We start from the raw sequence: 72,089 nt of genomic DNA on the forward strand, positions 1-72,089 counted from the left end.
CTATTGATCTGACAATGGAGAAATTAACTTTCTGCATTAAACCCATCCCCTTGGGAAGCAGTGGGCTGCCATTGTGTGGCTCCCACAGAGCAGTGTGGGGTTATGGGTCTTGCTCAGGAGCCAATATGCATATGCAACTCATTAGATTTGCATACGCGTATGCTAGTCACGTTTATCCCCTTAGTTTTGTACAAAAAACACTTTGAACTACCTCAACAGGTGTGTATGCCTTTAGTCATACACAAATAAACAATTTAAGGTCAGATCACCATATGCCTCAAAAATCACCATAAAGTAAGTAAATAAATTTTTGTTTTCTACATGACTAAAGGGATACACGCCTGTCGAGGTAGCCTAAAGCTTAGGCCTTCAACAGGGGGTCCGCGACCCGTAGAGGGTCCATGGAGGTACTGCATGGTGGTCGCGAAAGTTTTGGTTGATTAGACTGTTTTTTTTTTTATATTCTCCCTGCAATTTTTTTCCACTAATTGAAAAGTCTTTAAATCCACTTTATCACACAGGAGCTTCTTTAAGCTGGGCACCATTTCATTCACAACACCTGTCCCATCAACCAGGAATCAGAATCAGAGATACTTTAATAATCCCAAGGAGAAATTACTTTTGTTACATGACTCCATCTGTAATAGATTGATTATAGGACCAGTTTGATATAATACAATTTCATTCAATATACATAATTACGGGGTCCCCGCTCCATCTCACCATCAGTTTGGGGGTCCTTGGCCTGGAAAACGTTGAAGACCCCTGGCTTAGTGTATTTTTCCTAAAAAACTAAAGGGATAAACGAGTGTTGACAATCGGTATATTGATCTGACAACACCGGCTGTGGGGATCAAGCCGGGTACTTGCAACCTTCTCAGAGCACAAGCGCACCACTAGGCCAATACTCTTCAAAGTTTAGCAGCTTTGTATGTCAGCAGGATTGTAGTTTAATAGCTTTGCAGGTGAACAGCCCTGTAGGCATCAGCCCTTACTGTGAGGCCTGGCTAGGGGATATCTCTGCTCTTGCAGAGCGAGTCTGATGGGAACTCCTTAAGGGCTGGTTATACTACCACAGCAGTGTGTCGCAGTGAGCTTGTCAAAGATATTTTTGATTTATGCCCAATATTAAAGTGTGGTCTCCGCTATGTTATTCCAAGCCACAACACAAGAGGGACAATCAGGAACTAGCTGTGGGTCTAGATAGGGTTGAGGTGGTGAGGAAGTGGGGGCAAGTTTGTGTGATAACGGAGGGACATGAGTGCGAAAAAGAGCGGGGATCCAGTTGGAAAAAGGGTCCCAGCATTCTCGTGGACCTCGCTATTCTAGATAATCCATCTTCACGAGTCGTTTTCCACAATGGCGGTCATACAAACAAAACAAGCCAGTAAGGTCGCAAACAGGAAATACGCATATTGTAGAGCGGATGTAGATTTGACCAATCAGAGGCCTCCTGTTTGCGGCACTGTCTGTGGTCACCTACAGTTTTGGAGAGGTGCAGCAGAGTGTCTGTGGCAGGAGCGGGGATACATTTGCATTTACTGCGACACATACGCAGATTACCTCGTTTCTGAGTTTGAATCAGCATTTAATCAACACAGCAGTCTCTGATAGGATGTTGGAGTTTGGTTTGACCTTGCTCTACCTCAGCCTTACAGCTGAACCCGTTCCAGTTCCAGAACGTGGCCGCTAGTGAAATCACAGGTTACAGATGGTCACTGTGCACTGACCTCTATGTTAGTTCACCAATCTAAGCTGAAAACACTTGTGTCCCCACAGATCATCGGCCAAGCCAAGCTGTTTGTCCTCACAGCTGTGCTTCTTACATTTGTGTATCATTTCTATTTGATGGGTAGATTTCAGTATTTACAGTGAATGGAAGATGAGACTGTTAGATGGTGTGAGTTGTCGTCCCGCCCTGAAGTCCTGCTACTTCACCCTCAGCTTACAGCTACATCTGCTGTACTTAGTGGTTTTGGTTTCCCAATCAGCTCCAAACAAAACACATTTCTTCACTTTACAAACTAAGTCATTACTGGAGAAGGTGCATATCACTTTTTTTTTTTTTTTTATCCAAGCATGATTTTGGTGGCGTGTAAGACAGATGTTTGTCTCTACCAAACTTCTTCCCTGCTCCCTAAATCCTCTCAAATGTCTGACCTACAGCTAAAAAACCCCACAGAGAAATGAGAAGGAGACTAAAGTCCAAACTAAAGTTGGGCGGATACAGAAGGTCAAATCTCGCTTCATAAGAGTTAGAAAAATGTGGGTGTAAATTATTTGTTCATCAGAAAAGCTCTCTTAGATCTAGTGGCGAATGCCATTAAACCTTATTTGCTGTGATGATGACAACTACTGGAGCTTCTTTCCCTTTGGGGTCCAGTCTTAAATTCAACATAAAAGTATTCCTTACAGCAGTTTCCGTTTTAAACTCCCAGTAACCTCAGAGGCTTCAAAACCACGAAGAGCAATAAACCTGTTACCAGTCATACAGTCCTTCACCTCAATACCTTAACATCCTGACTCAAGCTGCAGCTCAGCCAACCATTAGCAGAACCTGGAGAAACTACCATTGTTGTTTTTGTGTATTCATACCATAAAGGGCCAATAGACCCAGTGTGGGACCCCAGGGACCAAACAGGGGCCACAACTGAGAAACTGTTGTATTGTTATTCATAGGGGCAGACTCTGGCCTCTCCCTTTTGAGTCTTGATGGGAGATCCACCATTACAGGTAGTTGCGAAGAGTTGAGATGATGGCCTAGTATACAAAGAGCTGCTGAAGGGCACAATGACTTCAAATAGGTTTCATGGTGAACTCCCTCTGCACTAAAGAAAGGCACAGACACTGAGGGCCACTGTGTGTATTGAGCTGTGTATTGGTGGTTTGCTGCATTCTTGTTTTGAAAATCGTAAACAGAGCAGCTAATAACACATCGGTGCTACGTCTTCCATAGAGCAGAATTTATTCAGGAGGGAAGGTGTGATGCTTTGTGAAAACATGCAGCAATAAAGGGATCTCAGCCAGGGAGGCTGCTCTTCAGCTTGCAGACTAAGGAGAGGATTCAGTGCATGACAAGTGACCTCTAGTGGCATATTCTGCAAAGTACAGATTGATAGATACAATTAAGAGGGCTTTTAGCCATTTAACACCACAGGCAATGAGACAAGTGACTCAGTCCCTGATACTGTCAAACATTGACTGTTCCCCTGGAATCTGGTCCACTGCAACCACAGAGATAATACAGCAACTACAAAGGTTACAACACCCAGCCGCTTGCATATAATTACAGAACTATTGTTTAATCCACACATAGACAAATACAGTGGTTGTATGTTAAAGAATGGCTTCTATATACATATATCTATCTGCCTGCCTGCTTGTCTATGTAGATATATGTTTATTTGTAAACAGTGTCAACATCAGTCAATCAGAAATAATTGGGACTGTATTGACTATTTTATATTTATGAGTTGCAGTGTACATGTAAATGCATAATTAAAACAGTGATTTAATATAAGGTTGTATTTTGATACAGTGATGGTTGTGGGATTTATTAATTCCTAGTTTAGTTGGTATTGAAATATTGACAGACATACAAGGACTGATTTACCATGCTGTATTTTTATATTAGTTTGTTTAGACACCCTGTCTACTTTTAAGGCTAGGCCTAAAACTTTCCTTTTTGATAAAGCTTATAGTTAGAGTGGCTCAGGTTATCCTGAGCTATCTCTATAGTTATGCTGCTATAGGCTTAGACTGCTGGAGGACATAGGGACCTCTTTTTCATTATTCTGCTTCATCCTATCTCTATTCTCCCACTCTGCAGAATCTGTTAGTTCAATCTCTAACGTTCTGCTCTCTCTGCTTTTTCTCATAGTATCTTCATCTGGTCTGTTCCTGTTTGGCTGTGACTCCATCCTGGAGAGAAATATCAGCTGTGCTGCTGCCATCAACACCTTTGTTTATAAATGATGGAACATGCCCTGTTTTTCAGTGTAGTCCTGTTTCTCTAACTGTGAATAACTGGATGTGCTCTGCTCTCTTCACCCTCTGACATGGGAGCTGGCTTTCCTGGATGGGGCCGCCTGTGGAGCTGGTTGACAGTTGCCTTTTGTATCTCTACTTCTGTCTCATTGAACCCCAGTCGGCCGCTCACACTGAGCCTGGTTCTGCTGGAGATTTCTTCCTGTTAAAAGGGAGTTTTTCCTCTCCACTGTCGCTACAAGCATCCTTAGTGTGAGGGATTGCTGTAGAGTCGATGCAATCAGCTGGTTTTCCTTAGATAGAAAACTTTGAAACAATTCAACTTGAAGATGAGGTGAACTGTAAAGTGCCTTGAGATGACGTGTTGTGAATTGGCACAATAGAAATAAACTGAATTGAATTTAGTTTATTGGTAACTGTTATTATTTTCATTTCTTATGAACTTTACATAATTGTTGTAATTTTCTCCAGTTCTTTCATATGAACATTGGAACGGACCCCTGGACTGGACCAATGCAGCATCATTCAGCTGTAACCATCAGCGCACCATCATGCTCAGAATGAAGCGAAAGAACAATTAGGAAAAGAGAAACCCAAAAATGCTCGCTCAACCCTGGATCTTTATTCAGACCTGAACTTTGTGTGTTTGTCACTTAGTTCTGCTTTCTGCTTGCTTTTCCTTTCTTAGTTGTTTTAAACCACTTGGTAAAGCGGGAAATACGGTGAAGTACAGATAAATGTACTCTTATACTGCCCACCCATCAGTATTACCATGTTCTGACTGATATTTCACCAGATGTGTCTATATATCCATGGAGTCCAGATGTTAATCCATGGTCTGTTTGGTGCAAATATGCCAACAAAGCAGACAAGAGATTTCTAAGTCCAGATTCAGTTAAAGCACCACATTAAAAGAGTATTCCCTGCTTACATTGGTACTTCAGCCTTGCCAATGTTCTGATAGGCATGGTGGTCTCTATTATAGAGAGGGAGGAGGTCTGGATCCAGTAGGATCACCCAAAGATAAGACCACCACCAAGTCTGTGTAACCAGGAAAGGCGATCAGAGAGGAGACCAAGGACCTGATGGTAAACATGGTAGGAATCAGTGATCCTTAGGATAGATGTTTCTACTGCCTCCTACCATTAAGGCTGAGGATGAAGCCAAAGCAGTTTAAAACAAACACACCTACCCTACAGGTGTGTGAACAGTTTATCATTGGCTCTGTATTCAGAGAAACCAGAACCAGGGTCCACTGTCAGTGAAGAAATTAGTCAGCTCCAACTGGTGCAGTGCTCGGACCACTGTTCCTCTGGCCCTGATGAAGAGTGGACGAACACTGAAGCCTGCCGTCATCTCCTCACTGGTTGCCTGGTCCAGGCGGGGACAATTTGAAGGTCTTGCTGCTTCCCTAGTACCTTTTTTCTTTTTTTTTTATTGAGTTCCCCCCTTTGGGCATTTTTTCTTACCATGAGTCCCCCTCAGTCAAAAGATTTGCTGACTGTACAATACGGAACGTACAACAACTGGTTATAAAATAAAAAACTACTTTACTTACTGCCTTCTTCCTTCCATACTGCTCAGTTACTAGTCAAAGATATTGTACGTCTCTATCGGATCCAAAATGTGTCTCACTTTGATGCGAAGGTCTTCTTAACATCTGGTTATCACCCTCAGTCAAATGGACAGAGAGGATGAATCATGAACTCAGGTCAACCCTCAGATGTCTGATCTCCACCTACCTATAGGAATGGAGAAGTGTTTTACCGTGGGTAGAATATGCCCACAACTCCCACGTTTTTGCTGCCACTTGTCTGTCCATTTGAAATCTCCAAAGGATCTCAACCTCCACTTTTTCCATCTGAGATAATCTCAGTCACCTCTGTACATCAAAAGCCGTTTCAACCATTGCGTATAATAGCTACGACGTATGAATCAAGATCCTATGACTTAAAAAAAATTGACAGATGAACATTGATATATGATTGGCTGAATTTGGGTGTTCAGGCTGACGTATAACTAACTGGCCTGCATAAGATAACAAAAAAAACACACTTTAATTTTTGGACAATATCTGGATTGTCTGATAAAGAGTACATTTATATACATGTTTAAGCTGGAATGATTTGATATTTAAATATGATTTCCCTACAACTTTAAGGTCAGATTGCCATTCACTTCAAAAAACACCAAAAAGTAAGTAATTAAATAATGTTTTTGTACATGAATAAAGGGATACACGCCCGTTGAGGTAGTTTAAAGTGTATTTTTCATACAAAATTAAAGGGATAAACTGAATTGATAAAATAAAGGGATAAACGGGTAAAGACTAAGGGTATGCTGGTCTGACTGGGTATGCTCATCTGACAGAACACTAGCCCGTGTCTTTCTGCATGGAGTTTGCATGTTCTCCCTGAGCATGCGTGGGTTCTCTCTGGGTACTCCGGCTTTCTCCCACAGTCCAAAAACATGACTGTTAGGTTAATTGGCTTCTCATTCTCCTTAGGTGTGTGTGTGAATGTTTGTTTGTCTCTGTGTTGCCCTGCGATGGACTGACGACCTGTCCAGGGTGTACCCCGCCTCGTACGTAAGCTCGATGAGCGTGACGGAAAATGGATGGATAGATGAATTAAGCTTTCAATTCCACATATTGTACTTCTATGAATTAAGAAATAATAATACTATTGCACATGTTCTCCTCGAGCTCCAAGGAACTCAGCGTGGAGAATGGGAGGAACTGCAGAGGCTCTACGGTTTGCTTAGGAACCAGAAACACCTGTGGAGAGCCACAGGTGGAACCCCTGGAATTATCCGGTGCAGCTGTGGTCTCAGGACCCCACCTGGATGAACTGGCAGGACAAACAAAGCACAACGGCAGCTTTAATTGCTGACATTCCTAAAGGCAGCACAGATGCTCCAAGGATTGGATTGAACCATGTTCACCCCCGTTTCGCTCCTTTTTTGATTTTCAGTCTGGCTAAATCTGAGAAATGTTAGGCAGAGAATCTTTAGCCTATGACGCCTGTTGGTGCAGAATTACTTGGTGTTGATGTCAGCGTGGGAAGCAGAATTAAATATTAATACTTTTTGTACTCTTCAACATTAATAAAATGTATGTACTTTATTTTTCAGTCAAATTAATATTTTTATTTAGTAGCACACTAGATCTTCTGAGAGTATATTCTTTTTGATAATGTACCCTTTTTGTATAATTTTCTCTTAAAATAAGTGCATTTGTTCTTGGATTGCGGAGGTAAAAGAGACATCTTGCCGATGGAACAAGACAATTTACTCTTAAAATACGAAAAAAAAACAATTGCATGGTCTTGTTTCAAGTGCATTTTATCTAATTATCTTATTTTAAGAGTAAAAATATTAATTGCATTGGCAAACTATCTCATTTACCTACTCAAATTAAAGGTAAATACACTTAATTTAAGACAATTTTACTTTTTTCTAGATAGTTTTTGCAGTGTGATAAGAAAGTTCAAGGTATGATCTTTAATTGTATAGTACTTTCATTAGGCATGGTTGATATAAACTATCTCACTGTTCTTTGATTTGACTTGTATTCTTTTCGTTCTGTATTTAAATTTAGTGTCAATTAAAAACTGAACCAAACCAAACAGTAATGGCAGCATCAGATAATAGTGATGATACGGAAAAAATGAATAGAGATGTACATGCACAAAAAAAGCTTCACAACATATATATTTCTTTGGCTAAACTTTGCTGATAATGGTTTAAACAGGCAACCCTGCAGGATCTGAAGTTCATCTGTACAGAAAGCTCCAGGCAACACTCATAGAAACCTGTCTGCTAACAGTGAGTTTATGTTGCCTGATCATATTCCCGTTGGGATATTCTGACTTTGAATCTCAACAGGTCTCTGAGAGTACTGACTGTTATATTGTCTGTGTTTTCTGTGTGTGTCTGTTTAGCAGCACAGTGCTAGAAGCTAAAGATCGGGCCGGCCCAGTTGTAACACTCAGGCTCATAAAACATTTAGAGCTGGTAACAAACAGGTGTCACTTTCTTCAGCTGCATGCCAGAGCTTTTCTACCCCATTAATGGCGGTGTAGGTACCAGATCTGCTCAGGGCCCTGCCCCTTCTTATGACGTCAACATATGGCAACTCCACTCGGACAAATTATCATTACCTATATTTGCTTTTATTTTACATTTCATTGGCAATCTAAAGTATCCAAAAGTAGAAAGCAATTGAAGGAAAGTACAGTGTTCTAAGACATTTAACACAGTGACACAAAAACAGTCTAAGCTTATTTTCATTATTTTTATTAAGATCTCATTATTTTTATTAAGATGGCAGATGTTGTTCCTACAGCGGCTTCAGAAAGGACCCAGAGAGGAGAGAGGTAAATATGCCCAAGGACAAATGATCCAAAATCAGCTCACATTTTTAAAATGAGTAGAAAATGTGCTAAATAAAATAAAACCCTCCTGGGAGTATTGTTTCTTTGAGGGATTTAAAAAATTTCTATGGGTGAATCATAGCACAGGACTGCAAAAAGCTTTTTATGACTTTCACTGCTTTGGATTTAGTAATAATGAACAGAACACAAGAACAGAGACCCTGTCGACCACTTTTTGTACACCCTTTCCCTCACGTGTACAAAAAAGGGCAGATGACTATTCTTCAGATAAAACAATGTGAAGGTATAGTCATCTCTGCCACATATTTACCACTTTTTGTACACATGAAGAAATGCTTACAAGTTTGAAGACGTTTCGCTTCCCATCCAAGAAGCTTTCTCAATTCAAAATGTCAGAAATAGCTTTGAGTTCGAGGCTTTATAGAGTGGACCAACAATAACTTTTAACATTTTTGGAATGACTATGACCTGGATGACTGAGAATCTTCACCAGCACGTGAAGAAATGAGTGCACAAAAAGTAGAATATATGGGTTGTTATACATAACAACCCAAAATGAGATTCATATGAAGAAACTGGAAGTTGAGGGGCATATGCCAGCACTTTTGAATGTATATAAGGATGGTCTGATTCAGTATTCAACACACATGTCAGCTCCAACTCAATTCCAATTAGCCTCCATCAGATTCACCTGCTTACCTGACTATCTAACCAGCTAGTCACTAGTGCCTGCTCATTACGTGCCACCGGTGAGTTTAGTCCAGCATTCCAGTTATCTGACTGCCTGATTCTGCATCCTGATTCTCTGAGCCTGCATGAACGGGACCTGTCATAGTGTATTTTTTTGGGATCTCTGACCTGTTTTCTGTGCCCTGACCTCATTCTAAGATCTCCCCTGGATTGTCTCTGGATCTTGGATAACGTGGCTCTGACTCTGGACCTGTTCTCAGAGCTGGAACTATATTTTCTCTCCTTGATCATTCTGCCTGTCTCTGCTCTCATGGAACTGACCCTATGCATTCCTTCTTCAGAAACTCTCAAAGTTTGTTCTCAAACACCAAGAAGGTTAGTGAGCCAGAATTTAAAATGAGAGTCTCCCTCTGTTTCTGTCTCATCACCCAATTGTTCAATCCCGCCCCAGAGGTTCCAGTTGCTGACTCTGGTGAATCCCTCCCAAACTACTGTAGTTTCTGTAAGGTTCATGGCACCTCTAGGCTGGGTCTTTTGCCTTTTTGCTCTCCTCTGCTTTGCTCTGCGCATTGCTCATTAGCTTGTCTCATCCCTGCTGCTATTTAAGCCTCTGGACCCCGGCCTTTGGTGGAAGATTATTCAAGCTTTCTAGTGAGACTAACTCCTGCATTCTCTTTGGTTCTGCCGGGTTGACCGCCACTATTTTCTCTTTTTGCCTGTTTCGTTTGTTCTGGACTTTTACCTGGATTAAGCCTGGTGCCGTCTCTGGACCTGTCTTCTGACCACGACTTGAATTACCCTTGTAGATCTTTCGGTTCCCATGCGTGCTCTGGTTGGTGAAGGATACTGCTCCTCTTCTCTCCTGGATCTCTGCTGCCAGCTCAGTGAAAAGAAAAGGAGTTCCACGCTTCCGGACAACACTCCTTCTTCTGGGCACAGACTGAACTTTGCCGGGTTAGTGGCTTTCATACTCATTATTATTTATCTTTTGAGTTTCACTGACCTTAGCCTCTATTGAGCCCACTGCAGCAGACAAGCAGTGGCACGCTTTATTAATAAACTATTTTTTGAATATATCACTGTCTGTCTCGCCTGAATTCTGGCTCTGACAGTTTCAAATTCCAATAAACTGTTAAAAAGGCCCTTGTGGTTATGGTTGAATTCTAGGTTTGCCGTTTTCTGGTCATTATGATGTATCATGCAAAGGTATAGTCATCTGCCCGTTATCGACCAATTTTTGTACACCTATTAACCTGTATAAAGAAAAGTGTCAGTTATGAGCCCAATCAAATACATGATGGTGTTAACCATCCAAAGTAGGTTTTGTGTATAGAAAGTGGAAGATTAGAGGCAGATACCAATACTTATGAATGTCTAAAGTAAAGGTATAGACATCTGGACCTCATCTTCCACTTTTTCTAAACACTTTTCTCAGGTGTACAGACAGTGGAAGATAAGGGAAAGATGTTCATACTTCTGCTTTTATGCTTTCTGATTCCATAATGTCAGAGTTTCAACCTGCTGCCATACTGAGGTTAAAAGACACACAAACACCATAGAGGAATCTTCCTTCTCATTACGACATACTGAATGAGGACGGACTATGAAGGGCAGATCTCTACAACCACCTTTGTTCCAAAATTTAGGATTTGAGTGCTATACCTTTGAGTATTTTTAGAGCTAGTACAGCTGATTTCGCTTTGTTAAACACTTTCAACCTGTGTCAGCTCAGAAGTCCAAAGTCACACAGGAGCCATTGAGAGCTTGTTCTTTTCGTCACGATGAGAAGAACGAGGTGTGTGAACATGGTAACTCTATGACTTTCTTTTTGCCAAAATATCGGAGTTAGGGTCTGTGCTTTGGAGATGATACTCAATTTCAAATATCACCCCCTCATTAAAAAATATTATAGATCTGTTTTTTTGTCTACCAGAGATCCATGCATCAAAGTGATGCAGGAATGCACAATAAAAGCATTATGCATCTACTGGAATGAAGATCCTGACAAGCTTGATAAGAAAGGCACTATTGATAAAGCTCATTTATATAGAAAACGCTAACCTGAACAATTTTGAAATTTCAGTGCCACGAAAATGTTTTTACATTTATTAATGTTTATTAATAGCAGTTGGCTTAATGCTATTTTGAGGAGGTTTATGTTGTCACAGAGGAAGAAATAAAAAACAGTGTTGCTTTGTCAGATTCATCCAAGGATGTTGGCATCATCATTCACCAGGGTTAATATAGCAATCCCACTGTTGAGTTTATTACCTTTACAATATTGTTACAACCAGTACAAAATCGAGTCAGAATCTGATAATGGATCATTAAAGTATTTCTGGGTCTGATTCTGATGACGTTGATTGATATCTTCATTTTGGATCAGTATCATTAGACCGTTAATGATTTAATCAACATTGACCAAGGTGTGGTACTGGTCTGATGTTTCTGACGATCAAAGCAATAAATGTACGAAATGTAGAATATGTAAATAAAACACGAGCACAGTTATGAGATAAAGGTGTCATCTGGTTCCTTCTCAGTCTACAACAACACACGACATGAAAGGTCTGATAACAATCAGTCACAACTCACAGTATTCAAAAGTTTCAACTCAAATATAAGCTCAGACTCCGTAGTTATTACAAGAAAACAAAAGAAATAACATGAATTATAGACAAGCAGCTTCTCTTTCTGATTTCGTATAATTTATCATTAACGACTATTAGCAGTTTACAACAAACATAAAATTATTTCATAAGGCAGAGAATGCTTCAAAGGTAATGGGTAGTTTTTTTGTTTTTGTTTTTTACAGTGTCCAGTGATTTTACTTTCACAAGTGTAGCAGTATGGCAATTGCCATATTGCTCCACTTGTTTCATGCATATAAATTGCTTTATTATAAATATGCAGGGAGTTTTACAGTTTATATGGACACTGCAATGTAAATAGTGCAGAAAAACAGAAGAAGAAAAGGAAAAAAAAGAAAAAAGAGAAAAGATGAAAGAAAGAAGAGAAAGGAAGGAGACAATGACAAAACATTTTCAGTCTGCTTCCTCGCCTGTAACGAGATGAAAAAAGAACAGCACAACCAAAAGACATGGTACGAGACAAACAATAAAGCAAACACCTTGAAACTATCGCTAAAGTAATATTATTAAGTCTGACATGTACTCTGTGTTACCTGAAGATATGGTAATGGGTAGTTAAAGAAAGCAAAGCTGTCCACACAAACTTTATCTGAGCCCATTTGTGTATTAGCCTAGACTTTGTGGTTTTAGGCTGATGTAAAGCATTATGGAGGACTGCAGTGCAAGCTAATCCAAGCAGTTAGCAGAAAGTCACTGCAAATAGACAGCTATCACAGGCTAGCTAACTGTCTACAACAGTGAGATGGAAGATAACTGCAAACACAACCAGAGAGTTAGAGAACTGATTTATATTATTGTACACTTAACGTACATGTAACAAGAAAAATGGTTTAAAAATGAATTGTCCCCAAGCCCAGAGTTGAATATCAAATCAATGTGTTTCAGGGAGGGAGCCACTGAGTCCAGATGAGGTGTGGATGGAGCACATTGTGGTCTTCAGATGTCTTTTAGTCACAGCTCTTAAACCTTAGCTAAGGTACAGAGGAGGAGCTGTCAAACTCTATGGACGCATGCTCCAAACCACCGTAACCGTTCATCTTCTTTAGCTTCAGCTGGTCGACATGGAGAAGACCCTGAGTCTCCAGGATGGAGTCCTTCTTGGTGAACATCCTGCTTATCTCCATGAAAGTCTTGTTTTTGGTCTCTGGGATGACAATGTAAACGTAGACAGCCACGGAGAAACAAACTGTGGCAAACACCAGGTAGCAATAAGCCCCAGCGGACATCTGAGGATTGGATGTGGTGGATAACCACAGGGAGAAAGAGAGAAGAAGAGAAGAGAGCAACAATTTATTTCAGTTTAGGATTCATGAGACTGACCAACAGAGGGTATATCAACTTAGTGAAATATGAAAACGTGTTCGGGAGTCAGAGTCAGGAGATCAGAGGTCCGAAGAGGTATTGGGGAAATACAGGACGGAGTCAGGATTCATTTCCAGGTTCGGTTCACAGACAGGCAGAAATCCAGCAGGTGTCCGAAAACATGTAAGGCAAACAAATCGGAACGGGAACAGCCAGGCCCAGAGGTCCAGAGGCAGAACAGGTCAGGATCAGGCAATCAGAAACACTATGGAACACTAGAGAACTCTCACCAAAGGCTCGAATAATCTGGCAATGATGACTGGTTGAAAGCTGGTTAAATAGAGGCTGAATCAGATGGATCTGATTAATGCTAATTATAATTGGGTAGAGATAGACAGGTGAATCGAATGAGTAATCAGACCAGTCATCAGCGCCAAGGTCATGAAAAAGTGTCCATTTGAAAGTGACCCTTCAGTAGAACCTAGAATCACCATCAGACATCCACTGATCAGAAAACCAAGGACAGCTGGGTCTGATTTAATCTCAGACCAACTGCAGCTGTTCTGGTCCTGGCCTCAGAGATTTTCTAAAGAACCACCGGCTTCATGGAGACCAAGGAACCCAGCAGACAACTCAGGGAGGAAGCTCTGGTCCTATTTAAATCGTAGTTATATTCTAGAACAATCCCCAAGCTCTGCACATCTACCAAAACTCTGTTCAGGTCATCATCTGAACGTGGAGAGAGGATGGGCCACCTGTAGACCTACCAGGACTTGGAGCACACAGAGCAAAATAAAAACAAGGCAATAGTTAATCATTTAATATATCAAGAACCAATCAAAACCAGTTCAGGGTCAACATATACTGATCAAAATTAGCCTACATCTATATTACAAATAAAGTACTAAAAATGGGGCAGATTTCCATGAATGCGTGGGTTCTCTCTGGGTACTCCTGCATCCTCCCCCAGCTGTGCCATAATTTAGAGCTGCAACATGTCTGGAGTGCAGAGAAGCACAAGGTGCTCAATACTCAGGGACCTGGCCAAGGTAAGGAAAGCTGAAAAAAGGCCACCTTTGAACAAAACACACAAGACAAAACGTCATGATTGGGCCAAGAAGTATCTGAAGACTGATTTCTCCAAGGTGTTTTGGTCAGTTTTAGGTATAGATAATGATCCATTGAATATTCCTTGCTGACTGGACTTTTCCTTTTAAAAGATTGTTAAATCATTCGTCATTTGTCCTCCTTATGTTGCTCTATGTAGCAGCGTTGACTTCTCCTCTGTCCTGAACTCCACCAGACATCAAATCTCCTTTGTTAACATCCACAGCTAGGCCCAGCAACCCATCGCCTCTACCAGGCTCTTGAAGACTTTCTGCCAGGTATCTATCTGGCTCATATCTACGGCTATCAGTCTTAAAACCCCTAGCAGAGTGCATGGTGCTGACAGACCAGACCCCGCTCAGGTGCACTCTGCCCGGGGTCCAATCCCAGCTTTGTCATGAGCGGGGGGGGGGGGGGGGGGGGGGGATTTACCATTAGGCAATACTAGGTCGTTGCCTAGGGCCATATAAACTCTGTTTACATGCATGGTTAATACAACTATTCCTTATTTGTGCACATTAATTATGTTTCTAATTATACCATCAGAACGCTTATACTAATAAGTGTGTCTCAGCCCCCCCACCCTTCAGTGTCCACCATATTGGATCAGTCCATTTGCTGCACATGTTCAGAAAAATCCAAACAGACAGCAGCAAACCATTTGGAAACAAACGATCCGTAGAGCAGTGTTGCCAACTTAGCGCTTTAGTCGCTATATTTACCGACTTTTCAGACCCCTCTAGCACTTTGATTTCAAAAAAGCTCCTAGCGCCAAATCTAGGGACTTTTTTCTGCTACTGGAGACTTTGGAGACAACATACATATAAAAGCAGCGAACTCTGCCCTCCAGAGCAAGTAGATTGGTAACCCCGCCTCCTGCTCTCCTCTATCTTGTCTGCTGTCATGATTCATGCAGCTATAATTTCATCCAAATGAAAAATGGAGAACAGAGAAGCAGATCATGGCTTGTCTACAGTGAAAAGAAGGACTGGGTTATTTACTTTTGCCTTTTTGGAAACACAGGAAGTAGCAATCAGCTAAGTGAGCTTAGAGCTTGGAAAAAAAATCTTTCATTCCTTTAGAGACAGCATGAAAAGTCAGCTGAGTGCAAAACATAGAGAGGAAAGCAAGAAGAAAAGGGACAAGAAGAGAGGGACATAACCTAGACTAAATGATGTATGTCTATTCTATTAATATTTCTCTATCTGTATAATAGGTCTGTTTTATGTGTTGTCTCTCAATTCAGAGGGGCCCCTGCCTGTCTTTGCCCAGGGCCCCAAATATTCAAAATCTGGTCATGAGCAAAGCAGAGAGAAATGTAAACAGTTTTTTAACAGAGTTAAAAAAGTTTTATGTAACAGTTTTATGTAACAGAGTTTTTTCTGATTGTTAGATCAGAAGCGAGTGGCATGGTGTGTTGACGTCCCTACGTTGCATTCAATGGTATCACATGATTTAGCAGGTAAACCCGGCTCTGGTGTTCCCACAGCATGCCGATCAGATCCCAGGAGATTTTAACGCGGGTCGCGTTTGACCCGGGTAGACACGAGTCAGTGAGCTGTTCCCACAGCTGCTAAAAGCCAATTGTTCCCGGGTTTAAACAGGTTTTTCGGCCAGTAGGAAAGGGTCAATAGATTATTGGTCTCTTAACACTTTTTCAAATCGAGTCATCAAAAATTCATCAAATTCATGACTCGAGTCAAAGTCATGTACCTTGAGTCCACACCTAAAGTTTAAGGTGCAACCCCGTCATTGTTAGAATAAACATCTTAATAAAAAAAAAAAAAAACTACATTCACCCAAGTAATCACCCATGGATTCCTGCTATAAAAACCTGAACCCAACACCAGGCATTGGCATCAGTAAGAAGCAGTGGAATTAAACCCGTATCAGACACTGGGTGCTCACCTGTAGGAAGGGGAAGACGAAGCCCACGGTGAAATTAGAAAGCCAATTTAAGGAGCCTCCTATGATGTAGGCTGCAGGACGATGGGACTGTTTGAAGAGCTCTGCTGTGATCAGGAAGGGAACTCCAGCTGCAGCAGAGAAGGACTGAGGTCAGAGTCAGTGGTGTAGGCAGAACATTTTTATTAGGTTGGCCTGGCAATAACCAATGTACACTGAGGGGGGTAAAAAGTGGATAGACACCAGAACCTCAGGGTCAATCTACATTGTTCCAACGGTAACGAGCACAACATCCATATTTCTAAATAAAGACAAACTATAGTTTCCTCCAGCCTTTGCTAACAAATAAATACATATATTTAAACATCCATCTAGATAAAAGTTCTATTGGATAAAATTCTTTCAGGTTTGAGTTTTGGGCGAACATCTTTTCCATCATAATTACTTACCTACTTTTGTCAATAACATCCTGCATTAAATTGATATTTAAAAGTACTAATATCTACATAAACTGATAATTTAATAGGTTTTTATAAAAATAGCTTTTATCTATTATTTCTGTGAAGACTCCTAGATGACTTGCAGAGACACATAATTTTCTCTTTACCCCATAAAACAGAAAATCTAGTTCTAAAAGATCATGAATTCTCCACTTATAATCTTTAATGTTAGTATATTGATGTGCATAATTAACGAAAGTGTTTTTGTTGTTAAGTAATTGTTAATATATGAAAAATGTAAATGTTTTGAATATTCCTTGAGAGTATTATTGCTGCCACAGTCTGTATTAGAGGGAAGAAAAAGGTAGGGGTGGCCAATAATTATATAATATATATAATTAAGACTGGATTGTTTAAAGAATATTTTTTATATATAAAAAAAAAAACTGGATTGTGTCAGGATTGTTTTATAAAAATTATTTCTTTAAAAACTGGACAGTTTAATTAAATTGGTATCCCTTCATTTTATTATGAAAAGAATTTATTAAAAAAACTAAACTTGATTGTTTCATTAAAAACTGAATTGTTTTATTAAGAGCTGGATTGTTTTAATCAAGAATTTGGTATTTCAATTTAAAGTTAGATTGTTTCATAAAATGCTGGACTGCTTAATTGGGAACTAGATTTTTTTTATATGAGACTGACTTTTTTCAGCTGGCTGGTTTGTTTCATTTAAAATGAGACTCTCTCCTTGTTAAACTGAACAGTATCAAAAAAACTAGAAAGAATCTTTAAAAGTGTAAAGTTTTATATAAAACTACATTGTTTAAAAAGCAATGATTTTTTTTCCCTTGGTTGTTTGTAAAAAAACAAGATTTTTTTTTTTAATCAAAAAATGTATTTTGTCTAAAGACTCAGTTGTTTCATTTTATTCCAAAAAAAGAGAATTAAAAACATTCCACTGGGTTTTGTTTCCAAGTTCAAAGACGTTTCGCTTCCCATCCAGGAAGCTTTTTTAATTCAAAAGATCAGAAATAGCGTTGAGTTCGAGGTTTTACACAGTAGCCCAACAAAGCCTTGTTTACGTTTTAAAAACATGCAAACTGGAACGGACGAAGGGTTTTCATCTTTAACAGGATTTTTTCGTATCAAGCTGGACAGTATCAATAGAAACTGGACTTGTTTTCCATCGAATTCTAGTAAGAACTGGAATGTTTCATATAAAACTGGATTTTGTCCTCTCAAACTAGATTATTTTATATAAATCTGGATTATTTCATTAAAAACCTGATTGCATCATTAAAAACTGAATTCTTTTAATAAAAGCTGGATATTTAAATTATAAACTGGAGTTTGTCATTTAAAAACAAAATTGTTTCAATAAAACCTGGATTTTTTAAACTGGATTAATTCACATATAACTGAATTGTGTCCTTAAACACTGGATTATTTCATTTAAATATTTTATTTCATAAAACTGCATTGTTCATATAAAACTGGATTCTTTTTATTAAAAGTGAGCTTTCTCCTTACAAACTTGATTCTGACATATAAAACCTAATTGTTTTGCAAACAGCTTGTTTAAAAAATATCTGTATTTTTTCATAATACTCAGATAAGACTCGATTGTTTTATTAAAAACTTGATTTCCTGACAAAAAATATGGTCGTTTCATTAAAAACAATTTTTTTTCTATGAAATTTAATACTTTCACTTTAATACTTTTAATACTTTTTTTTTTAAACATGGATTGTTTTGTTAAAATCTTGACAGTTTCATATAAAGCTGTGTTGTTTTGTCAAAAACTGGGTTTTGCAGTTAAAGGCAGACTTTGCTTGCAGCACTTTAATAAATTGGAAATAATCTCAGAAATTCTTTAACATCCATTAATCTGAAGGCCAGTTTAAATTCAAACTCTTAATCACACCTGCTTTTACCCACTTGGGGGCAGTAGAGCACCATAAAATACTTTTAACCCCACAGAAGTCCTCAGAGCATCATCACATTATTGTTCAAAGGGACTTGAACAATGAGGGCACCACTGGATGGTCACTTGAGGTTAAGACTTGGACCAAGCCATGTCCAACCGTGAAGCTCCGTGGGACATGTGGAATACTAGAGGAAGTGTCCGCTTTGATGAACCTGAGATGTAATAATTAATGATTATAATAATTGAGCTTTATTGATCTCACATTGGAGGAATTTACCACTACATTTATGTTGCTAGGTTTACCACACCGTGACATCACTGCTGGAAGATGGCAGGAGTGAGGTGCTATTATATATGGGCAAAAATGGCCGCTCCCAGACTCAAGGCTGGTTTATACTCAGAAACTAGGTCGTCTGCATGTGTGTTGCAGTGAACGCAAATGTGCCCCCCCGTTCCACTGACATTCTGCACAGGAGGCCTCTGATTGGTCAAATCTACATCCTCTCTACACTATGCGTATTTCCTGTTTGGTATCTTACCGGCTTGTTTTGTTTGTATGACCGCCATTGAGGAAAACGACTTGTGAAGATGGACCAGCTAGAAGAGCGAGGTGCGTGAGAACGCTGGGAGCCTTTTTCCAACTGGATCCCCGCTCTTTTTTGCCCTCATGTACCTCCGCTGTTGCACAAACTTGTCCCCACTTCCTCACCGCCTCGGCCATATCTAGACCCACAGCTAGTTCCTGATTGGCCCTCTTGTGTTGTGGCGTGGAATAACACAGCGCAGACCACGCTTTAATATTGGGCATAAATCTAAAATATCTGTGACAAGCTCACTGCGACACTCTGCTGAGGGAGGATAACCAGCTCTTCAGTGATCGCGACGAAAATTGTTGTTTTTATTTTTTCACTAATTAAGAGTAAATTCATTAAATCACTGTAAACGTATTTGTTTTAGGAATAGATAATGATTCCATTCCTTGCTGAACAGACTTTTCTTTAACCCATCCCCTTGGGGAGCAGTGGGCTGCCATTGTGCAGCACCTGGGGAGCAGTGTGGGGTGAAGGGTCTTGCTCAGGGACCCAGAGTAGAGGCTGTGGGGATCGAACCAGGTACTTGCAACCTTCTCAGAGCACAAGGACACAGCTCTAACCCCTAGGCCAACACTACCCTAAATCAGGGGGAGTGTTGGCCTCTGGTTGGATGAATGGATTAATGGAGGGTGGAGAACTTGCCTGGACCGATGCAGAAGCCGGCGATGATGCCGACCACACAGCAAACACTGATGTAGCGCATGAATAGTAGCTTAGCCTGTGGGGAGAACAGACAACATGACGTCCCAAACATATCTGATCATTTTACATCTACAGGTTTGAGCTCCATTTATGCTAAAGTCTCCATCAACCCAATGAGTTCATAATAACTGAACAGTTTTTCCTTTATGAAATAGTTCCAAGGATAATATGATATATAATATAATGTCAAACCTCCACCCAACTTGACAAAAGGTGGGTCTTGTTGATCTTGAAAATATGATTGCTCACACTTCTGTTGGTCATTTTTTGGGAAATTCTCGCCTAATTTGCATACCCAAATGGAAAAGCAAACAACTTAGGAAAAGCAAACACCTGCCTGGCAGCGATGCATGGTGCCAGGCAGGTGGCTGTTGTTAACAAAGCGGTGTGTGTGTCTCAAGCCACAGATCCCAAAGGGGAAAAAAAGGAAAATAGCTGATGAGAACAGAGGATTCAAAAAGAATGGAACGAATAATCTGCTTTCATCACCAATGTGGAAGGATTGTCTGCACGTTTGCTTTGGAATGAAACGTTTGTCAAATAATTAAGAGAGTTCCCTGGAAATGTCTTTCCCTGGAAATGTCTTTCCCTGGAAATGTCTTTCCCTGGAAATGTCTTTCCAGGGTAGGCATGCTAAATAGGGAAGGCATGCTAAATATGCAGCGATTACCAAGTTGGTAAAAAAGCGTGATTGCAGAACTTCTGAATAAATTAGAGGAGAGCAAAGAAAGATTTAAGAAGTGGATTGCATCTCCAAATTCCACTGCTGCTGCTAGTTTGGTTAGAAAACTAGCATAGAAAACTGTTCACAGATCCAACAGGTAGCGCTCTGATGCAGGGATGGAAACTTTCTTCCATTTTTTTTACCCATATCCTCAAAATAAAAACATTAAAAAAAATTATTTCTTTTTTTTGTTTCTATAATTTCATAAATTCAAGAAAAGCTAATACATTAATATTGAAAAGGAATATACACTTAAAGCACCAAATACCATACAGCAGAGTAGTCAAATTATGTAAAATTTGCTCCAGGACAGACATTTAATCATGAATGTTTATTATATACGTAAGCCCACATAGTCCTTCTTTATAGTGGGCTAATACACTTAGAGCCTGTGTTGCCATATGAGGCTTATAGAAGGCTTTTACATTTTTTTGGCTCCAGACAGATTTATTTTTTGTTTTTTCGGTCCAATACGGCTCTTAGAGCAGTTTGGGAGGCCGACCCCTGGTCTAAGCCTTCAACTAGTATGTGAGATCCAGTTCCAATCAGGTTATTTAAGAAGGTATTCCCTTTTATCTCCTCCTCCATTTTAGATGTGATTAATCTATCTCTGTTACAGGGATATGTACCAAAGCCTTTTAAAGTTGCTGTAATTAAACCTTTACTTAAGAAACCATATCCTGACCCAGATGACTTGGTCAATTAAAGACCTATATCCAATCTTCCTTTCTTATCTTACCACCACTTACACCATAATTAACTTTTTGAAGAGTTTCAGTCTGGCTTTAGAGCTCATCATAGCACTGAAACAGCTCTGGTGAAAGTCACTATGATATTCTCATGGCCTCAGATAATGGACTTGTTTCTGTGCTTGTTCTGTTAGATCTCAGTGCTGCATTTGATACAGCTGATCATAATATGAAAACAGAATCTATGTAGATGATTGAAGGAAAGTGGAAGAACTCACATGGACACCTTATCAACCCTGGACCTTCCTGTTATGAAGCAACCATGATAACATTTTAAAGTAAAGACCATCTTCCTGGATGAATTCCAGCAGCAATGGTAGTAACTCTGAACTCTTATGCTGAACCATGCTCATGGTACATTAGCTTAGATTTTAGAGTAGAACAACCATATGGTCTTGACTCAGAGGTGGAGTTTTGTTTGTGATGTTTATTAAAATGCATCCATAAAATGGTCATTGGCTGGTAAATGAATGACTTTTCTGAGCATGCACCTGTAAAACGAGTGCTAACGTGATTCCAGCGCTGCAGACCCCCATCATGGTGAAGCCTCCAATCATCAGATGCCTTCTGCCAAGCTTCTCTATGGTGAAACACTTAAGAGTGACACAGACCTTACGTTAGCTTCAACTATACATAACATACAATTATTTGATTAGATTATATAATAAACATAATTTATACATGATTTAATAATGATGAACAGACCTTAATAATTAACAAATGGTCTCTTAAGCATTTATAAATGATGGTAACTTTAAAGTTATCTATTATTTTTAATAAACTCCCACTTTATCCCTAGGATATGTTGTCTTAGCAACATATGTTCCCATCAGGGCCCTTTACAGTAGTAGCCAATCCAAATTTCCCCACTTTCCTTGATTGGCCTTGGCTGGTCCCCTAAGATTCCTTCTCAATCTTTTTCTTTCTGTCATGATTGGTGTACATTTAAGCCTGGTTTATGCTCAGAAACCAGGTCGTCTGCATGAGTCGCAGTTAACACAGATATGGCTGCCATTCGGCTGGCTTTTGACTGGTAAGGGCCATTTTGAATGGCTGCTACTGTATATCCCATAAAGATGCTCCTTAACACACAGGACCATGATATAAATGGGTATGCCCATAAGCCAATAGATTTTGGCCGTGTGAATTAATAAACAGAACATTTGCAGAAAATGTAAAAAACACAACTGAGGAATTCCTGACTTGTCTAATCAGATCTGGTCATTAAGATACAACCATCTCTTTTATAGCATAGTATGTGTCTTCTTTCCCTTTTGGTTGTCATCATAGTAAGTCTCTTTTTTTGTTTTTACCCCAATGAGTCCAGCAATGATCTCTATGATTCCTGTTCCTGCTGTAGTATACTGGATCTCCGGAGCTGGGATACCTGCATTTTCAAAGATGTCGTTGGTGTAAAACCAGATCTGCAGGGTAAATAATAAAGAGTAGAGTTTAGATGTAAAAAGTATGACACTATACATTTAATCTGATTGTTCAACGTTATTACTAGTGTTGCACCGATACAGATAGCAGTATCAGGCAGGGCCCTGATACAGCACTAGAATGGTGGTATCGGTATCGATGAGTACCAGCAAATATGGCACTGATACCATTTTGAGAGCCAAAAGTTTATTCAACTCTTGTTCCAGGTAGGCAATAAAAAGTTCAACAGGATTCACTTTGTATTAGTCTTTCTCCTACTTCAAAAAGGTAGGCAGCAGCTTGACAAAGCTATGATGGCAATTATTTTACATCCAAGTAGTATACAGTTCTTCATATATACACACACATCAATTTCAAACAGATGGTATGGTGTTGGTGTCGGCCAATACTGCACAGCAAGGTATCGGGTATCGATATTGGGGCCAAATAATGGCATCGGCACAACTCTACTTATTACTAAAAGCTTTGAAATAAATCAAGTGTGATTGTAAATCTAGTGTGAGTACACTGAGTGCAGAGAGGCATTGTGAGCCGGAGAGGTCACAGCATTGTCACGTCATCTTTTCTTTTCCTGAGTGGTATTATTATCACAGCTAATTGCTTGGCACACTGAGCTTTGATCAAAAGCTTTGGGATTCTTCTATTGTAACTAAAAACTGTGGATTTTTTGTCAAATTCCTGAAAACACAGATTTTCTTAGGTTCCTACTTACAGCATCAATCCCAGACAACTGCATGCCAATGTTGATGACCATCACACTGAGAACCTGCCAGCGGACTGACTCATCCAGCAACAGGTTCCACACCGACAGGGTTTCCACAGAAAGCAGGGAGCGCTGTTCCTCTTGCATCTCTTCAATTTCAGCCTGGATGTCACACTTTGCTCTGTACCATTTCAGAGCTGAAAGGCATCAGAAAAAGAGCTGAATCAAACCAACATTTAGTGGCAAATGCTAAACATAAACAGTAATGGTGTCCAAATATATATTCATTAGTATGCTTTATTTTTACATTTTATAGATACTGGATGTAGAAACAAATCATATCTATATTAATATGTTTTATTTCTACTTCCAATATCTATAGGAAGCAATATCTAAAAGCAAAAAGCGGGAAAAAATACTTCTGAATTTTCAACAAGTGAGCAGATTTCAACGGATGACAAACATAATCCAGTCGATAAACAGATCCTGCAGCTGCTGACCCAATATGTTAGATCCTAATACCTCATTGGAGGAGGAAAGTAAGGGGAAGATGGAGCTAATAGGGTTGACATGGAGATGTAAAGATAGCCGCTTCTTCAGCTAATTATAAATACTACTGTAGCCTTGCTACCTATCTGTTGCCAATAATAATCATGATAATAACATGTATTAACCAAACTGTTTACTGTTGACCTTCCTAGTTTAGATTCTAGACAGGATAGATGACTGAAAGCACTATTCAACAATAATGTACAGCTACAGTACTATCGTGGACTTTTCCATTCTATAACAGTGCAACTGCACTGTTAGTGACTGTAGTGCAAAGGGAACTTTTTCTACCAAGGGTGAGCAGATCCAGACTGTGCAGATTTGCCCTATGCCCTACAAACTGAAGCAATCTACTGCATTTTACTGGGTCAGACTATGAAAAGTGTTTATTTAAGAAATATAAGTGTAAAAAAAACAAAAACTAATCTTTAAAGCAGAGCCTTACTTCATGACCTGCCCGCCGCAATATGCTCCAGATAGAGTTAGACATAGCAGACAAAGGATTTCATTATCTTATACTAAAAATATAATGAAAAGAAAAGGAAAACACAGCAATAAAGGCCGTGGGACATATTAAATAGGTTGGCTACTGGCTGAGGCAGTGAGAAGTGATTCTCAGAGAGCGATCTGTTGTTTTTTCATAGAGGGGAGTGATAAGCCATGCTTATGCGACCTGAGTTTTCATGACAGTCTGAACGACGCAGATCCGATTTTTTTTCCAATGTGACCCAGACTATTGGCTCTGCAATCCTGAATCTGATACAAATCTGATCTTTTCAAATGCGACCTGTGTCTGAACAGCCAAGTCGCATTCATCCGACCTGAACGACATTACTACCCGACAGTGGTCACACTCCTGCTTCTTGCTACACAGAAGTAGCAAGAAAAACAACAACAATGGTGAACAATAATGAGGAGAGCAGTATTTATGTTTAGCCATCTTGGAAAGATTGAGTTTTAAGGTTGGGAAAGATCGTTAGATGTTCTCCAGCACTACCATCCATGTTTACTTTAGTAAACACAGATATCACTGTGTCCTACAGGGTCAGGTCAGACCTTTAACTGTCTTTTCAATAGATATCAGACTACTTATACCTCAGTAAACCAGCTGCAGGAAGAAAATGTATTTCCAGAAATGGCATTTCCCTCATCATAATGAAGCTAGGCCTATTTCAAATCCTTTCATCCTGCTTATGTTTTTGTTTGGCTAGATGAGCTGCGAGAAGACTTTACCAACCTGTGATTGTGGCATGGATGTTGTTTTTTTCAATCAGCAAGTACCTAGGGCTCTCCGGGAACCATGGCAACAGCAGCAGCTGGATGAAGGTTGGGACCACCACCACTGAAAGAAAGAGGGGCCAATACTCCTCCTGTAAGAGTGGAAACAGTGCCGATCAGAGAGCCGTGGGTGTAAGGAGACTGATGCTAAGACTGACTGACTGAAGGAGCAGAGAGGAATGCTGTCGGCAACAGAGGTATTTAAAGCATCATGTTTATTACTCCAATATAAATTCCATTGTTTAAAAACACTCTCCAGAAGTTAGAGGATCAACTTAAACTTTTTACTCCTGTGAAAGAGTAAAAGTAGCATTTTTAAGACTACTTAAAGTATAAAAGTAAAAGTAATGCAGTAAAAAATGTTAAGGGTGGCAGCTTTACTGCACTACCCTATCAAAGGAACATTTTCTACAATTCTGCATGATAACTTCCTTAGCATTAATTTTCTTAGTTTTATAACTAATGGTAACAGTGTCAAATTTAACTTTGCATCATCTTGAAAAAGTATTTATTTTGGTATGTGGTGAACAACAAGTTGGAGCAGCACCGAGTCCCACAACATAACAATTAATCGTCTGGATGAAACTAATGACTGTCAGGTTAACTGGTTTCTCTAAATTCTCCTCAGGTTTGAGTGTGTGTGCATGGTTGTCTGTCTTTGTGTGTCTCTGTGTTGCCCTGCAACAGACTGGCGACCTGTCCAGGGTGGACCCCGCCTCTTGTCCATAGACTGCCAGAGATAGGCACTGGCCCCACCGCGACCCTGACAAGGCATAATGCTACATTCACACACATGTTTGTCCAAGTTTAGTTCTGATGCTCGGCTGAAGCATCTTTGCTGCTCTAGCTGTACAGTCTAAAAGTGGGTCTGATGCATTTTGGGCAGAGCTACCCTATCCTTTCTTTGCCAGTAACAATGGCGGATGAAATCCAGAGAGTCACTTGGCTTATTTTAATGAATAATGCTACGCTCAGACCACAAGCACTGGAAGAGCCAAAAAAGCTTCTGCTGCTTTATTTTTAATGCTTATCCAGATTAATGCCAGACGTCCAGTAAAGTGTGTCCAGATGCGTCTTTTTTTTTTTTCTTTTCTTCTTTTTTCCCCCTCTTTCTATGTGTATATATATATATATATATATATATATATATATATATATATATATATATATATATATATATATATATATATATATATATATATATATATATATATATATATATATATATATATATGTATATATTGAGTAAACTCAGCAATCATGTTTCATAATCATTTAATACGTATCAGAGCATGTGAATGGAGTTCCCGCAGTTCCCACTCAGGAGGATGTTCGCTCATTCGCTCTGACGCTCAAAGTTGCGCCGGGACTCTCAAAATCTGCTACACGCTAACCTTAATTTTCCAGCTGCTCCCACGAAATCGATCCATGCTCGCTCAGGTTTTCAGGAGAAGGCATTTTCTGACACCTTTTCTTCATGTACAGTAATTATGCCAGGGCCCTGAGACACATGGCGTTTGGTTTAATGATGTGAACGATACATGTGTATTGTCTTATTTAACTGGCTGTTAAATTATCGCACTGTTTCCCAGCTGTGAATGTAACGCCCCGCTCCATTCATGTTGCCCCGCATTTCCTAGGTACGGTAATTATACATTTTTTTACTAGACTACATTAAAAAAGGTCACTTCACATCCCATTGCAAATTAGATAATAGTGTACATGTATGTGATTTATAGTGTACATGTATGTGATTTATGTTCAAAAACAGGCTCTCCACAACCATCACTTTATGTAAGCCCACTCTGTATAGTTAAGAATAGTTATATCACACAGAATGCAATCCTAATCTCTGCAATTCCGTGGTAATTTGAAACATAGGCTAGAACAGATTATAGGCACAGACTATAGCATAGACATTGGCCCAGGTTTTAAGTTAAACATGGATTTAAATAAAGTCAGAGCGAACTGGAGCGGAGCCAAATCCTCACTCCGGCCTTTGAATTTAAAACTGTTCTGCGCTCCACCAGATTTCTTCCACTCTGCTCCACTGCTCGCTCCAAGCTCAGCTCTGCTCACATGATATGTATGTATTGGCAAGTGTTTTTTTTTTTTTTTTAAGTGTTAGGGTGATCTCTTCCCAGGAAAGGATCGGAAAGCTTGAAAGTGTAAATGCATAGCTTTCCTTTACACCTGTTGAGTTTTTCTTTAATGGGTTGCATTTTACAGCTGGTTGGGTTGATGTCAGGAGCAGCTGCTGTAGGCTACCTTTCCAAGAAGCTCATGGAGGCCGAGGATCTGGGCGGCAAAGACCCCTGTCCCTATGAAGATACTTGGAACAAGACCAAGGAATCCTCTTAGGTTTTTCGGGGCTATCTCTCCGAGGTACATGGGTACCACACTGAGGGAGATCCCTATAGAGACAAGCAGAGAAAAGGCCACATTACAAACAAATATATAGGCTGGTCTAACAAAAAACATTAAGAGTGAAAGCATAACTCAGATTACAGATACTGGAATGATTCCTTTGCCTCCCATGGTTAGGATTAGGCATGCTCTGCTAACAGTTAGGTTCAGGTTAGAATTAATATAGAGTGTGTAGTAGTAGATTCATGGTACTGGTAATGGTAGGTTCTAGTATCAAATGATTGAGGGCTGCTAGATTGTTTGATTGGCTTCTTATAAAAGGGTGTGGCCCTCAGAAGAAGGTAGTGAGCAGTGGTTAGCGCTTTCTGTTCGCCCAACCCATGTCATGTTCTGTTTAAGTTTTCTCTTTGAGTTTTCCATTATACTTTGATTCATGTCTTTCTGTTTTTTCTAGTTTATTGGTTTTATTTCCATTTTGTGTTATTCAAGCAATTTTTGATTGTATTTGAGTTCTTAGGTATTTCTCGTTTCCCCTCTTGTGCCAGTTTCCTTTTCCCTAGCTCCGTTCTAGATTCCTCTGTCCACACCTGCTCCCAATCTGCTGATTAGCCTGGTCTTTGCTCAGTCTCCCATTTATACACCTCATGTTCAGTCACTGTTTGCTGGTTCCTTGTTGTTGTTAGTTGCTTCCTCATATCTTGTTCCCCACTTGTGTTTTCCCTGATGTTTTCTTTTTTGTTTCTTGTTCTTTGTATATTGTATTTTTGGATGTCTGCCTCAGTTTTTAATTAAACCAACAAGAACTTTGGGTCCTCAAGCAACCTCACCCCCTAGTTGACACCCCAAGAGATCTATGAACTCAGGTGGGTTGAAGAGCTGTTGCCAGTAAAGAAGTTAAGTAGAAGGAGGGATTGTGAGAACAACATCTAATCTTTATGTTCTTTTTATGGTTAAGTACATGCTGCTAATGGTTATGTTCTGGTGAGGGTTAGGTATGCACTGGTTAAAGTTAAGCTTAGGTTAGGTACTGACTGGTTAAGGTTATGTTAAGGTTAAGTATGCATTCAGAATGAATAAGTTCAGGTTATGGTTAGGAAAGCTTTAGTAATTAAAATAATTAAGTTTTGGGTTATTGTCAGAGTTATTGTCAGGTCCGGTTGGTTTCAGCAAATGGCCACTCACACTGAGCCTGGTACTGCTAGAGGTTTGTTCCTGTTAAAAGGGAGTTTTTCCTCTCCACTGTCGCTAAAAGCATGCTTAGTGTAACGGATTGCCTTCGAGTTAATGAGTTGATGCAATTAACTTTAAATCAATTTGACTGGATGATCTGGTGAACTGTTAAGTGCCTTAAGATGACATGTGTTGTGAATTGGCGCTATAGAACTGAAAAAAAAGCTGAGTTAGAGTATAGTAGGGGTTTAATGAAAATAAATGTGAGTCTTCTCTGATGGTTATGACTCAAAGCAAGGCGAGAACAGGTGTGCATACCTGAATGTATCCCTGTGATGAAGCGGCCAAAAATGACCATCTCAGGTGACCCACAGATTCTGCTGAAACCCATGAGGCAGCCAGCGATGAATACCAGAATGGTCGTTTTGACTATCGTCCCCTTCCTGAAAAAACCCCCAGAAACATTCAATATTGTGGCATTCTCTCTGCTTTCCAGCTTCTTCATTTGGTACCACATGTTACTACCAAGTTGGACCCGTTTTCACGCTCAGATGTACCAATATTTTATTTCGCTTAGATTGAAGAAACAGCTGGAAGCATTCCTCACTTGGTTTGGTGAACACTGAAAGTATTGCATCCCAGTCACAGTACGGGGATGTCATTGTCTTCTTAAGTTAACAGGTTAGAGATTTTCTGATCCCCTTGTTTCTGTCACCAGTACGACAGAAATCAGGAAAGTAAACAATGGAGAGTGACATGTAAGGAAGCCAGGGCATAGTCAGTGTGCATTATTGTTTTTCTCTATTATCTGTCTGAATCCCTCCTACTGGAGCTGTACCATGTTTATCCAATGTAAACAGTTGTTTCTGCTTGTTAGATCAGAAGGGACTGGCACAATGTGTTGACGTCTGTACGTTGCGTTCAATGGTGTTATGTAATTTAGCATGTCAACATGACTCTGGTGTTCCTACAGCATGCCGAACAGAGCTGAGGAGTTTTTAACTCGGGTCGCTTGCCTAGTCATTTGATCCAGGTACACACATATCAATGAGCTGTTCTCACTGCCACTAAAAGCTGATTGTTCCCGGGTTTAAATGGGTTTTTCAGCCAGTGGGAAAGAGGTATTATTGTTTACAGTGTTGCCTCCATAACCCCTGTCTGTTAAGGTCTAAGTTGGGTTTTGCATATAAGGAAAGTGCCTTTAGCCATAAATACATAATAAAGCAGCCATCACAAGTGATTTCTTTTTTTCCCCTAGAATCTGAAATCCTTTTTTATTCCTACTCTTTTTAATTGGCAACAAAAAAATAAATAAATAAAGTCAATAAAACACCACAGGAAAAATCCAACAATCCACCACGCCATTGTGGAGTTGTATATGTTAAAGTATGATGTCTGCAGACAGTATTTGTAAAATGATTTAACATTTAAATATGATTTCCCTGCAACTTTAAACAATTTTATAATAATTTCAGTTAAAAGTACTTCATCAAATGCAGTTTAATAAGCCAGTCTTACCTTCCAAAGCGAGTGACCAGCATACCGACAATGAAGGAGCCCAGCAGACCTCCGATAGCAAAGACCGACACCGTTAGAGAGTACATGAGTGTCAGGGTCTCCCCACTGAGTCCTGTCCCATTACGAGTTAAAACAGTTTGGTTGTAGAAGTTCTTGATGTACTAACAGATCAGAGGGGAAATAAAGTAGGACTGTTAGAGTTCAGATGAAAAGACCAAACACAAAACTGAACAAAATAGATGAGTCATTTCTTCCCTTTAATGTTGATCATGTGCTTGTCAGAGAGGACATGCACCTAATCACTTTTAGTAAATGTACATTGGTTAGATTGTCAGGGATGATAGATAAGCAAACTTACTGAAAATATTCATTTTCTGTTATGGGTGTTGTACATTTATACAGGAAATACACAGATTCAAGGACCTGTGTCCAGTGGTGGAAAGTAACAAAGTACATTTACTTGATTACTGTACTTAAGTACTTGAGTATCTTTAATTTACTTGAGTGATTTGTATTTTTGAATACTTAAGTATTTTCAAAAGTTAGGACTTCAATACTTTAACTTTAGTAGATGTTTGACTGATTAACTTTTACTTGTAGTTGAGTAAGATTTGACAATGAGTATCAGTATTTTACTCAAGCAATACTGTTGAATACTCCGTCCACCGTTGCCTGAGTCACATGACCAGCAATTAGCCTGAACCCACCACACAGTGTCTGTTCCTGACTTTAGTAAGTTTCTGAGTCTGTATAAATATGTCAAATTGACCAGTTTCAGGAGATTTCTGTTGGTTTGACAGGCCTAATTGGACCCTCTGAAAGGTCAGAGACTGCAAGATTTTTCAGAACAGCTAAAACCTTCTGCTCTGCATCCAAACTCTAGAATTCACCTCCACCTTATATTCCTAATACTGATACTTTACCTCCTCTGTTCAGGACCGCAGACCTGCACTGATTGCCTGCCATGAGTTAATATTGTTTATTATGATTGTTGACCACTTTTCTTGGGTGTTTGGAAAGGTGCTTTAGACACAATTACTAACAATAAGTATTAGCCTTATTATCATCATTATTATTAAGCCATAAGTTATGGCTGTATGAAGAAAAAAGTACCTCTGGGGGGTGGAAATACAAGATATTCCAGGAATTCAGGCAGACTTTATAAAAATACAAACTACTTTAAGTTTACAGAGGTTATGTTCTTATGTTGAAAGTTAGGAGTTTTCATTTTTGCAATAGACTTTAAATGTTGGTTTTAGTTGAAGAGAGGTATAAGACGTCATTCTACATCAATATATCATATTTGGTCTGAATTTTGCAAATCAATTTTAGAATTTATTCAATTCAGTTTATTTCTATAGCACCACTTCACAACACGTCATCTCAAGGCACTTTAAAGTTAAACCAGATTCAGTCAAATCGATCCAAAGTTTTCTATCTAAGGAAAATCAGCTGATTGCATTGACTCATTGACTCGAAAGCAATCCCTCACACCAAGCATGCTTGTAGCGACAGTGGAGAGGAAAAACTCTGTTTTAACAGGGAAAAACCTCCAGCAGAACAAGGCTCACACTAAACCAAGTTCTGCTGGAGGCAAAATCTAATTTATGATTACTAAATTAAAATGCATGTGAAGGGTAGTGATAGTTACACTGACACATAGTCCAACTGTTTTTTTAACAGGTTGAAACAAAATCAACCAGACATTGAATGTATATAACACTAATTATTTTCCTTTTATGTCTTTCATGACTGATATTTTACTGTCTGGTCACTGAGTTAATTCATGGTCAGATTCCAACAGATTTGGGATCGCTATAAGAAAAACACAGTTTGACTGACATCATGCATCGTGGATTCAACACTACGGTTATGTGCTGGTGAGGAATCTCAGTCATCCAGGTCGTAGTCATTCCAAAAAAGTTTAAAAAAACAAACCACTGGAATTTGTTTCCAAGTTGAAGACGTTTCTCTTCCCATCCAGGAAGCTTTTTCAATTCAAAATGTCAGGAATAGTGTTGAGTTCCAGGTTTTATAAAGTAGCCCAACAAAGCCTTGTTTTTGTTTAGAAAACTTGAAAAATTGTCTCTACATGGGGTGCCGTTAAAGGGAATTGTTGGCCTGCCTGAATCACTGAGGTCTTCTGTTCCCCCATAAAGGTTTTGGGGTTTGTCCGTTTCAAATTGCATGTGTTCTAAGCTACTTTAGCTGTGTTAGGATTATTATTATCGGTTATGTGTGAGTCTGTTAAACCCTAAAACCTGCCCTCTGTGTCAGAACTAATGTTTTCCCAAGTAGTTTATCTAATTAGGACAGTTCCTCTGTCAGGATATATAGTTATTATCTTCATTCTGTACATTGCAAAGATTTGAGAATGGAATTAGAGTGGCATCCTTGATTTAAGAACAAAGTGTAATATTTTGATAAGGCTGGAGCCAAGGATGTCTCCTCATTTACAAACGTGTAATGATTTAATGATGTGATGGTGATGTGATGAAGTGGCAGACTGGAGTTGTATGAAATATTTTTATATCTGTGATTCTGGGCCACTCCAACCAGATGTGAGCCTTGGTAAGCAGCTGCCTTCTGTAACTATAAGCAACTTCTCTCATCTGAGTAGGATTATAATTCCTGTTGTCATGTCTCCTGGTTTTTTAATACATTATGAAGTGTTATTTAAGGAGTTTGTTTTGGGGGAAAAAATGGAGAGAGAATGCTTCAAGGTGTAACCGTGGAGATTTCCATAACAGCTGGCATCGTTCTGTGACACATGATGCGTTCAAAAGATGTAGTAAAACCTCTGGTTGACTTTCTGTTACTTGCTGCAAAGTCAATGATACTGAGCAAGCAACTGTCTGCTGCTACATACTCATCCAGGAAGAACAGAATCTGCTGTAAGTCCATGACTGCATGCAACCAGCTGGGTTTCCTTAGATTAATACTGTTCACCAGTCTGACTGGATAATCTGAAGGAGACCTGATGCGACATGTTGTGATTTCGAGATTTAAACTGAACTTAATGTGAATAGACTTTAAGAGAGGATGTGTGTCTCACCGCAGCAGGGGAGTTGACCACAGCCAGGTTGTAGCCATACAGCATGGAGCTCCCGAAGGACGTCAAGAAAGCTACGGCTAACAGAGAGCCCGTCAGCTGCTGCAACAGAAGAGGAGAAGAGTGTTAAAGTGGAACACATCCATACACAGCAGCTTTAAATTGCTCATTAGTATCTTTCAAATCAAGTGAAAAAACAGACATCTTGTCCAAAGTGAGCTTGACCAATTTTACAAGCAGAAATAGTCCCTCTGCTCAAATAAACCCCTTTATGAAGTTTCTATAGCCACCTGAGAAAAAACCGGTAAAAACATAACATATGATTTCATATCCAACCAATTATACAAATAATATGGAATATCATGTATTAGTTAGTGCAGAAATGGTCAAATAAAGTCAAACATCTTTGTTTTACAGTTTTTATAAGCTGATTTGATTTGGTTCTAATGCTCATTAACTTAAAATCTAATGTTATCTCTAACAACAGATTCTTAACTGTCATTACTTACTATCCCCCCCACCACCACCATATAAGCAGATATCCTGTCTACTTATAAAACTAGGCTTAAAATTTTCTTTTTTTAATACGACCGGAGGCCCGACTCTGTTGTCCATTAGAAATGCGAATTGAATCTACCTGTGACAGAAGAAGGAACAAAACTGGTGAGTTTCTAAAAACCAGAAGAATGCACACCTGAGTTTTTATCAAACTCATCAGCTGGAGCTAAAGAGGAGCTGGTGGCCAATTTTTTTCTACATGTGCTTGTCAGGCGTGGAACTACTAACCCCTAATGATTTATTTTGTTTTATCTCTTTTGATCGGTTTGCTCTGTTTCCTAAGGTTAGTGACGCAATTTTTACTTGGAGTACCTCAGACTGATGCACTAAAATGGCCTAATTTAACCATGCAGACCTTGTGGATTTGACAAACATTAAACCAACCTGCAGGTTTATTAGTGGTTCCTAGAATTTCTAAAAGTAGAATGGGAGGCAGATCTTTTAGTTATCAGGCTCCTCTCCTGTGGAACCAACTACCAGTTTTAGTCCGTGAGGCAGACACCCTGTCTACTTTTAAAACTAGGCCTAAAATTTTTGTTTTTTAATAAAGCTTATAGTTAGAGTGGCTCAGGTTATCCTGAGCTACCTCTGTAGTTATGCTGCTATAGGCTTAGACTGCTGGAGGACATAGGGACCCCTTTTTCATCATTCTCCTTTATTCTGTCTCTTTTCTCCCACTCTGCAGAATCTGTTAGTTCAATCTCTAACGTTCTGCTCTCTCTGCTTTTTCTCTTAGTAGCTCCATCTGGTCTGTTCCTGTTTGGCTGTGACTCCATCCTGCAGAGAAATATCATCTGTGCTGCTGCCATCAACACCTTTGTTTATAGATGTTGGAGATCATCCCGTTTTTCAGTGTAGTCCTGTTTCTCTGACTGTGACTAATTGGATGTGCTCTCTTTCATCCTTTGACATGGGAGCTGGCTCAGAGCTCATCTGCCTGGCTGTGTGTTCCCTGGACATGGCCGCCTGTGGAGCTGATTGACAGTTGCCTTTTGTATCTCTGCTTTTTTTTCTATACCTGCTTCTGTCTCCTTGAACCCCAGTCGGCCTCAGCAGATGGCCGCTCACACTGAGCCTGGTTCTGCTGGAGGTTTCCTCCTGTTAAAAGGGAGTTTATTCCTCTCTACTGTCGCTACTAGCATGGTTAGAGTGAAGGATTGCCTTCGAGTCAATGAGTCGATGCACTCCACTGGTTTTCCTTAGATAGAAAACTTTCAACCAATCTGACTGGATGATCTGTTTGAATTGTTTCTGTAAAGTGCCTGGATGTTATAAAAATAAATTGAATTGAAAATTTTAATGAATTGAACAGAATCGATCCAATAATGCAGGAAGAAGAACAGAGAAAGCAACGGCATGACTAACTAACAACACTAAGAAATACACAAGACAGGCTGATAGCTGAAAACTGCCTGGCACAGACCTGAAAGGGTTAACTCAAAGAGGCAAAAATAAATGAATACAGTAGGATAAAGAATTTATAAAAAACTATGAAGAGGCTAAAAGGTATGAAGGAAATAACACCTGCAAAACTCGACACCTTCTGACCTCCTGAACACTATCTCACCCAAACATTTTCTGCTGCGTTCTGGTCAACCAAAGACGCAAACTGGGAGGTTCTGTCCCACGAGCTATACTCATTGATCTGTTTGATGAAGCAACTTTAATCCTCATCTTACCGAGGTGATTTTCCTTGATGATGGAAGTAGAATCTCTTCAGCCATTTGGGAATTCTGGTTTCTGGTCCAAAGCTGTAAAAACTGAAAAAAGCTCCTGTCTAAACAGCAGAGTCTGTCATCACTGAAGAAGCAGACGTCTTCCCACTGGCCCAAAAATATCAAATTCAGGATGAGTGGATGGTTGGAGTGGAGCAGCCTTCCTGATAACAAGCTCCCACAGTGTCATCACATGATGCCGAGCAGCGTGACGAATGCAGAGAAGAGCCTGCTGAGAGCAATTAACTCTAACAACATTTTAGAGGTTAGTGGGAACAGCATGAACGGAGGAGAAGAAGGAGAAGGTGGAGGAGGAGGAGGAGGAATAGAGAAAAATGAGAAATTAAAGTTTGAGCTTCAGATCGAGCAAATCCGCAACAAATAACCAATGATGGCATCAAAGAAGAATTAAATCGGGAGAAAATAGATCCAAGGAAAGAGACACCGCCGACGAAAGGCAGGTGACAAAGAAACCGGAGCAACAGAGGAGAGATTAGAGGAGATTAGGACGGAGCCAAATGTGAAGCAGAAATATTCAAAATGATTAGAGAGTTTTTACAAAAATGCATCCCATCACCTGGAAAAGACGGCCTCCACTCATCTTGTTGCATCTGAATCATCAGCTCATGTTAAACCTGAAATTATGTTTTCATAATTTTGATGTTCCATGTTACTCTTCATGTTGTCTGAGGCAGTCGTCTCCTGAAGACCTAAGATCACATGCTCAGTGCATTAATTCAACTTTGGCCTGATTAAATATCTGGCTGCTATTTTCCTCCGGGGGCTGGCACATGGTGAGATTAATTCAAAAATGCTTTGTGGTCATGTGTTCCTAATTTGGACTCCAGTAGCTGTGTCTGCAGCGGCAGCTCACTGGAATACAACCACCCGGCCGGCTTCACGCTCTCCCAAATCCCATGACCCACCTCCACCGCTCCAGCATGAAAGGCTGGCTTTGTTCCGTGGCTCCTGTGCTTAAGCGCCAACATTATCCGCACTCATTACCTACCTAGATATTTATTCATGGATCCACCAGCTTGTCAGCAAATGGACACAGCAATGATCAGAGTGTCAGCTGAGATTTTGGAAAAGCTGGAAACTCACTTCTAGAAGATTAACTCAGGAAAAAGAGGGAAAATTGTGGAACATACATTATATTTCCTTTGAAGAATCAGTAATGACTTTAATTAGTTTTTCTTTGTTAAAAGTTTATATTTCAAGTGTTTTCTTGTGACTTTTTTTCCTTCTCATTCAGATAATTTCCCTGACCTTAAAATTATCAGACTTTTTTCTTTACTGTTTGCTTCTTAATCATTGGGAAACAATTCTGTTTACATTTCTGTCAGATGTTACTTCAGTTCAATTCAGTTTATTTCTATAGCGCCAATTGACAACACATGTCATCTGAAGGCACTTTACAGTTCACCAGATCATCCAGTCAAATTTATTCAAAGTTTTCTATATAAGGAAAACCAGTTGATTGCATTGATTAACTGACTCTTCAGCAATCCCTCACACTAAGCATGCTTGTAGCGACAGTGGAGAGGAAAAACTCCCTTTTAACAGGAAGAAACCTCCAGCAGAACCAGGCTCAGTGTGAGCGGCCATCTGCTGAGGCCGACTGGGGTTCAAGGAGACAGAAGCAGACATACAAAAGGCAACTGTTAACCAGCTGTACAGGCGGCCCCGTCCAGGAAACACACAGCCAGGCAGACGAGCTCCAAGCCAGCTCCCATGTCAGAGGATGAAGAGAGCACATCCAGTTAGTCAGAGAAACAGGACTACACTGAAAAACAAGCTGATCTCCAACAAAGGTGTTGATGGCAGCAGCACAGCTTCAGTCATTTGAGAACCAAACCTAATTAATAAACAGATTTTAATCTGTTCGAGAAGGTTTTGAAGTTCAGAGACGCAACCCTTCATTCACAAGATACAGAGACACAACTCAGGCTTACAAAGCACGTCCCTCCTCTGTGCAACTACACCTTAGGATGATGTCCACAAATGCATCAGAGTGAATTAGGGTCATGTAGTCTAACCCAAAACAGAGAGAGATGCTGAGGCTCTTATGACCTAAGGGGTAAATAGCCCGCCTCCTTCATACGCATCATACCACCAAAAACCTCCAAAACATAATCAGGAACCAGACTCCTTCTAGCCAGTGTGGTGACTCCTACTTGCCTTGTTGCTCTGTGACACGACCGGAGGCCCGACTCTGTTGTCCATTAGAAATGCGAATTGAATCTACCTGTGACAGAAGAAGGAACAAAACTGGTGAGTTTCTAAAAACCAGAAGAATGCACACCTGAGTTTTTATCAAACTCATCAGCTGGAGCTAAAGAGGAGCTGGTGGCCAATTTCTTTCTACATGTGCTTGTCAGCCGTGGAACTACTAACCCCTAATGATTTTATTTTGGGTTATCTCTTTTGATCGGTTTGCTCTGTGTTTTTTAAGGTTAGTGACACAATCTTTACTTTGAGATTGATGCACTAAAATGGCCTAATTTAACCATGCAGACCTTGTGGATTTGTCAAACATTAAACCAACCTGCAGGTTTACTAATGGTTCCTAGAATTTCTAAAAGTAGAATGGGAGGCAGATCTTTTAGTTATCAGGCTCCTCTCCTGTGGAACCAACTACCAGTTTTAGTCCGTCAGGCAGACACCCTGTCTACTTTTAAGGCTAGGCTTAAAACTTTCCTTTTTGATAAAGCTTATAGTTAGAGTGACTCAGGTTATCCTGAGCTATCTCTATAGTTATGCTGCTATAGGCTTAGACTGCTGGAAGACATATGGACCCATTTTCATCATTCTGTTTCATCATTCTCTTTTCTACAACTCTGCAGAATCTGTTAGTTCAATCTCTAACGTTCTGCTTTCTCTGTTTTTTCTCGTAGTAGCTTCATCTGGTCTGTTCCTGTTTGGCTGTGACTCCATCGTGGAGAGAAATATCAGCTGTGCTACTGCCATCAACACCTTTGTTTATAGATGTTGGAGATCGGCCTGTTTTTCAGTGTAGTCCTGTTTCTCTGACTGTGACTAACTGGATGTGCTCTCTTCATCCTCTGACATGAAATGAATTGAAGTACCACCTACACCAGGCTTGAGCCTGCTGGGGCAGAAGAAACAGGAATAAGTTCCTGGTAATAGATCCTATTTTGGAGAAATTAGATAGTTCCAGTGAAAGTCGTTTATTACTTTACTTGTAAAGTATTACTTTACTTTTATTGATCTTTACTTGTGGAACATTTTTTCACACAATATACTTTATTTTCTATACTCTCATGATTTTTAGAGAATTGAATTAAAGAAGAATGGGCCCTACTAAAATACTTACATCTTACATATACTGTAAAATAATAATTTTACAAGTTTGTTTTATTAATTATTCTATGCTGTCCAAGTAAAGTGAAAAAGGTAAGTTAATACGTTATTACTGGATTACTGACACTAATAAAATGAGAACATCCCCCTGGTTCCTCTTCTATCAATCCTGGAGTGACTTGTTCTGCAAATCTTCTGTGTCTTAGAGGCTTTTCTTGGTAAATTGATCTTTTGCTAAATAAAATGCAATGGATGTTTTTCTTTTTGTGGCCCTCCTACGGGTTTGTGAGGCTACGATGGAGTATTAGGGCCAGGCTAGAGATTGTTTTTTCTTCTATTTCGAGAATAAATTAGTATCATTATGAAAAGAAAGTTGTAACATTACGAAAATAAAGTCGTTAAATTATAAGAATTAAGTTGTAATATTAAGAAAATAAAGTCCTAAAGTTACAAGAAACAAGTTGTATTTTATGACAATTCTTATAAATATTCCTCACTAAAATGAGGAATGTTGAGCATTATGTGAAGTTATTCTTTGGCTCTGGTTCGACAAATAAGGAAATCTTTTAGCACCAGGATCAAACTGGGCACCATGTCAAAGTTGACTCAGGGTGCTGTTTGGTGGAGCTGGTCAGCTGTCATCGGCTGGTCGGAGCTCAAACCTTTCGTTCTTTCTCATAATATTACTGTCACAGTCTTGGTTTTGTTATGTTTATTTAGAGTATTCGACTTTACTTTGCTCCTTGTTTTGGTGTTTAATTATTATTTTGTTGTTTTCTTTTTAGTTCCTGTTTTCCACGTTTTCCATTTGTTGTCCTCTGCTGCCCTCTTGTGTCCTCTATCCTTAGCTCTGTTTTCTGCTCTGTCCTCACCTGTTTTCAATCCTCTCGTTAGCCCTCTCTTTGTCTCTGTCCCCTTTAAAAGCCTCCCTCTTCAGTTCCTGTTTGCTGGATCCTCGTCTAACGTCTGTCTGCTTACCTCGTCTCTCCCTGGCTCCTAGAGTTTGGTTTCCCCTGATGTCTCCTTGGTTCTGGTTTGTTTGTTATTTTGTTGGATCTTTGATTCCTGCCTCCGTACCTGTGAACCTCATTAAACCCACCTAAATTCACCTCTGCCTACTTGCCTCTGCTTTTGGGTCCTCAATCCAACACCAAATCCTGACAAGTACAACTTTGTTCTCGTAATGTTACGACTTTATTCATGTAATGTTACAACTTTGTTCTCGTAATGTTATGACTTTATTCTATAAATGGAAGAAAAAAAATCTCTAACCTGGCCCTAATACTCTGTCATAGAGAGGTAAACCTGAAAGCTTTAAGAATTTCCATATTTGTGTTGGTTTAATTAGTCCTAAATTCCAATGGGGGGTTATTAAATTAGACTGAGCAATAATTGTTGAACTTGTGAGCAAAACATGGACTAAAACTGGGACAAAATCAGGAGGATAAACTAGATCAAACAAGGAGTAAAGCTCACATAAAAAGCACTAGATGTAGAGAAAACAAACCATTTGATGTCAATTTGATGTGATCCTACATGCTCAGTCCCATTTCTCTCACTTGCTCTTTGTGTTGTCTGTAGCACTTGGTTTTGCACGTTCATGTGTAAGGATAGTGTGTCCCAATAGTTATAAGAGCTAGGGGGAAGTGCGCTCCAACCCTTAAAAGGATCCCTTTAGACCGAGTGAGGTTGGGAGCTGACTTGGGAACGAAGTGGCTCCCAGAACTATCAGTGAAAGGAAAAATGCCGTCCAGCTGTTGAAAAGAACTGCACAAATGTACCTATAATTTTAGAATTAACCACGCATAAAAAAATATATATATATATATATATGTATATATAGAGATATACATATATATATATATATATGCGATATATATATATGTTGGTATATCTTAGTTAGACGTAAATACAACTGAATTCCTTACTGTTGTGTTTTACAGTGTTTACAACTAATAACTCAGAATGCATAAATGGAAACATTGGTAAAATGTTTACCAATATAGACATGTTAACATTGTTGGAAAGCTTAGAATCTCCACAATTCAACCATCATGTTCATTTTATGGACACAGTGAGCACCAAAGCACAATTAACACAGATATAGCAGCATGTCAAAATGTAAACATGACAAAGCAGCCACAAAAAAACTACTTTGAGTCATGTTTGAACTGATGCAGCTTGGGCTGTCTTTTACTCACCCAATTTTCATGTATATATTCAGAAACTAGAAGGTGTTAGCTTTCAAATGATGTGGGTATGCAAAGTAAATGAGAATTTCCCAAAATGAGGTGGATGTTAAGAGGTTAAAACATGAATATTGCAAAATCGCTATTTCTCATAATACACAAATCTATGGATGTTGGGGCTCCATGGGGTCAGCGGGATCTAGCTCACAGTTGATCCAATTGAGGGACCCCGTTGCCGGCCAGCGTTTCTCAGCTGTTCAGGGAGGCCCTCGGTCGGATCAGCCCCAGGCTGGATCCCGCTGGCTGCGTGGGGCTTAGATGTCCGGTGTTGGGCTTCTAACCAACTTCTCCGTGGTATGATTATGTATGTTAAAAAACATTAATTAATTACCTTATGTTGTCCGACAACAGTGTCTAAACATCACTTCTCCTGTTAATATTGTAAAGCCCTCAAGAGCGTCCAGCTCCAGGCTGCACGTGATGCTTATCAGCCAATGAGCTGCTGTCAGTCTGGGTTGCTGCCGCTGCTACTTTTAGACACAGCAGACAAACCTGTGGCGAAGTGATGGGAAAGAAGGAGAAGATGATGAGAAAGAGACAGCAGAGAAAGTGTGGTCTGCTGGAAGAACTGTGGTGAACTGGTGAAAGAAAAGTGAAATGGTGCTCAAAGATGATCCTGAACATTTAGAGGATGTTTGGCTCAACCTGCTGCTGTGAAGCAGGATTCTGAACCATGAACAGAATGAGAAATAAATATGGATCCAGGCTCAGAATGAGCTCCTTGATATGTGCTTTAGAATGGCTTAGTCTCCATTCAAACCCAGGTTTAAAGCCTTGCAGGGCAGCATAAAGCCCACTGCTCTCATTAAGACAGAAAAAAGAGACAAAGAAAGAAAAAAAGGGTCAGTTCAGATTCAAATAAAAGATTTGAATCAGGACATTGTCTATATAACAAACTGAACGATTGTTTTTCCCTACTTCAAAAAAACTAGATTTTTAAATGGAAAACTGTTCCTTTTTCAATATATTTTTTATTTCAAAAGTATAACATATATATAAAAGTATAACATGGATGCATAAACACATTTTATTTCACTGTTAAATTCTGTTTAAAGTAACATATAATTTAAAATTATATTATTATTATAATTTAAAATGTCTCCAGACCTTTACTAGTTGATGATTTTTTTTATTCGGACCCCGCTGATTTTTAATTTCAGGTTCAGGTGCATCTCCCCAAAATTATAGGTGACCGCAGACAGTGCCGCAGACAGCAGGCCTCTGATTGGTCATATCTACATCCTTTCTACACTACTCGTATTTCCTGTTTGGTATGTAATGGAAGAAACTCTGGCTGTAGTGCCATCCACAACACCTGGCACACCTCGGACACTATCCCAGACACCGTGAAGGACGCTAGTTTGTGCCTCTGTGCGACGGTCTGTTGGTTTGCACCCGAAGCCAAAACATGCAGCGTCCCGCGTTGGATGAGGGGTAGGAGACTGCGAACAAGCTTGTCAAACCAACACACAGACACCCACAATCCTAGGTATTCCATGTTTGTCCCTCTTGTGTTGTGGCGTGGAGTAACATAGCGCAGACCACGCTTCACAATTCAGCATAAATCAAAAATACCTGCAACAAGCTAAATGCGACACACTGCTGCAGGAGGATAACCAGCCCTTTATTTTCCAGACTTTGTTTTACTACTAGCTGTAGTAGCTTAGCGCTACAGCTCACTCCAGTGGCCAAATCAAACTAAGTTTCATGGTATGGTGCTCTGGACTTTTGTTTTTTTATGTTTCACCTTTTTACCTTTTATTGGTATATGTTATTTTGTGTTATAAATTATTGTCTTTTGTTGAATCTCATTTGGCCAAATTCTGCCCAGTTTATGGGTGAATGTGTTTTCTTTCCTTCTTAGTTTAACTCTTCTTTAAATATCTATCATTTTGTATTCTTGTAATTTATATATAGTCATTACTCTGCTTTTTCCCCCATTTGTTGTCTACTGTTATCTTTAGATTTTGTTTCCCCATGGCATTATAGTAATCTTAGCAAAAAGTAGTATATTTGAAGTAAATTCTTAAGAATACTTAAGTTTAAGTATAAGTTTAGAAAGTATACCGAACAATGTACTTTTAGTGTACTTGAAGTATTACTAAAGTAATACTTCTTTGAACTAAATTGGGACATTTTTAAGTTTACTAAGTAAACAACAAAGTATACAATAGTATAGTCAAGTACACTTGACTATACTATTGTTAAGTATATGAAATATAGTTTAGAATAAGTGAACTCTAAATGCACTGTTTGATTTTAAGTATGCAATTAGTGCACTTTTAGTTTACTTGAATAAACTACTTTTTGCTATAAGCCACATCTCTACAGTACTCCACTCCTTTTGAAAAGAGATTAGTTTAGCTAAAGTAGACCTCAATAAACAGCAAATGGAGGGGGCACATATGGCTGCTTTACTATTATCTAACAGATGGTGAACATTTTTAAAATACAAGCCTTTTGTATTTTTATACACCCTGTGTTTGTGGTCCATGGCCTCCCAGTATGATACTGGCCTCATTCAGAATCTGGAAGCTAAACCTGACCCCTCCTGGTTGACTGAGGAGGTGTTGGCAGTTTTCTTTATTTGTTGGACCAACCAGCCATCCTGTTTTGTTCCTCTACTGACACCTTGTGGTGGAATACATGTATCACTACAACTGTAAGCTTGGTTGCATTTAGATCAGTGGCTCAGACCAAGAATATGTCAGCTTTGGTTTATTTTGCTGAAACCAAAAGCAGGATCCTCACAGCATTTTATTTGACATTAACTTTTCAGGTTAGAAACTCATATTCATTTTTCCTCTTCATTAAACTGAAAGAGGCCGGAATTATTTGCAGGAGCAGTGAATGTGATTACCATCTATGCTTCAGGTTAACCTGGAAAGCCAAAAAGAAATGAATATATGAAAAGATGTTCCTTGAAATTTCAAAGTTAATCATTGCTTCATTGATACTTGCGGACCCTTCAGTTTTGTAACAAGAAAACATCTGTGCGGATGTGTTTTACCAACAATGTGGCAGAGTTTTATATAATATTCTATATTGTGGGGACTTACATGTACATATTCAATTCAATTGGTCACCATATGGCAATGTTCTCTTCTTTGATCTATTGTTAGGTTTAGAAGTTAAAGAAAAGTCCAAATTAGTCACCAAATTAATAAATACTTAAACTATTTCAATGGTTGAAAAGAAAAAGGCCTTATCGGGTTTTTTAACCCAAGTCTGGATTCAAACCACCTTTGTTGCACAGCAGGGAGCAAAACTCACCACAGAAAGGAAAAGAATGACACCTTGAGGAACCTGCTATCTGATGAGCATCTAAGCCGTGTGGTAACAGTTTACTGCTAAGCAGACAGTTTTCCTTTAGCATAAAGACAAAGAAGCAGCACAGAAAACTTGTCCTCACGTTATAGAAGTGATTGAGATTGACTCCGTTCTTAACCTTTTATTGCTCGGCATGTAAATAGCCTTTGCCCTCCAACATCTACAGGCTCCTGTAATGAAGGACGCAATGTGCAACAGACTGAGAATAACTTCTAAATACCAAACTCTACTAACACAGTTCTTTTATGGATTCATTTATTCTGCTTCTTTTTCTATGTCTGCTTCTGTCTCCTTCAACCCCAGTCGGCCTCTGCAGATGGTCGCTCACAGTGAAGGCTGGTTCTGCTGTTAAAAGGGAGTTTTCCTCTCCACTGTCGCTACAAGCATGCTTAGAGTGAGGGATTGCTGAAGACTTGTTGCAAACAGCTGGTTTTCCTTAGAAAACTTTCAACCAGTCTGACTTTATGACCTGGTTGAATTGGCTCAGTAGTGCTATGGAAATAAACGGAAATTAACTAAATTGAATTCATTAAAATATACATCCCTTATAGGTCATAGCTACAACTTTTTCCACAGAAAATGTAGGTAGTTGCAGAGTAAAAGCATTAACTTTTCTGGTATCTAAATTGTTTTATAAATATTGTTGGGTCCAAAACATCATCTTCACATACCAAGCAGAACCTTATGTTTACAGTTATAATGGCCTGCTTGTGAAAGCAAAGCTATTGGGCTATCATCTAGTTCTGGGACATCTAATCCCAGAGCTACTTTACATTGGTTTTATTGGACTGAAATGGGACAAAATCAGACCAACCAAACAGCATAATTTAAACCACTGTTTCTGGACTAAATCACGACTATCAATTACCATATTTAGCCTAAAAACCAACACCTAAAATTACGTCCTTGTTTTGGTAGGAAGCAGTTCCATGTTAACCTGTTCTGTTGTGACCTTCCTAAATAGCTGTTTTCCAACCCATATCCTGTGAGCTCTCTGCTGATGAGCTCATATTGGAGTCATATATGTTGTAGCACAGTTGCAGGGAATGGAGTTTGATTTCAAAACAAACCCAATTAGTCTCTGACTGTGTTTAACTTTATCTGAATCTCAAGGTTCCTCATTCAGCTTTCCGACAGAAACACACCACTTAAACCAACAGGCCGGATCCAACTCACTCCTCCCTGGCACCATCTTCTTCTCCTGCAAATTTAAACTATTGAACTAATGCTTCATTCAATTTCCAATTCTCCAGTCACTTAGTTTTGGCATCATGTCCATCAGACTGAGCATTTGATTTCTCAAACGGACTGAGAAAGATCTGGACTTCCATCGCCTTCCAGCGCATGAAGGTTACAGGTTAACGACTGCCTCCCCAAGTGGATCATTGGAGGGACAGTGGTTGGATGGCTTAAACCTCTATTCCCAGTATGGTGCAATCGGTTGCACATAAAGTTGGCCCTAAGTTGGCCTGGCCCTAATACTTCACACAAAGTGTGAAGAACATGCAAAGATGGAAGAAACAGCTGATTTTAAAGGAATTTTTGGATGAATTGGGACTCATGGTTGCAGTACAGGCCTCAGCGCTGTACCAGAGTTTGGCCCAAATTGGGAACATGTATATAACGAATCCAAACCACAACAAAAGCTGGACAGAAGATTAACCTAACTTCACTTTGTCTTAACTTCATGTAAATCCAAATAGATCTGAAGTGATGGTAAGTGTGGAGTTAGAGGTGAGAGGGGAAAACCAGTGAAATCTTGAGTTCAGAGACAGATGGCACCATAGCAGAAGTATAATCTAAAGAGCTGCTGTGTTACCCTGTAGAAGCAGTATTTGCATAAGTAGGACAACCAAAGCTGGAAGCCAGCCCAAACATCTGGGACGCTCAGTTGAATTTGTTCAGTTTTAAAGTAGTTCCACTAATCATACCTCTTAAATATGTATATTAAACTTTCTATAAACAACATTCTTTCTGACTTCGATATTTTGTATTACTGGGAACCTCAAGGATCTTTGTTACATGCAAGATTTTTCTGGATAATGGCAAGTTTCTGTCATGATCTGGCCTGTTTGCTCTCCCTTAATTAGTAATTCCTCTCACCTGTCGTTTTTCCTTCCCTGCCTCAATTATAATTTATTCCTCTCACCTGTTTCCTCTGGTTTATATTCAGTTCAGCCTGAGCATTCAGTGCCAGATCATTGCTTGTCCTTTTGTTAGTCTGTCTGTTCACTTTGCTTTGATGGTTCATGTCCTGGATCCTTAGCTGCCAGTGGAAAGAGGGTTTTGGTGTTTGTCTCGTCTCCTAATCGTCCACTGTTCCTCCCCCGCGGAGTCCTCTGGGTTTTTGGCTCATTATGGGGGGAGGTTCAGTTTTTATTCAGTAAGCCTGGCTCAGGGGTGGAGACCAGTTTAAAGTCCTGCTTCAAGTTCCGGTTCCACGTCCTGTCTCGGCTACCCTCTTCCACTGAGCCTGCCTGTCTGCACCTGATCCTGTCTGCTCCTGTGCGTGACCACCTGGTCATGCTTCTGGTCCCAGTCAGACTCTGAACCCTCCTGGAAGCCTGTGGATGCCTGGAAGTCTGGATCCTGCGACCTGTTTCTGTTCCTGACTGATCTGGATCCTGCCTGTTTCTGTCTCTTCCTGTCTGTTCTGGATCCCTCACCAGGATCAGCTTCCAGCATGTCCTCTGGGACTGCAGCACTGGGGACATTCGTGGTCTGGACTGTTAAACCAGGTAAGTGACCAACCCAGATAATCTCCTATCAGTTTATCGTGGTCACTTACCTGTGTTTCTCCCCCAGAGTGTCTGAGATTGGGCGGTGCCCCGCCCCCCCGCCTGCAGTGTCCACGAGCCACGGCTCCGCTTTTGTTTTGTTTTATTTAATACCAGTTTGAACTTTCCTACTGACTGTCTCTCCTTGAATACTGGGTCCTTCTGTCCTCGCTTCATGACAGTTTCAGCCTCGTCGTGCATCGAGTAATATACTGGGGGTAACGAGGGGCGATTGGCCTCCAACAACCACCTCCCCATCCGGAATCGTAAGGTCGAGAGAAAATCAAAAATGTTTGAAATTCAGTCAGCCCTTGTGAGGTGTTTATGAGTGAATGCGTTTGATATCATGGTTCTGCCCTCTGTTTAAGTTCATTTTTAGTTTCTTTGATATTCTGTGTCTTTGTAGTTGTTTTCTGTCGCTTTGGTATCTTTTTAGTTACTCTTTGTTGCCCCCTTGTGCCTGTTCCTTCCCCTTGGCTCCTTTGTTCTGTTCCCTACAGTACATATACACCACTTCTTCTGTTCCGGTTTGCTGGTTTCTTGTTGTTTTGTTGCTTCCTTGTCTCCTGCTCTCCACGTGTATTTTCACTGACATTTATTGGATTTTGTTTGGTTTTCAGTTTTTTCGCATTTTTCTGGATTATTGCCTGAGTTGCCTGTTAGTCCTTTATTAAATCAGTAAAACTCATCACTGCATTTGGGTCCTCAAAGCCTCCAGCACAACCTGACAGTCATACCCGGACCAACCACCATGTGGTCTTTGTTTTCCTAATTCCTATAGGGAGAACCGGGAGTATTCCTGAAGCTTCAGAGAGAGGGACACACCAGGCCATTTCGGCCAGTAGCATTTACAGAGATTGGAGGAAGGTGTGTGTGACGTGTGTCTGGTGTCAGCTGCCTCAGTTTTTGTAGCTAGCATGTGGTGCAAGTGAGGATAAGACGCAATGGGCTCGGTCTACTAACGCAGTAAAAGGAAGAGGAAAGGCAGTGCAGAGAGGGAGAGAAACAAAAAAAAAAGGCGCTGGAGGAGGAGGATGCAACCAAATGCAGAACAGTAACAAATTTAATACAGCGGTAAAGTTACTTTGTATTCCAACCTTAGAAATTACAGTAGGTCCTTCTAGATCAGTGTTTCCCAACCTTTTTGACTTGTGTTCCCCTTTGGCCAATTTTTCGTACCATGAGTTCCCCTCTCAGTCAAAAGTATTGATGATTGTCTAAAAGTGGAACGTACCACAACTGAAATAAAGACTATTTTACTTAATCTTTTAATTTGAGCATTTAATCTTTATAAATTTATGCTTTCCTTCTCAAATAAAAAAACAACATAAATATGTTGCCTGGAAGTTAGTAACAAATCAAAATAAATAACAAATAAAATCATATTATAAACATGTATTTATAAAAAGTTGAGCTTACGTATTATCACATTTAAACGTGATGAACAACAATTAAAGTCAGACTGACTAAATTTGTTTTGCTCATCAAGACTTGCTGCTTTGATAAGCCCCCATAGCTCAGAGTGAAAAACAGCAGATCCCAGGCTGTTCTCTACATCCAGTCTGTTCCTCTGCTTGGTTTAAGTGTCTAAATGCTCAATGTGAACTCAAACATAGAAGAAAAACCTACTTTTTGGTTGGGTCCTCACAAAGCAAAACAGATCTGTGCCCTATTTTATTTTACTAGCTAAGAAATCAGTCACGTCAGTCAATCATGTGGTGTCCTGGCCTGGTGACATGACAGTTATGCCAGCCCTGCTGACAGTTGAAGCAGGGCTGATTTACCAGAACCTCCCGCACTGCACATGTTCAATCAAGGGAGTTCTTCTTCATCTTCCAGATTGAAGAGTCCGAGCATCAGCATCTCTCTGCGCCGCTGAGTTGGACGTGTGGTTTTTTTGATGAACATTGTAAGCTGGTAGGTTGCATCAGAGCGTCGGGCCGTACAGTGGAAGAAGGAACATTATGAGCTGTGAACTTTTACACCCTGCGATTTCATCGTACAGTTTGAGCTATAGTTGAGTACAACGATGGAAAGTTTCGTACAGGGGATGCCCGACTGAAAATATGCAGGTCTTGTTGGGAGCGCCAGACCTCCAGCATACCGCCATGAAGCAGCGCTGGAAATCCCTGCTGAAAGCTCTCTGCTGCGGCCAGCCTGGGGGGCATTTCCTGCTGCCGTTCATAGTGGCTGAAAGTGAATAGAAAGAGTTTTTAAGGTTTGTGGTAAAAACTGCAAGTACTGCAATATACAATCGAATATTTTTCATCAGCAGGTTTTAACATTTCTAGTTAATTTGGATATTCATAAACTGTTTCTCCATAGTTCATAAAAAAATGTTTTGCTGCAGAAATAATGATCAGAGCTCGCTCTCTGTTGCTTCTACATAACAATCCTTCTTCCAGATTTTTTTTATTTAAACTTTGGTTTAACTCCCTTGATATTTATTTATTTTTCATATCCAGAATGTCTGCAGAAGCGATGACAGCTTGCAGGTAGTGTCAGTTTGCGGCAAGAAATTATTTTCTGATTGGTTGATGCTCCGGCATCCATCGGCAAAAGTTGAGTTTTCTGATCTCCAGCTTCGAACGCTCTGATCCTCGGGACGTCAGACGCTCAGATGCACTGCTCCCGATGATCGAATGTGCCGCTGGACCGCTCAACACCATCACCCATTGACTTTGTGTGTAAATCAGATGTTTTAATGCTGAAAATGCCACCGGTGGGAACACAACCAGAGTTTCCTAGCAGTAACATGGACTCAGCCTTTCCCTTCACTGGGCCCAGACCTGAAAGTCACTCCCACTGCCCTCCTTCTGCATGAACTCCACTGATTCTTTTGAGAAGCAAAGACATCATTGACATAAAAATTAATACCATTTTTCATATTCCTGTAATTCTTTGTTTTATTACTGTGAAGGGCTTTGTAATTCTGTCATCTTTAAAAGGTGCTGGACAGAAATTATTTTTCTTCCTTGAAATGGTCTAAATGCTACTTTTGATTGGTTAAACAAGCACTAAATATGCAGGATAAGACCAAACTGGTCCAATCATTAAAGAACGATGAAGATCCTGTTCTGTTTCTGCTGACCACCCCATCCACAGTCATCCTCTTCACCTTTAAGTGGTGTTTATGTGAAGCACTTCTATGCTGATGCTCTGCTCCAAACTGAACTGTGCCTGTGGTAAACCTCTTTCACTCTAATCCAAACCATCCATTCGCTATCAGGAAGACTATTTATTTCCACTGTGTTTGTTTGACCAGGGAAGGGTGGGAGACACTGGAGAAAATGTAGAGAAGGAAGGCAGAGCAACAATGTGTTGGAGGAAAATGGTGGCTGATGAAAACAGGAAAGCACTGTGTTCACATGTGAGGATTAGTGTGTGTGTGCTGTGAATATGCAGTGGTACCTGTACTCTGTCTCAATCTGTCAGACACTCTGACACAGATCTATGGTGCAACAAAGCCAGACTGACGTAATTAAAGCTTCTCTATGGACGTTTATCTATTCGTTTTTTTCACCCTCTGCAGGATCTCGCTCAGTGTGCAGCTCTATAAACAGGATTCAAATGTATCTGGATCGCTTTACATTTTTGCACGTTAGTAAAGCTAGCTTTGGCATTGTTACCTTTCCCAGAATTAAAACAAGCTGGTGTGTCTGTGCAGGTGTAAGGTGTGTGACACTTTTACTACCAGCCAATAGAAGCAATATCTCCTCCAGCACAGGCCAGACGCAGGTGACAGTTTGTTGTCTTAAATTCTTTGGGGAGCAGTCATTCACTCCTTCAAGTCTGCAGCAGCGTTAAACTGCGTCACTCAGGCAACCCGCATGTCACATTTTCATTAGACTAAAACTTATTTACGTTTCAGAAGCCTGCAGCCTTTATGTTACTGCCTTCATCTTGCATGTGGATAAAGAGGTCAGGAGTGCAAGCCATGCCTGCTTCCTTAGGCCTCACATGGAAGGTCACACTGGTAGGACTGACCAATCAGGGCCTTTCAAGGTCACCATTAAAGTTGTAGGGAAACTGCTGTTCCAACCGTTGCATTTCGGAATTCTCCCGAGTGGTGCACGACTTTACACGAGTGAATAAAGTGAATGTGATTGGTCGATTATCAAGAGGGCGGGATTGTTGTAGCGGAAGGTTCGCAAGCAAGTTTGGTTGTGACCGGTTTGTCTGAAGCATCTTGCTAACCAGTTAGCAACTTAGTGCTAGTAGGTTCCCAATGGGAAATTCCATTAGGACCAAGTAGCACTAAATTGGTGACTTAGAAACGACGCTGTCAAGGAACGCTATGGAAACATGCAAGAGGAGGAGAGTTTAGTGTCGGAGGTCATGGATGAGTCTCCTCCATCATTTATTTTTTATTTAGAGAAGGAAAGCTGGGATGAAGATGTTGTGTTAGAGGACGCCAGGGCGGCAGAAGCTTGGTTTGGTGTAGAAGGCTTACAGCCGTACATGTTTGAGCCCTTGCCTCGCAGTTCTGTTAGCTCTACGCCTGCTGAAGACACAGACGTCCATCCCTGTGAACACTGGGACGGAACTCAATGGGAAAGGAAATGATTCTTATTTCAACCATTGCGTATATTCCGATACTAACTGGCCTGCATACGATAATGAAAAAAAAAAACCCCACACATTTTAAGACAAGATTTTTTTTTAAATATAAATTTTCTAACTTTTGGGACAATATCGTCTGATAAAGAGTACCTATATATACATGTTTAAGCCAGAATGATTTGAAATTTAAATATGATTTCCCTACAACCTGCTGTTTGTTAGAGTAGGTCAGTAACAGTCACTTGTGTTGTGACTGTCACTATGTGTAAAGCTGCTGCTACACTACAATTTCCCAGCTTGGGATAAATAAAGTAAATATATTCTATTCTATTGACATCTTCTCTGTCCTTCATCCTCCAGAGATTAAATGAATCATCTTCATTGTTGTTATCTTGCCTTTTATTATCATCATATCCAGATACGTTTGTTTAGTTTATTTAATGATAACATTGTATTTTCCAAGAGGCTTTTCCAAGAGAAGCTAGTGCTAGAGATTCTCAGCATTTTCATGAATGGTTCAATCATAAAGTAGTTGGGCATTAGTGTTTGAGCATCAGGAAATGACTTATTTCGGTAATATTCCTAAACTGTTCATCAGTAAGTAAGTATCATATGTATTTTGAGAGGCTTAAATAAAAATCTCAAACCACATCTATGCTTGTCCTCGCTTAACAATAAAAGTTATCAGATATCCAGACATTGATATCAACTGGACATGAAAATAATCAGACGAGCAAAAACTGGTTGAAAAGACTACATGATTTATGTCCAAAAGACGTCTACGTTTATTTGAAAAGGGAAAGGTGAAAAGCCGTAATATTCAGATAGTTTAAGAGACGTCGAAAACTGGGTTTGTAACGTTTTGGAATAAATTGGGAAGAATCAAAACAAAATCAGACCGACCAAAAAAACCCAATTTTCAACAACTAACTACAAGACTAGTAAATCCAGACTATGAAGGACCGACCAGATTTAGCCTAAAAACCAAAGTCTAAATGATGTCTGGTTTGGGGGGGACACAGTTACAGCAATGCAATTGACATTATAGTCATGAATGATTTGACCAGGTGGTACAAATACATTGAAATAAGTAATGGACCAAGAACTGTGCCTTGAGTAACACCAGAGGTGAGCTTTAAAGAAATAGAGTAAGAACTGTTACTAGATTAAATAGATAAAAACATAGTGCAAGTGAGATTTAAAGCACTTCAATGCAAATCTGTTTATAATGATGAAACAGCAGCTCATTGTTCAGATTGTTGAAGGATGATGGAGGAAACATTGACTGTTTATCTGTTGAACTGGACCAAAGGACAATCGAGGTACAGTATTAACGCCTCACAGCCAAAGTAGGTGGCATGAAATCTATCTGAATGTGATTAGAAACAATCTTGGACATAGACATAAAAGGACATGAGATCACATCCGGATTGTTTTGCATCTCATTATCTTTGCTAAGAGACTCTGCATACGTCCTCTATGATTCCTCTAAAGTCAGTGTGGATTGTCAAATGTTTCTCACCATCTCCTGTCCTCCAACTACATTGCATTAAAACTTTTAACTGGTAGGGTACATTTGTACCGTTTATGTCTACAGAACCCATCAATGTGCAGTTTTACTAGTGGTTCCTAGAATTTCTAAAGTAGAATGACAGGCAGATCTTTTAGTTATCAGGCTCCTCTCCTGTGGAACCAACTACCAGTTTTAGTCTGTGAGGCAGACACCCTGTCTACTTTTAGGCTAGGCTTAAAACTTTCCTTTTGATAAAGCTTATAGTTAGGGTGGCTTAGGTTATCCTGAGCTATCTCTATAGTTATGCTGCTATAGGCATAGACTGCTGGAGGACATAGGGACCCCTTTTTTATCATTCTTCTTCATTCGTTCTATCTCTATTCCCCCAATCACCAGTATCTGTTAGTTCAATCTCTTTTTCATCATAGCAGCATCATCTGGTCTGTTTTTGTTTGGCTTTGAATCCATCCTGGAGAGAAATATCAGCCCTGCTGCCATCAACACCATTTGATTATAGATGTTGGATCTGTTTTTCAGTGTAGTCCTGTTTCTCTCCTAGAGCTAGCTATGGGCTCAGCCTTTACCAGGGGCGGCTGGTGGAGTTTTCTCCAGGTGGGCCTATAACTTCAAAACAGAGATAGACCAACAAACAATCAAATATATATTAAGTAATCACACCAATATATGTACATGAATGCCAATAACAAAAAACAACATTTTAAAATGTTCTGCAAACTACTTTAAATCAGTCCTAGCTCTCTTTATCCATGCTGGGTCAGATCCTGCACTGCAAAAACAATCCAGAAATAAGTAAAAAATGGCTTAAATTAAGTATATTTAGCCTTAATTTGAGCAGGTAAATAAGATGATTTGCCAATGGAATGAGTATTTTCACTCTTAAAATAAGATAGTTAGATAATATTTACTTGAAATAAGACGATAAAATAGTTTTTTCTTATTTTAAAAGGAAATTGTCTTGTTCCATTGGCAAAGTGTCTTACTTACCTCCTCAAATCAAGGAAAAACACACTTATTTTAAGAAAAAATAACTTATTGAGATTTATATTTTTTGCAGTGCATGACATTTGAAAAAGGAGGCAGGGAAAGAAGAATAAAGCATTAACCTCGCTGGATTCAGTTAGCCTAGTCTTGTTGCTAAATAATTCTATAAACCTGTCAATCAGCCCCACTTTATAACAGACGGCTGTGAAGTCAGCACTGTGGCGGGAGGTGGTGTGGATAAAGCTGCTTTCAGCTCTGGGTGCAGTAGAGCTGCTCCCCAGGATGCTCCTATCTTAACCATTGAAGAGGAGCTGCTGTGCATGGACAACTTTTAACCAGTCTTTGGGCAACCACTGTCCAACTGGTTTTTACTATGACTAAGTGGATGTTCTCTCTTTCATCCCTCCATCAAGAAATGTTCTTTTTCTATGTCTGCTTCTGTCTCCTTGACCCCCACTCAGCCTCAGCAGATGGCCTCTCACACTGACCCTGGTTCTGGTTCTGCTTTAAGTTTCTTCCTGTTAAAAGGGAGATTTTTCTCTCCACTATCGCTGCATGCATAGTAGGGGTGAGGGAGGGTTGTGAATATTAACTGCCTCTATATGCTAGTCGTCCAGGAGAAATCTATAGTTAGAGTGGCTCAGCAAAAACTTGAAATCTAAATAAGTAATTTTTTTCTTAAACTACGAGCATTTTTTCTTAGATTCGGGAGGTTACCAACGGAACAAGACAGTTTACATTTAAAGAAAAAACAACTGCATTGTCTCATTGCAAGTGCATACTGTCTAATTATCTTATTATAAGAGTAAAATACTCATTCTATTGGCAAATCAGCTTATTTACCTACTAAAAGTAAGGGTAAATACACTTAATTTAAGAAAATTTTTACTTATTTCTAGATCAATTTTTTGCAGTAACCCTTAAGTGACCAGAGATCATGTGTTTTGAATTAAAGCTATAGAAATAATCAGAAATGAATTACATCTGTAAAGAAAATCTTTGCGGTACGTTTGTACGGAACCGGGTGTTCTTTAATCAGGGACCATCCTGCTGCTGGTTTTGGAGGATCTGATTGCCGGAAATATTCTCATTTTATCTGTGTCAACTCTTGAATGAAAGACACGCCCCTTGGGGATAGACTGCAAATTCCTGAAATAAACTTGATATCGGAAGCTGAGTTTGTTAATTTGTTTCCATTTAGGAAGGAAGCAATAACTTCTGTCTTGCATGATGTGAAGCCAGAAACATACACAGCCAGCACCTCCTCACCTCCGTTCAGCTGAGGGTGTGTGTGTGTGTGTCTGGGTGGGGGTTGTTTTGGGGGGGGGGTGAATTTGCGGCCAGCTCTGAAAGGGTAATCCATCTCTATCACTTAAATGATTATCCCCATTAATCTGTTGTAAACTAATAAAGTAACACCCCCCACCCCCACCACCACGGTCCTCTGCTCTGAATGCAGGTTCATTAAGTCTTCAGTACATTAATACGTCTTCATGTCCCCCATTGCTGCTATCATCTGGTGCTTCGGGCCCCCAGAGGCCCCGGAGGAGATTAGCTCTTCCTCTATGTGTAAAAAGGTGTAGAAACATTTTGCCCTGTTTGTGTGGGTGGGTATGTGTTGGGTGGGGGGAAAAGACAGCAGGCCCCTAGTCTGTTTGACCTGAAGTGAGTGAGAAGCGTTCGGGGCCCCGGCTCTTTGAGACTGTCACTGAGATGAGCTGATGAGCTCTTTGAATTTAATTTTGGACTCATATGGCCTCAGCAGTCGCCACGGTAATTTGCCTGATCAGGTTAGGGGATGGATGCTGCTGGTGATCAATCATCTGGGTTGTCACGGTGACTGGAGGGGCTGGTTGCCATGAGGCCACTTGTAATTGGTGCTGGATGGATGTGGCTGTGTTTGCAGAGCACTTCGAACAAAAGTTTGGTCAATTAAAGCTCCTTAAAATGAACCCCCTACAGGCACACACCTGTTTTTTTTTTTTTTTTGTTGGGGGGGGGGGACGATGAGAGAGAAATGCTCATAGAGATAACATCTGACAGAGTTTGTGTTGTTGAGTGATTCTGGCTATCATTTAAATTCACACGTGGCCCTCAGCTGTTCTCCAGCATGGTTGACGTTGAACTAACTGCTGAATTTTTGTGAAGCATCTTGATTGATAGAACCTGCAGGACAAACTGAGGAGACTGCTTCACTTTGGCTTCATTAAGAAATGTCCTAGGCCAAGTATTGCTCTCAGCCCATGCATTTCTACCTGCCTCCCGGCCTATGACCCTCTCATATGCACTCTGACAAAGTTCCAGCTGTATGTCAGCTGTTTTCAGACTGCGAGGTGGCACCTGTGCAGAGATGAATGCGTCAGTAAACCTCTTACACTGTAAAAAATGGTCTGGCTGCTCTCCTCTCTGGATCTGGAAAGCCCCACAAAACGGCCTGCCTCGCTCCTTCTGGATCACAAACCGGTAAAGTTTCACAACCTGCCTGCCGATCCCCTGCCGCCTGCCTGCTTCTCTCAAACTCAGTCCCGCTCACCAAACACGCTTCTTAATAAACTGTGTTCCAAAATCACTGACCTGTCTTGGTTATATTTGGGTCCAGCCTCTGTTTCTTACAAAACATTCTTAAATCAAGTATATTAACCCTTAATTTGAGCAGGTAAATAGGATGATTTGCCAATGGAATTAATATTTTTTACTCCTAAAATAAGACATTATGCACTTCAAATAAGAAATTTAAATAGTTTTTTCGTATTTCAAATGTAAATTGTCTTGATACCATTAGCAAGACAATGGGACCTCTTGTTCTACTCTTTAAGTCTCTTTTCTTATGGTAAAAATGGCTGGCAAAGACAGATGGGGCTATCAGTTTTCCAGTTTTTCATGACCTAAAACTAAAACCAACACATTTGAGGTGATTTAATGAATTTAGCTTTAATCAGTAAAAAATAAAAACAATAATTTTTGTCACGATCAATGAGTCTGGGAGCGGCCATTATTGCCCTCCTGCCATCTTCCAGCAGTGACGTCACGGTGTGGTAAGCCTAGCGCCATTCTTCCCGCTTTACAAGCAAAATCTTGGGAACTACTAGACACATCTGCAATCAACAACAATTATTGAAGATTTCCAGAGGACTTCACCATTGAAATTCACCAGAGCTATAGTGAAACTGACAATGCCCACGTGCATGGCAGCTGGATGCTGGAATACATCGGGTAAAAGTGAAAAAGAGTTATTTCACCATTCCAATTCGTGATCTTTAATAGACGGGTTTTGTCGTTGGATTGCCAACTTGAAGAGGGAGGATTTGCCATCAAAGAGAAAAAACACGTAATATGTAGCCAACATTTGGAAGAAGAATGTTTTCAAGATGACTTGGATCATAGCGCGTTGTGACAAACACCAGATACAGCACTGGGACTTGATCAACAGCCGATACCGCACCGTGACATCACAAACCAGTAGGTGGCAGTAGTGTTCTTTGACAAACATGGATGCCTTTTGCCATCTTTAGTTTTGCTCTCTCTGATATCAGTTCTAGTTATTTGATTGTTTAGGTGAGATTGTGGCTGAGCCAGTCCATAATACGGACAGGATGGAGTCTTTGGTCTGAATGTTCTGAACTACTTTGAGTTAAAATTGTTAAAATCATGCTGCCTTGTTGGACAGCATTCAGGTCCTCCTCTTACCTTCTCCCCATGTCCACACCCCCACTGTTTGAGCGTTCAGATGTGTTTGAGGGATTCCTTTGACCCAGAAGCCTGAAAAAGTCTGACCCAAAACGCCCCAATGAGCTATGAAGCATGAGGATAATAGATATCCTAAAAAAATGCTGGTTAATGGGTACATCATTGTTAGTGAGCATTTTTTAGAGTTAAAACCTACCTTAAGCAGTTATTGAAAATAGAATTTCTTGGTGTGGGTCAAGTGTCAGAAGTCCTCTTACCTCCTGTTTCTGCAGCTTCCTGAAGCTGGTCGGAAGTTCTTGACTTTGTGCCTCTTTGGCCTGTCACACACAAAGATATTTATGGGTTGGAAAGTCCAGAGCTCCGATTCCCTCCCAGAAATTCCAGCAGCATAAATAAGAAGTGAACTAAAATGTGCTGGATGTCATAAATCTGCTGTGCGGGACTCAGAATTACATACAACCCACCTTATCAATCTACATTAACCAATCATGCTCAGCAGATTAACGACAATGTTACTGCTTCTTTAAATGATGGCTTGTGTCAGAGAGGCTTCTTCATAGCAGATTTTATGTTGTCAACCATGGATTTCCACATTTTTTAAACAGGTTCTATACTTTCTAACATTTGAAGCATGGTGGTTGTAACCCTCCTCTTTTAATTTAATTAAATTCAGTTTATTGCTATAGCAGTAATTCACAACACATGCATCTCAAGGCACTTTACAATACAACCAGATCATCCAATCAAATAGTTTCAAAGTTTTCTATCTAAGGAAAACCAGTTGATTGCATCGACTCATTGACTTAAAGGCAATCCCTCACCCTAAGCATGCTTGCAGCGACAGTGGAGAGGAAAAACTCCCTTTGAACAGGAAGAAACCTCCAGCAGAACCAGGCTCAGTGTGAGCGGCCATCTGCTGAGGCCCACTGGGGTTCAAGGAGACAGAAGCAGAGATACAAAAGGCAACTGTCAACCAGCTCCGCAGGCATCCAGGAAAGACACAGCCAGGCAGACAATCTCGAACATCTATAAACAAAGGTGTTGATGGCTGCAGCGCAGCTGATATTTCTTACTAGGATGGTAAATATCATAAGGAATATTTATGATATTGACACCAGTCAGTCCAGTCTGCTTTCCTCAGACATGGTTTCCATCTAAGGTGCGTGCTAACCTTGGTAAGTAAGGAAACAAAGCATGTTTCCTTTGTTTTAATGACTCTTTAACATCTTGATAAGTAGAGTTTTATTGCAGTTCCAGTTGATGGTGAATGGTCATTTTAATTACAGTAAATACATATTTTTAACTTTTTCCATTTACGACACTCAGGCAACACTAAAGGATTTATGCAGCTTGCTGCTCTGCGCTTCAGGATCGTTCATTTCTGTCCAGCTGCCCTTTGATTTGCTCAGCTGTTAAACTCAGAGTTCCTCAGAGAAGCCGGCAGGTCAACATTTCCAGGTTTTATCCTTGATAGCTACAACTTTGAATTACAAGTTTTTTTACTTCAGTTTCTTTGGCTGTTTCTCAATTCACAAGAACGCAAGTACGGACTTATGTCCTTGCCAAGTACGTTCTTGAGAAGAACACAGGAAAGTATGGACTGAGGGAGAAGGGGAGCACCCAGCATTAATATGGGTCAATTGGAACAGCAGCATACTGATGACATCAACGAATTCAAAGCTAGTGTGGAGCTGCATTTCATCTCCTGTTATTAACAGTTTTTAGATAATAATAAATCAATAATAAACTGTTCAATAATGAACACAGTCAGATAAACACAAATCAGATTAAGATTTTGCCAAATAAAATAAAAAGTCGCCATCAGAGTCAGCGGTACTTCACAAACAAAAGTACAGGCCAGAACGAAATAAAGCAACATCCCACAGTTTACGTCAATTCGGGGTTTCGTTTGGATTCGCCCGTTTATGGTGGAAGTTTAGAATTGTGAGATTAGCAGAGAAAGGAGGTGTCAATGGGGTTTGAACTTCTCTGTATGTCCATTTCACCCACTGAAGTATCGTTATTCATGTATGACAATGGAAACTCAGTTTTGCATTCTATGACACCTTTAATAGAATAGACATCCATTATTTGTTCTAGGTTTTGTCCCTCTCTTCTTGTCGCTTTTCTTGTTGTTTTCCTCTCTATGTTTTGTACTCAGCTGACTTTTCATGCTGTCTCAAAAGGAATGAGACAGCATGAAAGCTAAGCTCACTTAGCTGATTGCTCCTTCCTGTGTTTCCAAAAAGGCAAAAGTAAATAACCCAGTCCTTTTTCACTGTAGACCAGCCATGATCTGCTTCTCTGTTCTCCATTTTTCATTTGGATGAAATAATAGCTGCATGAATCATGACAGCAGACAAGATAGAGGAGAGCAGGAGGCGGGGTTACCAATCTACTGGCTCTGGAGAGCAGAGTTCGCTGCTTTTAAATGCTGTTGCCAAAGTCTCCAGTAGCAGAAAAAAGTTGCTAGATTCGATAAAGGATTTTTATCAAAAACATAATTATAGTGCACAAATAAGGAATAGTTGTATTAACTATAAAGATATATTGATGTGATAGTCCCAACCATAAAACACAGGTCATGCATTTACCTCCCTACTTTAAACCAGTCTAAGGAATTTAAGGGGTGTGAATACTTTTTAAAAGGCAAAGGGTAACCAGGCATCCCCTCAAACAGACACTGTGGTTGTTCCACTAACTGAGCTCAATCATGCTGACGAAGAAACACTCTGCAGCCCTGCAGACATGGAGGGGATGGCTCAGTAACTCTATCTCCCTGCTGGATGGCAGTGTTGTGTCTAACAACACTCTGTTTACTGGTTTGTTGTCCCTCTCGAGTCCTGGCTGATCTCTGTTCCCGACTGACCTGAAACATCCTTGTTTTATTGCAACACAGTCCATTAAGCCAATTAGAGAGTGGCCTTTGACCCCTGTGGAGGACGAATTTAAGGGAAACACCTTCCGTCATTCAGCCGTCAGACAAACATCTACTGAGTGCTCATATGCAGAGTCTCACCTCTAATCTGCCTTTTAAAGGACTTCACCTGCTGTCAGGGTCAACATTTAGACCCACTCATGATGAGTTGGTTTTCTTCACCATAGCTGGATTTCTGAGGATTCACTTGTGCCTTATGCAGGGCTCTGCCATGTTTAATGGGCTGGTTATACTCCCGTAGCAGCGCGTCGAAGTTAGCTTGTCGCAGGTATGACACAGTTTTTTTTCATTTATCCCCAAATTTGAAGCGTGGTCTGCGTTATGTTATTCCACACCTCAATGCAAGAGGGACAATGACGAACTAGCTAGGATTGTGGGTGCCCGTTTGTTGGTTTGACGAGCTTGTTCAATCCCACTGTTCACCCGTGAGTGTTCCCGATAGACTGTCCGTGGTGCTGCATGTTTTGGCTTCGGGTGCAAACCAACAGAGTGTTGCACAGAGCTACAAACTAGCATCCTGCATGGTGTCTGGGATAGTGTCTGAGTTGTGCCAGGCATTGTGGACGGCACTGTCACCACCCGATCCGTCCTGCTCATGCGCCATCAGCTCATTTGGGCATCCAGATATACATCCAGGCCGCCCTCGATTTTAATTTGTTAAAAATAATAAATGACATTTTCCCTCGCCAAAAATAGTAAACGTACTAAAAATATAATAGTTAAAGGTTAATTATATATTTCATGAGAAAACAAATGCCTTAAAATCCTGTTTTATCAGTCGTGCCCGATCTGCACCGGAAATGGGATCCTACGCTACTTCCGGTGGCTAAATGTTTCGGCTTTGGATTTAAACATATGTAAATCTAGTCTTTCTGAGTTTTACGTTTTTGTTTCATCTTAACCTTATGCTATTTAATGCAGAAAGAAACAACAAAAATTCCGATATACATGGTTTAATCGTATTTAGTCGGACTGCTCTGAGCATGTCCGATGATGACGTCAGAGAAGCTGTTTAACAAAGAAAATGGAAAAGCCTAAAAGGGATGGACCGGATAGTTTCTGCCATTAGGTACCATAATGTAGAGTGGATATACATGCACTGCAGAGATAAACAGGCATTTAGCAATAAATAACCTGGGAAAAAAATTAAAGGGAATAAAAAATATATATAAATATATTTATTTGATTTAATAGCTAAATAATTAACTCTAGGATATATCCTTAAACCCTTTATAGGGCAAGTTTTGATCACTTGCCTACCCCTTACAAATGGAGTCCCCCCGCCCTGTCTGTGAGTGAGATCTACTGTAGAAGCTCAAGATCTATATCCAGCCATTCAGCAAAGATGCTGCTACATGGCTGTAAATCTTATTTTGGCATTTGAAAAATTAGAAGAGCCCTTGAATGATATATTACCTACTTTAAATTAAGTTATATAAGAAAGTAAAGTCAAGAAAAAAAATATAAAAAGCTAACTGAATAGTTAAAAAGTTAATAAGCCTAGTTGGCAATTATATTTAGGCTTATAAACTAAAAAAATGTGAGTGCAGTATTAAAGGTTATGTTGTAAAAAAGTGTTTTTCATGAATTTCTTATAGAAGCACGTTTGTTATTTTTCTTAATATATTCAGGCAAAATAATGTTTCTTGTTATTACATTGACATTCATTTTTACTATAAAAATATCCATATTTTTTTTATGTTGCAAAGGTAATAAGGTCTTGTCCTGGATTCCAATAACACTATTGGCTTGAAATTTGGATTTTCAAAGGATTTCACTAAGTGCCCTATAAAGGCTTAATAAACTGATGTTAGAACAGCAGAGATTTCGTGAAGCTTCTTGACAATCCATGTAAAAAGGTTCCTTTCTGGACTCAGTGAAGCCACAATTTCCTTAATCCGCTGGATCGTTGTGCTTCCTGTTATGTTTTTAAAGCTTTGCACATGGAAGAAGCAGATCTGGTTGTTCATCACAGCTTCAAAGATCACCTCAAGCTTGTTAACTTTCCTCAGGCTGGTGAAGACAATCTGGACTTGGGTCTCTGACAGCTGAGACCTCAAAAGGGGAGTGTTGGCCTAGTGGGTTAGAGCAGCCTGCTTGTGTCCTTAGAAGGTTGCAATTACCTGGTTGATCCCCACACCCTGCACTCTGGGTCCCTGAGCAAAATCATAAAAGCCGGGCATACACTGTACGATTTTCTTTGGCCGTTTCGGGCTGGTTGGCTGGTTGGTGCGTCGTGCAGTTTAGGGGGGTAACGAGGGTCAATCAGCCTCTCATAACCACCTACCTATCAGGAACCATAAGGACCATAAAGATTATATGGGAGAGAGAAACAAAGACCAGGCTAATTGGCAGATTGGGTGCAGGTGTGAACAGAGACAAGAAGGGAGCTAGGGAAAAGGAGACTGACGCAAGAGGGCAAACAGGAAGTATCTAAGAACTGAAATACAATCAACAATACCTGGAACACAAGAAGCAAAATAAGACCAATGAAATCTCAGAGATAAAACTAGAATAAAACCAAAACCATGACAGTGAGGGTGTGGGTGACATGGAGTTCTTTCTGTAAAATTGACAGACCGAAGTAGCCATGTTTGCTCAGCCATGTCTTTGTCCAAATACTTTGTCACCTTTTCTTTTTAGGGCACTAAGCTCAAAATCACACAAATTGCCAAAGCAACGTGTTTCACTCTAGTGAGCTTCAAGTTCTTCTTGTTCTCGCTTGGCTTGCGGATAGACCAGTCTGAGTAGCTCCATCTCACTGCGGACCTGAGTCCCACGGGGTTTTTAGATGTACAGTGTGAGCAGGTAGATCGCATCACTGCGTTGAGTCGCAGAGAGTGAGAACAAACATTGTAAGCTGTGAACTGCGTGAGCTGTGAGTTGTAGCTGCGTGAAACAATTGAAAAAATTGTACAGTGTATGCCCAGCTTAACCACACACTGCTCCCCGGGCATCACACAATGGCAGCCCACTGCTCCCCAAGGGGATGGGTTAAATGCAGAGATAAATTTCTCCAGTATGAGATCAATTAAGTTCAATTATTACTATTATTATTATTATCATTGTTTCAATTCAGTTTATTTATATAGCGCCAAATTCACAACACACGTCATCTCAAGGCACTTTACAGTTCAACCAGATCATACAGTCAAATTGATACAAAGTTTTCTATCTAAGGAAACCAGTTGATTGCATCGACTCATTGACTCAAATACAATCCCTTACACTAAGCATGCTTGTAGCGACAGTGGAGAGGAAAAACTCCCTTTTAAAAGGAAGAAACCTCCAGCAGAACCAGGCTCAGTGTGAGCGGCCATCTGCTGAGGCCGACTGGGGTTCAAGGAGACAGAAGCAGAGATAAAAAAAGCAGCTGTAAAAGGCGGCCCCGTCCAGGAAACGCACAGCCAGGCAGACGAGCTCCGAGCCAGCTCCCATGTCAGAGGATGAAGAGAGCACATCCACTCAGTCATGGTCAGAGAAACAAGACCACACTGGAAAACAGGCCAATCTCCAGCATCTATAAACAAAGGTGTTGATGGAAGCAGCACAGCTGATGTTTCTTTCCAGGATGGCATCACAGCCAAACAGGAACAGACGAGGCAAATGTACTCTGAGGAAAAGCAGAGAGAGCAGAAAGTTAGAAATTGAACTAACAGATTCTGCAGAATAGGAGAACAGAGAGAGAATGAAGCAGAATGATAAAATGGGGGTCCCTATGTCCTCCAGAAGTCTAAGCCTATAGCAGCATAACTATAGAGATAGCTCAGTTATTATTATTGGTTGGATGGATGGATGGATGGATGGATGGATGGATGGATGGATGGATGGATGGATGGATGGATGGATGGATGGATGGATGGATGGATGGATGGACGGACCAATAATAGAAGTTGAAAAAACTGAGTTTTTAACATCTTTTAAACAATCTATAAATTACGGCTTTTCACTTTTCCGTTTTCAACGTTGTTTGGACATAAATCATGTCATCTTTTCATGGTGGGATGGATCCAAACAGAGGGCAGGTGGGCTAAAGTGGGCTAAAGTGTCTCCTGGTTTTTCTCCAAGAACATGGACTGAGTCACAGCTGGAGCAGGAACCACCAAGAGCTCCACAGAGCGGAAAACAAACAGTCACTGCTCTACTTGAGTTTGTCAGAGTGAGTGCAGCTTAATGAGGTGACAGGGAGGGCCTCGGCCAGACTCAGACAACTGCTCAAATGGAGAGGAGACAGGAAAGAGAGCAGATCACAAAACAGAGCAGAACAGGGAGAAAAGTACAAGGATATTCAGCATGAATTTATTAGGAAAAGAGGGGGAGGGGTTCCTGGATCAGTTGCTGCTGCTCCTTCTTCCCCTCAGTCTGCCTGATGTGGATCTGAGTTAGTCATTAAAGCAGCGTTCCTCACCCCTGGGGCCCAGAAGGCACCAGCCTGTCTGATCTGAAGTGTGTGTGTGTTTGGGGTGGGGGGGGCTATCCTCTCTGATAAACATTGTTCAAACTTGTTACTTCTGACGACCGTTCCTGTGGTGCCTTCAAATAAAACGCTTTCGAAACAATCAAAGCTTTATTTTTTGATGTCAGACTAAAGAGGAAACTGGACATTTTGAATTATGTGACGTTCCTCTGATTCTGCATCAAACTGTACCTGAGGAAGCGCAGCACCACTTCACTTTCACACCGGTTATATGTACGTCAGCACATCTATTTAAGTACGAGTAGAAAGTTGGACTCAGCAGCCGATCAACATCCGATTTCATTTTGGAAAACCTTTTCCAACAGAGAAAAAAAATATAAACTAAGACAGAGAAAAAAAATATAAACTAGGTCTATAACTAACCATTATTTTGCTACTCGATTAATGAATTAATAATCGGATAGCCAATGATTCTTTAATGAAGACTATTTATTAAATTAAACTAGGTGTTCTGGGTAGAGAATATTGACTGGATTTTTTTTTTTCATCTTAAATGCAAAATATTTATATATTTTTTTGCAATCTTGGTATAATAAAGGCGTTTTTTACAGCCTCTATACTCCAGTTAATTAATCGATTATTTCAATAATGGATTAATCACGATTAATCCGATTGTTTCAGCTCTATTAAAAACTGAAATATAGATAAAGATCTTTCATATCAAAAGAACAGCAAACATGATGAATAAAGGCAGAACAAACAACTTTCTAAATCTAGTTTACATTAACATAAAACAGCTAATTACAGTAGATACTGCAGATATAAGGTTAAAAAGTACCTTTAAACATCAACGCTTGAGTAGAAACAGGAAACTAGCAGCATTTCAACCTAAACTGTTCCAAGCATTTGTTTCACAGAGCAAATAAAATCATATTACTCAGCTAAAAGCAGACTGCTGTAAAGATAGTTTTAAATTTTGATTGATTTTATTAACAAGCACAATATTTAAACAAAATAAAAATGTTGATAATTCTGTTTTGTGAAAAACAGAGGAAGAGCAAATGTTGCGATGTTTGTGGTCTGTTTATGCATTTGGGTTTAAAAAAATATGAATATGTGGTTTTTGGCTTGAAATACAAAAATTCAAATTGGAACACAAACATTTTGTTCATTATTTTTGTTAACTTAAATTAATAAAACAGAAATAAAGAAAAAAAAGGTCTGTGGTTTATTTTCTGGATGTTGTCGTTCATTTCAGCAGAGCCGGTCTGACAGGGAGCAGCCAGGGAGGAAGAAGATGCTCTGCTACAGTGGGAAGTTCGGTCCTTCAGCCGGTGGGTTGCTAGTTTGTGTCTTTGGGAAACGCATTCTGTAGGGGCCAATTATTTTTTGTTAATAATTAACAAAGTTTTTTTATTTTTGTGGATGATCTAGCTAAGTTTATTCTACTTTATTTTTGGATATCTGATTTGAGATTAGGTATTTTGGTTATTAAGTTATGTTTCTTAGTTTGTGGTTAGTTATGATCAATTTGGGAGAATGAAGTTTATAATTTGGCTGTCAATAGTAGGACCAGCATGCGTCTGGTTGGTAGTATGTTTTTTTTTACCATTAGGCAATACTAGGCCTTAATTTCCTGGGGGGCCCGTAAAACTCTGTTTACATGAATGGTTAATACAGCTATTCCTTATTTGTGCACATTATGTTTTTAATAAAAATGCCATCAGAATGCTGATAATATTAAGTGTGTCTCAGCCCCCCCTTCAGTGTCCACCATATTGGATCAGTCCATTTGCAGCACATGTTCAGAAAGGTCCAAACAGACAGCAGCAAACCATTTGAAAACAAACAGGGCGAAGAGCAGTGCTGCCAACTTAGTGCATTAGACACTATATTTAGCGACTTTTCAGACCCCTCCAGCATTTTTATTACAAAAAAGCTCCTAGCGCCAAATCTAGAGACTTTTTTCTGCTAGTGGAGACTATGTAGACAACATCTAAAAGCAGCAAACTCTGCTCTCCAGAGCCAGTAGATTGGTAACCCCGCCTCCTGCTCTCCTCTATCTTGTCTGCTGTCATGATTCATGCAGCTATTATTTCATCCAAATGAAAAATGGAGAACAGATAAGCAGATCATGGCTTGTCTGCAGTGAAAAGAAGGACTGGGTTATTTACTTTTGCCTTTTTGGAAACACAGGAAGGAGCAATCAGCTAAGTGAGCTTAGTGCTTGGAAAAAATCTTTCATTCCTTTAGAGACAGCATGAAAAGTCAGCTGAGTACAAAACATAGAGAGGAAAACAACAAGAAGAGAGGGACACAACCTAGAGCAGATAATGGATGTCTATTCTATTAACATTTCTCTATCTGTAGAATGGGTCTGTTTTATGTGTTGTCTCTTAATTCAGAGGGGCCCCATGCCCGCCTTTGCCTAAGGCTCCAAATTTCCTAAATCCACCCCTGTTTCTAAGGTTTGCTCATCCATCTTTTGGCTCAGAAATAAAAGAAACACTTAATAAAATGTCTAACATGTTTTTCAGTGATTTTTTATCAATCACCTTTGTGTCTCCTCTGTTAAAAAGGGAACCTCCTCACCAAAAGAAGGAAATCAGTCCTCACAACTCCAAATTTAAAAGCAGAATAAAGGAGTAGATCCCCTGTTAAACTTCTGTCAAACCCCAGCAGGCGGAGCGTCCAGCTTGTTTTAACCGTTTCCAATCAGTCAAACACTGCGGACAGCGGAAAGGACATTTTTAATAACTTGTACGTAAATAAAAATAGGAGCATATACTTTGAATTGATGGGCAGGGGACAAACCTGATCACTTCTTTGGTACCAGGGCCAAATCTAGGATCAGAGGTTTAGGGGTGCTGGGCACCCAGGAGAAATACATTTCACTGTTTTCTACTTACATTTTCTACATTTTGTAAACTTGCTCAGTGCCTTTTGACAATAACTGATTCTATCATTCACCAACGCATCGTATCTGAGACTTTTGTGTTTTGTCTTCCTCTGTTTTTTTCCTTCTAGGACGGACTGTACCGAAACTTACCTGTCTTTTCCTGACCTTTAACTTTGCTCTTCTCTCCTTTGGATCGGAAAACCTAAAATAGATCATATTTAACAAGTACAACAACAATAAATATACACAGTTGTGTTTGAAAATTTAGACACACTCCAGATAAAGAAAGGGATAAATTCACAACAGTAATTCTAATAACAAGAAACTGAAAAAAATATAAATAACATACAAAGTTATGACTTGAAATATTGATTTTGAATTGTGATTTTAGAAATAATGATTAAAAAAAACAGTCCCAGACACATAAGAGCCCCTTGCTCCTGAACATTTCACCAACAAACCATCAACAGGAACAGAAAACTAACATTTAAGAAATAACCTGGTTGCAGTGATTCCTTCAAAGTGTTGCTAAATTTTTTTGTTTAGGAGCTCCATTATGCTGGTTTGCCTGTTTTTTTTTGTTTGTTTGTTTATTATTAATATTTCTGTTGAACCACAATTCAAAATGAATGGCACGATTTTCATCTAATTTTTACTTTTTCTGCTCTAATTTTTCCATCTTTAATGGGAAAGTACACATGTCAGATTAGTCAGAATACCACTTATACTTCAGCGATAGTACCAAGGTGTTACTTTATTGTATCTCTTATACTATATCCGTTGGTTGTGCTGTTCTTTTTACATCTCTTTGCAGGTGATGAAGCAGACTGAAGATGTTTTATCGTTATCTCCCTTTTATCTTGTCTTTCTTTCATCTTTTCTCCTTTTTTTCTGTTTCTCCTTTCCTGTTCTACTTACATTGCAGTGTCCATGTAATCTGTAAAACTCCCTGCATGAATTATAATAAAGCAATTTATATGCATAAATCAAGCACATCGCCAGACAGGACACTGTTAAAAAAAGGGAAAGTATGTATACTATATATATATATATATATATATATATATATATATATATATATATATATATATATATATATATATATATATATATATATATATATATATATATATATATTTTTTTTTTTTTTTTTTTTTTTTTTACAGTATCAAAGTACTGTATAGTTTTTAGACTGTTCTATATTAAGTATGTTTTTGTTTTACTTGCTATATAAAGAAAAACTACCCATATTTTAGGAGTGCTATGATTCAATTTAAGGGTGCTTCAGCGCCCCCCAAATATGGTCTAAAAACGCCTATGATTGGTACTACTATGTGTTTGAAAAGACCAAATGAACCACTTTAGTTGGATTATTGAAAAATATCCTTGACAGTTTACGTTCAGCCAGTATGTTGCAGTAATAGCAACTGCTGAGAGAGAGAATCTATTTTTCTCCAATCTGAACATTCTTTTTTGCCTCTATGCTTTTGCTGGTTCCCAGCAGTATCTTGATCCTCTTGTTCAATATCTTTTTCTTTTATCTCAGTCTTCAAATTATCAGAGGAACTAGTCAAATTCCTCTGATAATCAAGTTAATTATCAGTTTCTTTCCTGTTTTTGCATTGCAATGTTAAAAAGATATTTTAGTAATGTAAGGTTGAAAAAATGTCATTATTTTATTGCCATGTTGACGCTTCTGATTTAAAAAACACAATGTTATATTATTACAAAGTTATGTTGTATTTGTAATACCCTGTTTAATAAATCACACTGTGCATTAATAAAAATAAAAGTCTCTTTTGTATTTTTTGCAGACGTCTGAGTTACATGAGTTAATTTTTAGTACAGTTCCTTCTTGTAATTATTTTACGGTAACAGTCCTGTAAATGACTTAATGTAAATTTATGGCAACTATTAGCCAGGAATTTCCTGTAAAATTACAAGAAATGTCTAACAGCGTATCTCACTGGGGGGCTTCTTAAACTTAGACTGAATAAATTCACCATTTGATGATCCCCTTCTGCAGGCCTATTAGCCCCATGCACAACTCCTCAATGGCCAAGGACTCACCAGTATTCTGCCAGTGCTTCATCTGCTTGGCAATAACGTCATCATACCCACTGCTTACATCGCCCAACGGGGCCTGGGAGCCACAGGCTATATTTCTCAATTTAAAAAAACTCTAACTGTAGGTTGTATTCGGCATGAATCTTTTCAGGCTGAAATAAAATACAGAATTAAAAATATGACAACATCATTTGATAAATGACTTCACTCATAAAGACAAGTCCAGAGTCGGCTGTGATACTGAGGAGAAGATCTGGAAGAGCTCCTTTTTTAATGAGTTTTCCTCAAGATCTACATGACAGTTTTTTGTTGTTGTTTTTTTTTTTTAACCAGCGCTGAAGCTGCTCAACATTATATCGCTCACCCACCTGGAGATCACTGGGAGCGCTGTAAAAGTCATGTTCTTTGACTTCTCCAGCGCTTTCAACACCATCGGACCGGTGCTGCGTAGAGGGAAGCTGGAGGATGCTGGGGTGGAAAAGCACCTAGCTGACTGGACCACCAACTACCTCACTGACCATCCTCAGTACGTGCGGCTGCACGGCTGCCAGTCAGAGGTGGAACTCTGCAGCACCGGGGCCCCCCAGGGCACCGTCCTGTCTCCTTTTCTCTTCACCCTCTACACCTCTGACTTCACCTACAACACGAACAGCTGCCACCTCCAGAAGTTCTCCGATGACTCAGCCATTGTGGGCTGTGTGTCTGAGGGGAACGACACACAGCCCACGTGTTCGAGACCAAGATTGACCAAGATAGAGAGACTGAGACCAAAAAAATTGTCGATAAGAGACTAAACCAATCCAAAAACAAAATACTATTCTACTCTAAACGGTCTGACATTAAGCTACAGAATCTGGATTATCCAACTGTAGTAGCATGATGGTTCATAAGGCAATGAAGGAGAGGGCTTAATTCTCAAACATTTTTTAAACCACATCCAATAACTTAAATAAATGATTTTTCACTTTCTCCTATTTCAATTTCAAAGATTTAGATGTTTTGTGCCTACTTTCTATTTATTTGTTGTCTTTAGTAACTGTGTTCAATAAATTATTTATATATAAATATATGATCTTAAAATAAGGCTAAATTGCATACTAATGACATAACCATGGAGAGGTATTGAACTTCTGTGTGTGCTCTCCTCACTGTTATGGATAGACAGATTGTGTAGAGCAACCAGCAGCAACACTGTATTTTACAGTTCCTACCTACAAGGCAGACGGAGCGATGCGGACCACTGCACAAAGGAAAAACTTTTTATAGGTTTTCATACCAACATGGTCAGTTGTGACATTTTAACATCCATGGCAACATTGAAGGTGATACTACAAATGCAGCCTTTAATACTATCTTAAACCCGATTGGCTTTTTTAAAAATGTGAATAGTCGCACACATTCTTGTCTCCATACTTTGGACCTTGTGCTGTCACATGCCATTGAATGTGAAGAAATAACAATAGTTATGAGGAAATACTGTCCTCTTTGACCACTTTTTAATAACCTTCAGGATCACTTTAACAAAAAGAAGCTTTCACTTTAGTGGATCAGTATCAGAATATGCAGTTAAACGTGTTGGGATCTGGAGGTTTGTCCACCTTCTCCACCAGAGGGCGCACGAGATCTCCTGGAGCATGAGCCGACCGCACCACCTGTCTCTCATCTGCTCATCAGGAGATCCGTACTTAAGGAGGCGGAGGGCTTCACTCCAGTGCCAGAGTGTTTGCCAGTAACGGTTAGCAAGCCTGAGCCAACCTACCTGTCTGTGAACTCTGACTTTCTGTGAACCAAACCTG

General features: G+C 39.8%; 1 protein-coding gene across 2 annotated transcripts; it reads right to left on the reverse strand.

Annotated features, from left to right (window-relative positions):
* Positions 1 to 12,602: 12,602 nt before the first annotated feature.
* Positions 12,603 to 35,804, reverse strand: slc2a15a (solute carrier family 2 member 15a). 2 transcript variants are annotated; one of them, XM_038268535.1, is made up of 12 exons: positions 35,492 to 35,804; positions 33,258 to 33,353; positions 30,203 to 30,363; positions 29,003 to 29,127; positions 27,416 to 27,561; positions 25,107 to 25,239; positions 23,330 to 23,517; positions 22,488 to 22,598; positions 21,666 to 21,767; positions 19,642 to 19,717; positions 16,040 to 16,167; positions 12,603 to 12,948 (listed from the first exon to the last, which is right to left on the reverse strand). In XM_038268535.1, exons 1-12 carry the CDS (start codon positions 35,534 to 35,536, stop codon positions 12,694 to 12,696), a joined length of 1,566 nt encoding a protein of 521 aa, XP_038124463.1. In that variant the 5' UTR covers positions 35,537 to 35,804; the 3' UTR covers positions 12,603 to 12,693. The 2 variants fall into 2 exon arrangements, with proteins under 2 accessions (XP_038124463.1, XP_038124462.1); XM_038268534.1 differs by having other exon boundaries at positions 33,258 to 33,356; positions 35,492 to 35,536.
* Between the last annotated feature and the right edge of the window lie 36,285 nt (positions 35,805 to 72,089).

This window comes from Cyprinodon tularosa, unplaced genomic scaffold, assembly GCF_016077235.1.
Source record: "Cyprinodon tularosa strain WSP-4 unplaced genomic scaffold, ASM1607723v1 ctg701, whole genome shotgun sequence".
NCBI lineage: Eukaryota > Metazoa > Chordata > Actinopteri > Cyprinodontiformes > Cyprinodontidae > Cyprinodon > Cyprinodon tularosa.

Excerpts from the sequence above, each read along its gene's own strand:
- slc2a15a (XM_038268534.1), bottom strand. The coding sequence starts at position 35,536 with ATGGCTGAAGAGATTCTACTTCCATCATCAAGGAAAATCACCTCG. Across the intron at positions 23,518-25,106 it reads CATCCATGCCACAATCACAG|CTCTGAAATGGTACAGAGCA; the intron begins GTTGGTAAAGTC and ends GATGCCTTTCAG. Across the intron at positions 22,599-23,329 it reads AGTTGTCTGGGATTGATGCT|ATCTGGTTTTACACCAACGA; the intron begins GTAAGTAGGAAC and ends TTTACCCTGCAG.